Source organism: Thalia democratica, chromosome 2 (genome assembly GCF_965202585.1).
Source record: "Thalia democratica chromosome 2, ktThaDemo2.hap1.1, whole genome shotgun sequence".
NCBI lineage: Eukaryota > Metazoa > Chordata > Thaliacea > Salpida > Salpidae > Thalia > Thalia democratica.
This window is the reverse complement of record NC_139166.1, coordinates 72695636-72767724: the sequence shown is the minus strand read 5'-3', so window position 1 is coordinate 72767724 and position 72089 is coordinate 72695636. Positions and strand designations below refer to the sequence as shown.

Sequence of the window (72089 nt, the reverse complement as noted above, 5' to 3'; positions counted from 1 at the left end):
AATTTTTACTTAAAATTTGAACAATATATTAGTTTAGTTAAACTGTATTGCAAATAATATTGTATCAATAAGAGAAAATAATACTTTTTTTGTGAATTATTTTTGTTTAAAAATTAACTTTTATTATTTAAATATAAAAATTGTTTAAAATTTCAGACTTCTAGTTTTTCAGTCATTTTTGTTAAGTATTGTTGGTTTTTCAAGTTTTTTTTTTTTCAAATTTATGTTATTCCAGATGTTTTACCCTAAATTAATTTATTCCAGGATTCTTGGTTTTTTGGCAACCAGGTAAGTTTTGAAAATATTTAAATTTTAAACACATGTAGATAAGTTATCAATATATTTAAACTGCAAAAAAATTTAAGAACCTCATAACTTTTCGATTGATTTAAAATCATATTTTTAATAGGTTTGCCTCTGTTTGAGTCAAATAAAAAAAAAAAACAGTCCTAATTATTAGTTATTTTATTTCATTTTAATTGTTAAAACTTAATTATTTAACAAAATTAGTTACCATATAAAACAATATTTTTAAAAATAATTTGACGGTTTTCATGAAAAAACTTTTTATACTGTGTCAGCCTGACCTAAAAAATAACTTTATAAAACCTTGATTTGTATTAAGATTTAAAAAACTTCAAAATATACTGAGTTATCTTGAGTCTATGGCAACCCTGTTTCAAAAATACTTCTCAAGTTTTTTTTATTTAATGGCATAGGGGAGAGGAGTAAAGACTTTAAAAAGTAATATTTGTAATATATCAAAACAGTATAAACCAGGGTTTCTCAAAATTGGCACTTTCACAATAACTTAAATAACTAATAAATATTTAACAAAATAATTTAATCCTAAAATAAAAAAACTTAGCATCAACTTGTTTGTATACGTTTTATCCATATTGAGAATATAATATACTTACTTATTTGAAAATATATGCTATTAATATTGTTACAATTTAAATCATGTTTTCAAAAGTACCAGATTTTGTGTCTATTTTATGAATCAAGCTAAGCTAAAGGTAATAATTTATCCAGAGTTGCCAAATTTTTTGAGAAATTTATTTAAACTTTTCTGAATTTCTTCCAGATTGTTCAAGTACATAATTTTTGGTTTATTTTTTGTAAAAAGCAAAGTATAAGGTTAAAAACTGTGCTAAGTAATATAACAACATTGAAAAGATATTTTAAAGCTTCTATAAATCACTTTTCTATGAAGAATTTTATAGTGATGATAAAAAAAGTTACCCATATGGTAGATTGTTTGTGCCAAATTAAAATTGTACACATAAACATTTAAAAATTATCAAAAACACTATCTTTTTCAAGTTTTCAGTTATTTTTATTCAAAATTCATGAATTTTTAGGGATTTTTGTTTAGAATTCCAGGTTTTTTTTTTAATTTCTCAAGTTGAAAGTTTTTCTAGTCTGAATAGTCAAATTCCAGGTTTTACAGGACTCAAATTTTTTAGGCAACCCTGTTTGTCTTTAATGCTTGGTTGCCAAATAGTTTTGGAAAATTTTCTCGTGGTTTTCAAAATTTCCTACGGATTTTAAAAGTACAAGTTTTTCGGTCTATTTTAAGTAAGTTAAGTTTATGGTAAAAACTCTTTTAAAGTGTAAAAAAACGTTGTAAAAATACTGTAAAGCTACTTCAAATATATTAAAAAAAATTAATGAAAGCAAAAACAATTTTTAGATATAATGTAGATTTTCTGAGTCAAGTCAACATTTTAAACTTAACATGTAAAAGTTGTTAAAATTCCTGTTTTTTCAAGGTTTTTTTTATGAACTTTTGTTCAAAATTTCCGTTTTTTTTTTAAATTTAAATTCCAGGATATTTTACCTAAATTATCAAATTTTAGATTAATCCAACGTTCAAGGTTTTTCAACAACCCAGTCTATTCTTATAACAGGGTGCCCAAACTTTTTTACAAATTTTCTCTAGGCTTTTAAAAGTACAAGTTTTTGGGTCTATTGTAGTCAAAAGTTAGGTTTAAGGTAAAAAACTGTGTTAAGTAGTATAACAATTTTGAAAACGTACTGTAAAGCTGATTTAAATGTGTTTCTTAATAAAAAAACTTCAGGTGATAGCAAAAAAAAAGTCTAAAAATATGGGTTTTTTTTATGTGTCCAGTTATTATTTTTAACTTGACATGTAAAAATTGTTTAAAATTCCAGGTTTTTCTAGGTTATTTAGTGATTTGGTTTTTTAGCCTAATTCATGTGTATCCAGATTTCTAAATTTCTCAGGGTTTCCACTGACTTTTGGCAAAATATTTAAAAGTTTTTTAAAACTTCTTTAAGTCTTTAAAGCACACTTTAAAATTGAACTTTAAGGTGAAAAACGATGTTAAATAGTATAAAAAAACTAAAAATATACAGTAAAACTACATAAATGTGTTTTTAAATAAAAATTTTTTGATGATGACATAAAATTTCAATCTACATGGTTGACTTTTTATTATAATCAATATTTTTCTATTTACATGAAAAAAATGTTTAAAAATCCAGGTTTTTATCAGGTTTTTTTTAAACTAAAATTCTAGCTTTTTCTAGATTTTTTCTTTGCCTAAGTTTTCAAATTCAAGGTTTTTCTAAGTTGCCAGGTAAAGTGTACCCCTGTTAAATGTACTTCAAAATTAAAACAATGTAAACCTCAGTTAATTTAAAAACTAAACTTATACAGATTTATATATACTTACAAAACAATGTCATTTTAGTAAAAAAAATAATAAATATCCATATAAACTTGTTCGTTCTTTTTATTGTTGCCCTACTTGTAAACTTGCTGACAATTTACAAGAATTAAAAATTGACTTCAGATTTTTTTCTACCAAAAATATGGTCTTTTTATGAAGTAAGTGAAAAACACTAGAAATTTCTAAATAGTAAGTAAAAGTAAAATATACATTTTCATAAACTTAATATTTTTTTTTACAAATACTTTCTATAATTCAATATTATCTTATGACGTTTTAATCTTTGTTTTAACTATTAATATTACCCCAATGGAAAAGTTCATAAATTTGTTATAACATCTTTCTAAAAAACTTAATAAGAAGTATTTCTCAATTTTTGAAATAAAGAGTTGTGAATACTGAAATGAAATTCATTTCTTTTAGCTTAAAATTTTATGCTGAAGTAATTTTATGGCATTTTTTTCTAAGAAACCTGTCGACTATGCTTACAACAAAGTTGCAAGTTTTCGATCAGCAAGTGGCTTTTAACTACACAAACGTTACAATTTAACTTAAAAAAACAAGTGCTACTAAGTATTTTTAAGTATTTCGTTATTAAAATTCAGGCAACATGGCTTTTGTCCTATATAACTTAATTGAACTATTAATAATTTTTCGCTTTTTATCCTCTTAAACTGCTGACATGTAATTATAGCTCACAATTTTAGACTAAAAGAGTTTTTCAGACCGAATATTAAGTTAAATATTTCAACATTTTTTTAAATTTCTTGCTCGAGTAATTGTGTGGCGATTTTCTTTAAGAAATTTGGCAATTATATTGTGAATTGTAGCTTCTAAAAAACAAATTAGCAATTCAAATAAATCAGAAGCTAACATTTATACAATTATCTTAGTTCGAAAAAATGCTCACAATAACGAGCAATTTTTAATAAAACTGAAAAATATATTTTCCAATAAAATTTCATGTAAATAAGGTTTTTTCTCTTTAAATTCAAAAAACTAGCCTGAGTTATTCGCAAGTAGTTGGGTTTTTGATAACATTAAAAATAGGGATCTATTAAGGAAAAAATAAGTAAATAACTTGTATAGAAGCTTAAAGTAGTTAAAAAATTAAAAAAATCTAAGTAGTTAAAAGAAATTTAATAAACTACAGTTAATTTCATAAAAAAACGTTGATCATAAAAAAGTAAACTGAAAATTAAACATGTGCATTTTTTATCCCACGCATAAACTTATAAACTATAATATTCTTACTGTAAATATTTGAGTTTATCACAAACACTTATTTAATAACTTAAAAGTTTAAATGCTGTCATTAAACTTCTTCTACTTTAGGTTAATTTTAGAATTTATGTTATTAATCCTAAATGTATTAACTATAACTAACTTTGTTAAATTAAAATCTGTTTTCATTTACAGGTAAAAAACTAAATATAGCTCTGAATTAGGTACAATCCATAACTAAAGTACTCATTAAGTAGTTAAATTTTATTCTGAAAAGTTTTGAAAATAAATCCCTATATTAAAAGTAAAACAGCAATACTGTAACAGATTAATTTATACATAATTAGTTTTGAAGATGAACTTAAAAGATGATTGATTTTTAAATAAGCCTAAAAAAATTTAAGCTAGCACCTAAAACTTACTTCGTTTAGTTCTTTATTTTTTAGTGACATAAAATTAAACCAAGATATTTATTTATTTGTTTAGAGCTCCGCTTTTCTTAAAAAAACTGGGTTTGATATATTCTGTTTTGAGTATATTCCAAGCTTTGTAACCTTAAGTGTAGCGAATTTTTGCTGTCTTAAAGCAAAATTATCAGAAAAAAAACTTAACATTTATTTTAAAACTAAGGCTTATAGAAATTGTTAAAAATACCTTAAAAAGCTTATATACATTTATTGTTCTTTCTTTTCTTTAATTTATTGTTAATTATGTAAGTTAAAAAAATATAGTTCTTTGAAAGTTTAAAAAGAAAATTGTTTTTTTTTTTAATACGGCTAAATTTTTGAACATTTTGTTTGTAGAATTAAGAGCAGGGTTTCCTAAAGTGTACCAAGTTACCTCCTTTGGGGCCATTATAGAAATTTAGGGGGTCGTAAAAAGCAAAAGAGCCAAAGGTGAGGAGGGGCATGATCAGTAAAGGGGCCACAGGGGGCTCGTAAGGTGATAATTACAAATTTACACTAAATATTTCGGATGTGAGGAGCAAAAGTTAAAGGTCTAAGACGTTTTCAATGGTAATTTTTGAAAAAATTAATGTAGAGGGTCGATAACTTTTTTGTTTACTTTAAAGGGGGCCTTTTGAAATAAAAGCCTTGGACACCCTGAATTACAGCATTATAGGGTATTTTTAAACGATAATATCTCTATTTTTTAGTGCCGAAATATATATATTTTTTTTGTTTATTTTAGCAGATATGACAAGGATTTCATTAACAAATATACAATAAAAATTACCATTATGATTATAACTATCTCCCGAAGCTTTCTACAAGCAATATTTTAATGCCTAATTACTTAATGTTTTGAAAAGAATACTAATTATAAAATACAAAAAAAAAATTTAGTTTATAATTAACTCCTTGTAATTTCACATTTTAAATTAACCAAGAAAACTAATTAAAATTTTTAAACTAAGTCATACAGGTATTTTTCTGTAACTTTCTGTAAGCAATTTTCGACAAAAACTATGAAGAATTTTTTGTACTTCTTTAACTGTGAAAGGCAAAAACTTGGTTAAATTTAAACTTCATTAACTATTAAATATTGTAGCAGAAAATAAAGTCCTAGACAAGACGATAAACTGTAACCGTTGTGTATGACTCGATAACCGAAAGATTTTTTCGTACACCAGGATCTAGGACTAAACTTTTTGAGCGCTCTAACATTTCGTTCAATAAGTAATTCAATAAGAAAAGCAATATTGAAACAAAGAAATCAAGTTATGTCTTTTTATGTTTATTACTTATTATAATGTTAGTTTTAGTTAAGTTATTTTATTCAGTCAATTGCCGCTTGAACCCCATTTTCAGCTCTTTGTTCAGAAGTAAACTTAAGTAATCGTCTTTTTTATTTACTAAAAAATATTAAAATTTTAAGCAAATTTTCTAAAAATCTATAAAGTCATTAAACACTAATATAAAGAACTACTTTTTAGGAGTTAAAATAAAAATTTTTAACACAATTTTTCAGAAATAATTTACTTAAGAATATATTAAGTTAGTGATTACATGTTATAATTAATTTAAAAACAAAAATAAACTATTATTATTTAGTAGTTTATACAAAACAATTCCACTAAATACTTGTAAGTAGGGTATCATTTCTTAGGGTGAAGAGTTCAATAATGAAGGAGCATTTTTATAAAGAAGTTAATATAACGCTTACAACAACATACTTCTAAAGTAAACTTATGTTTTTTTAAACTAATGCTATTCCTAGTGTTATTTTAACATAGTATATGACATAGTCACGCTTAAATTTTAAAGAATCATTGTTGTTAAATAGTGAATTATTACATAAACCATAAAAATTTTAAAAACAAAAAAAAAGACCATGACAAAACGCTGTTTAAATATTCTATGTTTTATTAAGCACAATCTATAAACTAAATACCATAATTTATATAGTAATTTTAAAAACAAAAAAAAAGACCATGACAAAACGCTGTTTAAATATTCTATGTTTTATTAAGCACAATCTATAAACTAAATACCATAATTTATATAGTATTATTTAATTTGTTAAACTTCGGTACAGAGTAGTATCTTCTTGTAGCAATATGTTTTTCAACTGCTTTGACAGATCCAACTACAGCTTCTGAGGTAGTCAAGCCACTGGGATGTTTAACTTTGTATCTTTTATTTCCAGTTATCACAGTAGTAAAGCTGTCTAGCTCTGCCCTCTGCTTAGCAATATGTGCTTCAACTATTTTAATTGATTCAATTATTGCTTCAACATCAGACATATTACTTGGATGTTTAACTGTGTAACGCTTATTCCTAGTGACCACATTAGTGAAGCTATACATCATTTCGTTCTTTTTAGCAATGTATCTTTCCACTGCTTTGACCGATTTAGTTAGGGCATCCACAGGAGACAAGCCACTTGGATGCCTTACTTCGTAACGTTCATTTCCAATTTCTACAGTTGTGATAGCATCCGTCTCTTTCTTGTTCATTTCAGTAACTGCAGATAAAATTTTATTAACAAAATGTTATTGTTCATTAAGATTTATACACTAGCATTTTCTGTTTTACAAAGAATGAATTTAAAATTATGAAATTAACAGTTAGGTTTGTAAACAACGTTTAAATTTCACAACGGACTAGTTGTATAGCTTGAGGAAGAAACTGTTTATTATAAATCAGGGTGAATAAGATATCGTATAAGAATTTTTTATAAGCTAGTTATCAAACAATGCATTTAATAACTGATGTTTATTATATTTAATATAGAAAAACAGAGATATACATAGATCGAATTATTAGAGATGTTAAATGGTTTTCGCAAATTTTTTTCAGGTTTTAAATATTTCTCCATGTTATTAATCGTACACCTATTTGGGTCTATTTTTTTATTTTATGTTAAGTTTAAGGTAAAAAAGTGTGATAAAAATAATAAAAATATTAAAAAGATACTGTTAAGCTACTTCAAATGTATTTTTTAATTAAAAAATATTTTTGATGACAAAAATTTTTCTCTATATCGTAGACTTTTGTGTAAAATCAAATTTTTTCTACTTAACATGTAAACATTGTTTAAAATCCCAGGTTTTTTAGTAATTAATGTTCAAAATTCCAGTATTCCAGGTTTTTTAGCTCTAACTGTTGAGCTCCAGGTTTTTGGCAGTTACTCAGTTTCAACGCTAAAAAAATATTAAAATGATAAATAAAAAAAAAAAATATTCAAATTTATTAAAAAGAGCTAATTGAATAAAACTTTTGTAAATTTTAAAAGCTATATAATGGTTATTTAAGCTGTTTCGCATTAAGTAAGAATTAATAAAAAATTGAGCAAAAACTTATAAAAATATTTATAATTTAAAACAAAATTTATCATACTAAGTTTACAAAATAATTTATTATGGTTTAGTATAGAGTAACAATTAAAAAAAAATGCTTTAAATGAAAAAGCTTATGTCTAAAAAAAAGTGGCATATTGTACATTGAACGAAAAATAAAAGCACCTAAAATATTTGGTCCTAAAACCTGCTGCACGAACAAATCTTCTCAATTATCTAGTCGCACACCACTTGGATACCTTTCAACATCTTGTTAAAAGATTTCCAAAACATTTAAATACTAAAGGCGAGTACAAAAAAACACTTGAAGAAGTAAAATTTAAACTTATAAAAAACTGTTAATCATTAAATTAGGTATTACCAGAAAGATAAATGTAATTTATTTTAAGATATTTTTTTGGAGGAGCAGTATTATCAATAAATAACAAAATAAAACTTTAGAAAAACAAATTGATTTAAGTAATTTAGTAAATCATTGTTTTTAGGTTAATAAACTTTGTCATATAAATTATTGTTCTCATTGGCCTCAAAGTTTATCATAACGTATATAAATGAAGGAATTAATTACACTTCTCCTTATGCAAATGATTTCAAGTTTTATCTTACCAACAAATTTTTCGTTATATTTTTCTTTATTTCTTGAAATTTTCACTGGCTTAGGGTCTACAGCATCTTTAGTTACTGATCTTTTACTTATACAGTTTCCCATTTCAAGATTAACTTTGAAATATTTTATATAAATAACGTCTAAAAATAAGAAAAAAAAGCTTTAGTAACACGAAAGGTTAGAACAAAACACAAGGCACGTAAATTTTCTACTAATTTATTAAAACTTAATTTTTTAATGTTGTTTTTTCATTTATGAAAAATAAGATAAAAAAAGCTAAAAATTATGTAAAACTAAATAGTAAAAATTCTCATTACTGAAGTTTTATTTATAATAAACTAAAGTAGTTTGTTTTAAGCACGATGGCCATAATATTTTATAACACACAAGGCTTTGACAAAATAATTTTGGCTTTAAGCTTTTATCACTTTCAATGTACTAAACAAAAACGTTATCTATATAACTAATTGAAAACAAATATTAACAGAAGGAATAAAATAAGCCTACAAGGTAATTTGTGTTAAAAAATGAATTAAATTTCAAGCTAATGGAAGTTTGTTTTTCGAGAACTTTCCTAGAGCAAAATTAGAAAGCACAGCTTTAAATTTTTTGTAAATATATTTAACAGACAAATGATAATTCCAAAAAAAAAAAAAAAAAAAAAAAAAACAGTAGAAAAAGAACCTTTAAGAGTATAAATTTTGTAAACGAAAAAGCTTAAAATTGTTATGAGTTTGCCTGTAAGGTCATAGTGGAGTGTACAACCACACTTAAAAACAATAATAAGTGTTAAACTTAACTTGAACTTAATGAAATTCTACACGACTTAAAAAAATAAGTATGACTTTTGTTGGTTACATCTTAAATTAAAGAAATTTATTAAACACTAAAAAACGAAAAAAAAAACATCATACTTTGTGTAAACAGTAACAAAATAATTTCAAATAATGGGTTTAAAGGTCTCACATTTTATAAAACTTATAGTATTTAAAATTCTCTGTTAGCTTTTTTAGAAAATTTGATTACAAAACTTTTATAATAACAAGGCAAAGTAATGACATCAGCATTATAATAAAAATAAATTTTAAGCTAAAAAAATCATTTAATTATATGATTATACCTTTGCTTATACCTTTGATTCACAATCCTAAAAACTTTAGCATGTTACTGTTCTTTGCTGTCTAATAAACATAATTTTTTCTAAATAAACATAATTTGCTACTAAGATTCAAGTGTCTTAAAAAAATCTATTATGACTTACTGTGACTTAAAATTTTTCACTAACTTTTGTGACTTAGTTCTACTCATATATTGTCAATAGTCTTAAAAGATATTTAAACTTATATTTTATCATTTCCATTGAGACTTTGTGAACTAAAATTTTTCAGTTCTATTTTGACTTAGTAGACTTAAACTTTGTCAGTTCTAATGCTTGTTTTTTACTTAAAAATTGTCTGCTCTACTTTGACTTTCTTGACTTTTATTTTGTTTAATCTATCGTGATTTTGCGGACTTACACTGAAACAATACCCTTTGTTGTTTACATGTTAATCACCCTATGGTATTTTTTACAAACCGATGCCTTAATGACTGGTGGTTTTATCAACCTCCTATATTTTTCTTGTTATGGTTAAACCTCAAGGAGTTTTAAAATGGCAAATAGTAAATGTAAGTATTGCTTCTTAGAAATTTATTGCTATAGTTTTTAGAAAAAAATTCTTTAAAACTACTGTTAAATAAAATGCAATATGTAATTAAAATGACAAAAACTTTAAAATGTCATATAAAAGTGTGATAAATTTTGGCTTAAAAAAATAGTATAAAATTAAAATATTTTTAGGAAAAATACTGTCTTAGATTTATTTAAGTGTCACTTAAAAGGTTAGTGATTCATTATCTAGAGGTCGCCAAGTAATGGTATGGTGGAGTGAACAATCACACTAAAAACACTAATTTATGTTAGACTAGCTTAGAACTAAATGATAACTTAAAGTATTTTTACCACTTTTAAAAGGTAGGCATGTATTTGTTGGTTAAATCTTGTACTGAAAAAATTATTAAACACTAAAAAAATTAAGAGCATCAAACAATACAAAATTAATTAATTGTGGTCAACATTTTTACACAAAAATTAAATTTAACAGGAATGTACTACAAGAATGTAAAAGTAAATTAAGAATTAAAATTAAAAAATCTAATATAAGTAATAAAAGTTATTTAAAAAAGAACTTATAACAAACAGCATTTTATAACAATTAAGTTCAGTTCTTGAACTCTATCCAGAAGTTCTTGACTAGAACATTAGTTTAATCACACTGTGGTTGGTTAAATTTGTAAGTTAAAATGTAAAAATGCTTAAATCAACTTGTGTTCTGGTTGACTGATTTTATAATACTAGATGTTCAACTAAAAAGTTCAGGCCTATTATGGAACAGCAGTGAAACTGAAAAAGTTTCAAATTGCTTAAATTTGAAGAAACCCTGATAAAAGCAAAATATTGTATACAGATCAGTCTTGCATGATAGCAGTTAAATGATTTTTAAACATCAAGTGTTGTTGTTGTAAAAATTTAAAACAAAAATGTTGTAATGTACTAAATAATTCATAGAATATTTAGAAAGAAATATAACTTTTAAATTCTATTTTTAATTTAAAGAGAATTCAAGAGATTTTGCTAAATTTGTTTTTTTTAATCTAATCACTATTAGCTTTTACATATAAAATAATTAAAAAATCAAACTTAATAAAATATCAAATAAATTTAACATTTAAAAACTAAAATTTGTAAACTAAATATTAAATATAACTTAAAAAAGGTATTGAGCTTAAGCTCATTTTAGTGTATAGCTGCCTGTTTATAATCAAAACTCGAATTCCATAGCTTACTAAAAAATTATAAAATTTTGTTTTAGATTCTGACATTATAATTGTTTGTTTTTTTTTTTAATTCATATGCGTAAAAGGAACTAGCTTTAAAAATTTTTTAAACAACTATGAATGCATTAAAAATTGAAATAAAATATTATAGTAACTTAAAATTACAGTATTCATGATATAATATGTAAGGAAATAGGAATGCAGTAGATAATAAAAAAAATTAAGTTGGAACATATAACAAAGTCATAATAATTACACAAGGACTTAAAAGAAAAATATATTTATAAAATGATATATTCGACTTTAAGTCATAAAGAATTATTTTAGTTCTTTAATTTACTAAACTTTAATTGCAAACTAATTAAAATTCACTCAAAAATAGACTTTATAAGTATACTAAAATAAGCACATTTAATTTATAACACACACATAAATTACCTAAGTTTATTATTTTACAAAACTTCAACAATGCAAAAAGTTTAATTATTAAAAGTAAAAAATGAAGTTAGAGTGTCAATAAACTTTTTGTATCTTAAATGTTCTAAGTCTAGTTCCAATTATAGACAAAAGGGTTAAAGGTTATTAAAAAATCTTAAATAACCTATCATTGTTGTGATAATAAATTTATTATGGAAATATGAAATAAAAATAGAGTGGCACCATCACGTGGTCTTTTTGCATGGGGGTGCTGCAAAGTGCAGATTGACATTGTCAAACAAAGTGTTCTCTCGTTTGAGTTATTCAAATAAAAATCTAATATATGAAAATAACGAATTTTTCAGTTGAAAGAATAAACATATAAAAAAAACATATTTCTTACCTTTGTACATCATCACCTTTTCTTAACAACTATAGCTAATTTTTTTAAATTTATACCCATGTGATTTTTTTAAATTTTCACAGCTATAATTTAATAACTTAATTTAAAATTCTAATTACTAGTTATAAAAAAAATTTGCAAGTTATTATAAAAACGAGGTTGTTAAAACCTAATTAAAAAAAATGTTACCTAAAAAATCTAAAACTTTTATAAATAACAAAATAAAAGGTAAAGTTTATTCAGACCTAATATAAACGTTTTTAAACTTCCTACAGCCAATAACATCATATAAAGAAAAATACTTATTCGAACTTTCTATAAATATATATGTTTTCAAAACCTTGAGATAACTAAAAAATTAAGTCTAGTCAGACTTAGCTTTTAATACTCATAATAAACAAATAAAGCAAAACTTACAAATACATTTCGTGTTTGCAAACTAAAAAACTCAAGTTTTTAAAACAATTTATAACTACTAAAATGTTTTTTCAAGAAACTATAATTAAAAACTATTATTTAATTTTTTGAACTCAAAATTAAGTTGAATAAAAACAAGTTTTGGTATAAAAAATTAACAAACAAGGAAAAAAATATAAAAAATATCAATAATACAAACAAACAAAACTAAAAATTGTAATTTACCTATAAATTTTAACATCTAATAATTAAAAAAAGGACTTCAAGGAGACAATAATACATTTAATTTTTGACTTTTTATTAAAATAAATATATACTATGCGATAAGAGTCAGTAAAATCTTAATTGTTATATAAACATTAAAAAGCAAATTGTATCTTAATATTAAAAAACAAAAAGAGTTAATAAACATTTTCTTCAAAACTCAAACTATATAACTTTTTACTTAAAAAATGCATGTAAATTATGAATTAAAATAAAGGCTGATATACGTTGAAATATAAAATTTATCTATCATCTTAATTATTTTCCAACCATTTTTAGACTTTTTAAATATGCTTAGTTTAAGTATATTTTTCATTGAAGTTGAAAGTATTTGTTTTACGAATTAAGTTGGAGATGAATAATCAAACATTTTTGTTGATTGTTTTTTATTTCTCTCACATAAAGAAAACTTTGAGCTCTCCAACTTCAACTAGATATATGCCAAAATTTAATTATAAAAAACAACTAAAAAAACTTTTAGTTTAGTTAAAAGTATACAAAGTAAAAACAAATTTTAAAAAATTATTTGAACAATGCTTCAACATCAGTATAAATTTCACTCCAACTCATACATTGTTCATGAACAGTATCTAAGTTTTTTAAAAATATTTTTTTTTTACTTTACAAAATACTTCAATTAAAACTAAGGCAACTGCAAATTACTTTTATGAGGTGTCAAACAGCAAAAAATGACTATATAACTGAATTATTATCTTTTCTTTGATTGTTTAGTAATTGTTTACAACTTTTTTCTAGAAAAAAATTTGATTTTTTTCTCTTTTTTAAGAGACATTTTTTAGTTTTAGAGTATATTTTAGTTAAAGAAAAAATTAAATAATTCTAGTGTTATATGTAAATAAAATAGATAGCATGTATTTTCTTTAAATACATTAAGGTATCTGAAATATAAAAAATAATGATTTAAAATAGATTTTCATTTTTCTTGAACAATTACTTTAAAAATTATTAATAAAACAGACACAAAATTATAAACTTGACTTTAAGAAAATTCTTAATTTTATTTTCTTGTTAAGTTAAAATTATTCTAAATTGTTTCTTAATATACCAGGTGAAAGTTGTGCACATTTAAAAATATTTTCAACAACTTATATATTTTTACAAAATTCTTTAAATTTGTAACTTTTTTTTGTTTTTAGACAAGTTTATGTAACGGTCAAGTTTTTTTTTTTTTTATATAGTTTTTATTGACTTTTTCATAAAATCTGATATTTTTCATTATAATTTTTTCATTGTATTAGCTTTATTTTTTTAAGCTTTTTCTTTAATTTTTTTTGTCTAAACTTTTTTTAAATGAAATTTTTAAATGACAAAAAAAAATATTTTACACTTAAATAGATAATTTTTTTTAGTTATCCATTAATTAGCTAATTAGAAATAGATAACAGTTATGTACCTGAACAATAATTAACTTAAAATTGCACAACCACATTTTTTTTATCAAATTTTCGTTGTCTTAATTGTTAGTTGTGTTAAACTTTTTAGTTAGTATTCCACACTTCAACCGTGAGCACGCAGCGCAACACTTGAATGCAGTGATAGAAAGAAACATTCAGGATGATAAGGAAGTAGCAGCGACACTGGTTAGCCGCTGATGAGAGGAAACGGGTCAGAGGGTGTTGAGTGTGGTGAAGCGGCAGCTGACGGAAGGAGGAATAAAAACTTTATTTAGTTAACTTTATTAACTTGTGTTTTGAAGTAATGTTGTATATAGGTTTTTTAAGGTAATTGTTTTTGATCTTTATGATACAAAGCAGCGGTTAATTACCTTTTTTAAATAAATATGTATTAAAATTTTTTGACTCTAATATAACAAATAAAAGATTACAATAGAAACCCCTCGTAAGGGCTTCAGTTGAAGGGCTGAATGAGGGAAAATGTAACAAATTTATCCTGTTATTAAACTACATTTAAGTTTTGACCACTATCGTCATCTGGCAGATAATATTTTTATTGTTTTAGAATTGTTGTTAATGTATTTGAATTTGTGAATTTGCATTTTAGAATTTTTATTTTGAGAGGTTATTCATTTTAGTGTTGTACTTTAAAAGTATAAACTGTCTTAAAAATTTAAAACTAGATGTTTTGAATATAAAAACTTTTACAATTAATTAAAAGTTAGAAAGTAAAGTCTTGAAGACTAATTATTTATACATATTATATTTCCTGGTATTTAATAGTACAATTATTGAATTTTGATCAAGGAAATGTAGGTCATGCCCCCAGCACCAAACGTTTAAGCGTTTGGCTGATAAAAATAAGAGGAGCTTCAGCTCCTTATCTAAAAATAGCCCCACCATACATGCAAGATAACATAAACGCTTCTTATTAAATAATTTTTATAATCAGAATAATTTAAAAGTATAAATTTCTTTGTAGCCCTGATTCAGATAAAAAGTAGTGTATAGTAGTTTAAAAAACTTTTGTGAAAAGTTCAAAATTTTGATAAACAATAGCTGCATCTTAAAGTTTTAGTAACCTAATATTTTAAATACATTATCAGGGTTGCAACTTTAGCTCGAAACCTGGAAAAATCTTGAAAAACATTGAATTTGACAATTAAGGCAAAAAAACCTGGAAAAACCTGGAATTTGAAAAATTTTGAAGAAAAATTGGAAAAACTTGAAATTTTACATTTTTCACATGTTTAGTAGTAAAATTTCGATTTGACTCAAAAATCTATCATACAATAAATAAATTTTTTTTGTCATCATCAATTTTTTTTTTATTAAAAAACATGTTTAAAGTAGCTTTACAGTATCTTTTTAATGATTTCATACTATTTAACACTGTTTCTTACCTTTAACTTAACTCTAGACTATAAATAGACACAAAAATGTGTACTTTTAAAAATTTGGAATAAATTTGGAAAACCTGGAAAAAAAACTTGAAAAAACGAGTGGTAACCATTTTATTTCTATAAATATAATATACAAGGAGTGTTTTTGTTAAACATAATTTTTGTTATAAAAAAAATGTCAGCCACAAACTCAGTATATTAAGTACAATCAAGAAAAATATTCTTTTTTTTTTTAATTTGTTAAGTACTTTAGAGAATTCAAGATATATATGCCTAGGCCCTAGTTAATCATCTTTTATAATCTAAAGCTAAATAAAATTTTCTATTAAACTCCGGACAACTTCAGTAACAAAACAATACAATATAACCAACTTAGTTTAAAGACTTAATTATAAATGTTAAGTCACATTTAATTTATTCCTGTGGCTATATGTTTTTTACACTGTGACAAATTATTACTACATAAATTTGACAGACAATAAACTTTGTAGAATTTTCATACTTCTTGTTAATTTTGAAATAAAATAAGTTTGTGATGTATAAGTATATGAATAAGGAATATTTTTTAGAGTAACAAAAATTATGATAACTCAGGCTATTTTAAAGTCACAAAGTATAGTTTTTAGTATTTCTGGACAGTTTTTAAACATAGAGAAAGAACAAATTTTTAAGTTTTTACTCAACAAACTGATATTTTTAGTTTTATTCACAGGGTTGCCAAATAACTTGAATTTCAAAAATTAAGTAAAAATTAAAAAGTCAGGTATCTTATATTAATTAAAAAAACTAGGAAATAGTAAGCAACTTATAAAATAACCTGGAGTTGTTATTAATTCTTATGTCACTGTAACTGTTTTTTTAAAGAAATATTATAATTTTAGGAAATTAAAAAAGTATCTTTAGATTTTAAAAATGTTTTTTATAAACACTTAAAGTAATTTAAAACAATTATTTTTTAATGACCAAAGTTGTTATACTGTTATAAACTAACTTCTGATCCAAAATATTGTATATTATAAACATAGTATATTTTTAGCCAAAAGATGTTTAAGTAGTATCTTTAATATTATTCAAAAAATAATTTCAAAAAATTTTAGTAGTTGTTTATATAATAAATAAAAATACTTATAAAAGTTTTACTGATTTTTATTTACGAAAAGTTGTTTTTGTTTTGAACCAGGACAATGATTTAATGGTTAAGATTTTACCAAGTTTTTTTAAACTTTAGAATTTAAACTTATACTTAATTAACGAGAGTTTAAGTAAATACTTAAGATAAAAAAACTAGTTTTATACAAATGAAATATTCAAATAGATTATAAACTACTACATTTTCAACTATAGTTTTGCATAAGCTTAATCTCAAACAAAAGAAAAAATTAAAAAAAAAAATTTACCTCAATCATTTTTTTTCTAAATTAAGTATATAAGCGTATTTTATAAATATAGTATAAATAATTACTACCTACTATTTATGTTAATTTTTTTTAACTAAAAAAAATACACTAAAAATGTAAATTTTCTTTACTACTGTTTAAACTTTTAGGCTTAAGCAAAAACAGTCATATATTTTACAAGTATCTTTTACTTACCAGATATAATTTTAGTGTTTTCTTTAACGGTTTTATTTTTATTAAATATGATTTTTCTGTTTTATAAACAAGTAGTTAAGGTGTAATAGACTACATGAAAATACGGTTTTAAGAACAGTTACTCTAATATTAAAGTAGTTTATGACTAAGTTTAGAAACAACTATACATTTTAATTGGTATATTGTTTATGTATAGTTTTAATCTAAATTAAATAAAACATTTTAAGGTTTGTTTATATTTATATGAAAAAACTATTTTTTTCAAATCACTATACTTTAAACAAAAAAAAGATCTTAAGTTTTATTCATTCAAAACATATAAGTTGTAAAAAAAAGCAAATGATATGTTACTTAAAATTTCTAAATCAAGTAAGAAATCTTTTTTTTCATTATTTAATTTTTTTATTATCAAAATACTATGTATCTAATTCAGATAGTTAAGATACAACTGATAATTTCAGTAGCTGTTAACGTTTGTATAACTCAATTAAAACTTATGTTAACGCTTAACTAATTTTACTTTTTTAGTTTTATAGCTTAACAGAAATTATCACTTCTTTGGTGTAAGGTTATAATCTTATATAAAAAATTTACAGAAAGTTGCTCGGCGTATCGGAGACTATTTTGTAATAACTTCTGGAAAGTTAAAGTTTCAGCAGTTCCAGTCGACAAAAATGTCAAACCGAAACTGCACCGTTCTCATTCGAATAAAGCTGTTCTTACCACTACTAATTAAAGAGTTAAACAAAAACCTGCTTCTAATCAAGACATACCAATCGAAACTCATATTACTACCACAAATCGTAATAAATATGTCAAACCAAATCCGCACAGTTCTCTTTCTAGTTTTAATCCTGATCTTACAAATACTGTTGAAAGAAAAACTAATTTCAAACAAGAATCATCAACCAAAATTCATACTACTACCGTTCAAGCTACTACCACTCGTCGTAATAAATATCCTTTACGCAAAATTCAAAGATCTGTCAACACTAACTATACTCGAGAACCCAAACAAAATCTGTACACTTCTAATTCCAGTGATAAAAATAAAAGCTCCGTGATTGCTGTTTCTAATAAACCTAAAACATCTGAACTTCCAAGCTCTTTTGTCAATAATTCAAACCAACGTCCTCCATCGAAAATTGGCAGACTACCTAAAGTTGAAAGTTCTGTTAGCAGTTCTTCTGATCAACCTCAACCATCAATACCCGTGCCACGCAAAAGTACTTCCGATGATGACGAACTTTTACCGAGACTTGCTAATAACAAAGAGAGATTCACCGTTTCTGTCTCTCGGTCTTCCGACTCTATCTCACGCAACACAAATAAGTTGCCTAAATCTCAAAGATCTGATGTGCCGCTTACGCGATAATTGTCTCTTTTTTACTTTCTTCTTTTTTCTCAAGCGAGTATAAATTCAACAATCTCGAGTAATTTAGAGTTCTTTTAGTTTCTACTGCATTGCAGCGGACTGAACTCAGTGCAGCTTTTCGCTGCACTTAAGTTTTAATGGTTTCAATCTTGTTGTCGAGTTGATTTCGATTTTAGAATACTTTTTGAGTTTGGTTTAAACATTTAGGTTTTAGTTTCTTTTATTCGAGTATTGTCGTCTTTTAAAAGAATTGATAATTGGGTTTATTAGTGTAATGTTGTGCAGTATTTTATTATTTTTTCATTTCGCAAATTCATTGTAAATATAATCATTATCACAGATTCGAACTAAGTTTAAATTAGTATAAGTAACTGATTTATTAAACCTTTACTTTAATAGTAAGTATTTAATATTAGATTATTTAAGTCGACTATAATTTAAGCGTTATCTTGGGGCATCTACTATACAAGTTAGAGCGCACGTTGCGTTATAAATCAGGCCCATAAGTGTATAAGTAGAAACCTCGGTTAGCGACATGATGACCCGGACGTCCAGTTATTTATAGCTGGAATTGAACACAGATACCTTCATTAAAATTTCTACGTTTTTTAGATGGGGACAGAGTGGAATAAACCTGATTTAATAATAGTATAAATTTGAGAAATTTTATTGCATTTATTTAACCTTGTTAACAGGTTGGTAAAATTTATAAAAATGAGTTTGAATTTTCTAGTTTGAAAAACAACTAAGTAGTTCGAGTTTGTGATAGATTTGAGTTGTTTTTTTCTAATGTTAATTAGTTTTATTGTGTTTAATTTTATGTTAAAGTGGTTTGGGACATGTGTTAGGCTAATCGACATGTGCTAGAACTAAAATGTATTTGTGGTGTATGATATTATCGCAATTCATCGTTGAAGCGTTTTTTAAAGTTAATTTTAAAACTTGTACGAGCAAGTTGAAACAAAAGTTAGTCTTGTTTTCAAGTTGTTCCGCCGTCTCGTCAAATTAATTAAATATAGTTTAATCGTTTTAAACATTTTGTTAAAAGAGAAATGTTCGCTAAAAATTAAAATAAAATTAAAGGCTTCTAATAACAAAACATTCGTATAACATAAAGAGTATTAAACGTCTATAAAAGTTAGTAACTGTAAAGTTTATTTGTTTTGTTTTCAAACAATCGGTTTAATTTGAACTATAACGGGTAATAAAATTTTTAAACTGCATGTAAAAAACATTGTTGTTTTTTCGTTCGTCCTTGTAAAAACATTTGTATTAGGTTATTAAAACTTGTTTTCGAGTGCATAATCGGTTATTGAAGTGAAATATCTTAAATTTATTAAACTTAGTTTAGTTTTATATTTAGCAACAATGTCATGTTCAAACTTTAAACTATAATATTTAAAGTTTTTTTACAATGACCTTGTTAATTGCTTATAACAAACTTTATTGGCATGTTTTTTGTTGTTTTAAATCTAACCGTACTTACAAAAAATAATTTTTAATGAGGTCATTCGAGCTATTAAATGTCTTACACGGTATGTAAAATCTGAAAATAAAAAACAATTTTTTTTTAAATTTGTTAGAATATTAAAGTTTTCAAAATCAGTACAAGTTCACTGGCTATATTTTTACGAAAAGAAGTTTAAACTTTTGAGAAGCATGTGAACGCTTGTTTAGTCAACTAGTTCGTGTAAAATGTGAAATGTTTTTTATTTCAAGGCTTGTAGAGAATTACTGTGTATTGATTGGAGCCAAAAATGTTCCTCAGTTACTTTGAAACTTAACAAACTTTAAAGTTAAAATATAAATAGACTAATTGATTAATGTAATGTTGTTGCTAACTAGTAGCATATAAGTTTGTAAATTTATTTTTTTTATTTTTTAATGTTTTAACTTTGTTTTAAAATTAATATCAAGTAGTGACGTACATTCTAATTGCACTTTCGCACGAACGGCTCGAGAAACGAATCGGCGAGAAGCGGTACGAGGAGACTTATGTACGAGGAGAGGAACGAGGAGATCAAAGAGGAGATGTATAGAGAGACGGATCAGAGGATTCCGTAGCGCCAATAGACCGTTAGGTGAGGCCAGGAGACGGATTCCGTAGCACCAACAGACCGTTAGGTGAGGCCAGGAGACGGATTCCGTAGCGCCAACAGACCGCTAAGGTGAGGCGAGGAGACGGAATCCGTAGCGCCAACAGACCGTTAGGTGAGGCGAGGAGAGGGATCAGCATAAACCGGTCAAACGACGTGGAGATGTACAAGGGCGGAGCAAGTTCCAGCAGCGAAGAAATTTTTCAAACTTTCTACATTTGTCTGTCATTTTGAAAACTGTATCATACTTTTATTAATTTTGTGTATTTTAAATTAGTTTATAGAATTTTTCAAGTAAAGTAATGCTTTTTAAACTAAGGAGATAAAAGTCGGCGGTCGTTTTTCGTTAACTTTTCTATATAGGGAGTTTTAAGCATTCTTACAAGTGTTAATGAATAAAAAAAAATGTTTTTTTTTTTCGGAAAACCAAGAATAAATTCTTAAAGTACGAAGGTAAGAGGAGAAAATGTGCCGCTCACGCGGTAATTGTCTCTTTTTTACTTTCTTCTTTTTTCTCAAGCGAGTATAAATTCAACAATCTCGAGTAATTTAGAGTTCTTTTAGTTTCTACTGCATTGCAGCGGACTGAACTCAGTGCAGCTTTTCGCTGCACTTAAGTTTTAATGGTTTCAGTCTTGTTGTCGAGTTGATTTCGATTTTAGAATACTTTTTGAGTTTGGTTTAAACATTTAGGTTTTAGTTTCTTTTATTCGAGTATTGTCGTCTTTTAAAAGAATTGATAATTGGGTTTATTAGTGTAATGTTGTGCAGTATTTTATTATCTTTTCGTTTCGCAAATTCATTGTAAATATAATCATTATCACAGATTCGAACTAAGTTTATATTAGTATAAGTAACTGATTTATTAAACCTTTAGTAAATAATAAGTAATTCATATTAGATTATTTAAGTCGACTATAATTTAAGCGTTATCTTGGGGCATCTACTATACAAGTTAGAGCGCACGTTGCGTTATAAACCAGGCCAATAATAGTGTATAAGTAGAACAATCCTGGTGATAGAGTCACTGACAACAAGTCTCACAGTCGTAACAGCAGTAGAACCAACACAAGATTTAACAGCAGCAGAAACATTGCAAGATTTAGCAACAGCAGAAACATTGCAAGGTTTAGCAACAGTAGGAACAGGATTAGCCCGAGGCTTGCAAAAGTAGCTACGGCAAACAGCAACTCGACTGTTTACTCTTCTTCAAAAAAAAAAACAAAGAGTAGTTGCAACAAAACACGTCTCAAGGTTTTCTGGCAGTTTTAGTAGTGCCAGAAATGTAACTTATGAACAAAAAAAACTCCAAAAACGGCTTTTTGCAATAACTCTTAAGCCTTTGAATTCAACAGAATAAAAAACCCAAACAAAAAAGCAGTTTATTCTGGAATTTTACAAGCTAATAATATCTCACCGGTATAAAAAAATACTTGACCAAACTTAGAAGTTCTTTAACAAGATATTTGATGAACTTATATCGTATTTGTTTCTAAAAAATGGCAACTTTGAATCTTACTTTGTTTAATGAAGTAGTATTTAACTACACAAAAGACATACGTTTATTTTAAACTATCACAAGCAACATTTTTCACACGTGAATAAACAAAAAATGTTGTGTATTTTGTTTTTTCTATTAAATCTGTTTACTTATTTAGCGAATTAAAAGAACCTATTGTTGAACTTGTTTGATTTGTTTAACCTAAATATAATTCTTTACGTATAATAAATTTATCTTAGATTCAAGACATGTTTGCATGTGTATACATTTTCTTATCGTCATGTTCAATAAATTCATGTATTTAAAGCTATTTGTTTTTTAAAATTAAATATATTTAGACGCTTCAAGTAAGTTATAAAGATAATGACTGAAATGAACATTATTATTATTGAAAATTTTGTTTTATGTTTGTGATTAAATCAAAAACAAACTTTTTCAGTCAGAAGCTAAACTTCGTGTAAGTTTTATTTATATTTTACAACTAAAATTTAATTCTTATACTTTTGTTCCTATTTCATAAATTTCAAAATACAATCAGCAAAGAAAATAATCACTAAGTATAAAATAAACCATTAATTCTTTTCTTCATGTATTTTTAAAATTATATAACTTTATAATTATTTTTACTTGTAAAATATTCCTTTGAGAAATTTTAACAAGTTTTTTTATAAAACAGGTATGTAAAAGCACTAAAAGCCTTAAGTCTATTATGTTTCAGTGTAAGCAACATATTTCATTTTTTAGACGTTTGAAAACTTTTTAATGAATTCAATTTTTTAAACTATCATATTTTAAAACACGGACTTATATTCCAAAGAATCAATTCAATTACCATTATACAATTACTGCAAAAATTATTAATACACTAACCAAATTATCAAAGTTTAAATAAAAATAGAATTAAACTTATAAAAAATTATGTAATTAGGATGTTTCTAAGACTGCATTCACCAAAAAAAATCAAATAAATTTGTAAGCAAGAAATACCAATAAAATATCTTTATTCTTTTGTGAAATTAAAACAAAAAAAGATATAAGTTTAAAAAATATCATTGTTGAATAAAGTAATAAATATTTTTATTAACAGCTACAATGGTTTGATCTATAACGAATATTTATTGTCTAACTATTATATTACAACAGTTTTATGATAAATATATAATATTCAATTTAGATACTTTCTTTTTGTTGCTTTGATAAGCAATAAATTAATTTGAATAGTTTAAGGATAAGTATTCATTTAGTTGTGTTATTTTAAAAAACATAACTTAAATAATAAAATTATAAAAAAATTTTCAATTTTCATCATGAAATATACAACTGAAACGGTATAATATAAAATGAAACAGACTTTATATAATATAAACAAAAAATTTAACTAACTGTTTATTAAAAAGCATATTAAGGTCAGTAAGATAAATACAAACTTAAGTCTTAATTAACGCTAAAATTATTTAAACTCAATTAGTTACTAGTAAAGTAGTTTTTTAAGTAGCTTAAATTAAATATTTAAATTTGCTTCTCTTATATCTCGTATTTCATCTAAAGGCAAAATTTCTACATTCTATTGTTTTTTTTTACATAAAAAGCTGAGGTGTTGTTATAAAATTGAAAAATATTTTCTTAAGATATTTTTAAACGTTTTTTTAGCTGTAGCGCACTTATTTTGTTTAAATTAATGTTAAAAATACAAACTCATATTCTAATTTATAACAACCTACTTTTAAGCTTCATTAAAACTATATTTTTGTAAATAATTAATATTAAACCATGGATAACAAAAAATACTAAAGTCAATAAAAAGGAAATGTAGATTTTCAAAAACCTTTTTCGAAAATAATTTTATATTTCAGTTAAGCTACAAGAAAACAAAAAATACATAAATAAACTTACAAAAAAATAACTAATTCTAAAAAAGCATACCATGAAAACATTCTAGAAAATTCGTACAAAAATACATCTAAAATTTGAAATGTAGTAATAACATCATTAGTACCTAGAAGAAAGATAGTCATTTTCCACATAGATAACCTGTGGATTAAAAATCTTACACAAAACCATTAGACATATGAAACAAACTTAACATTCATTTTCTAACATTAGAAAGCAAACATCAACAAAAAAAGATAACCCACTAGGTTTTACTAACAATCTCAAAAATATTAGGAATAGTTTTTTTTTGTCTGATATTATTGAAACTGAAGTATTTAATATTATCAAGAGTTTTGATCGAAACAAAGCCAGTGGTGAAGATTGTATATTTATAAATATCCTAACAAAAGTAAATTATCCTACATCCCTATTACTAAGTAAATTAATTAATCAAGCATTTTATGAAGGTGTTTATCCAAATAACCTAAAACTTGCATAAGCAATACCAATTTTTTAATCAGGAACAAAAACTTTACCAGGAAACTATAGACCCATTTCACTTATATCTAATTTGAATAAAATAATTGAAAAGGTGATCTATAATCGCTTGTACTTTTTTTTCTCGAAATAAAGTTTTAAACAATTCTCAGATTATCTTTCGACAGAATCATTTAATAACTTTAGATTTCTCTGAATTTGTTGAAGGGGCTCTGTCCAATTTTGATAAAGGAAACGCAGTTTGTGCAGTCTTTTTGGATTTAAGTAAAGCATTTAATAGTGTAGATAGAAATATCTTACTAAGGAAATTGAAACTTTACGGTGTAAGAGGAAATATGCATCTACTAATCAGCTCAGATCTAGATGGAAGGAAACAATTCGTTAGCTTTTGAGAATATGAGTCAACCTGTAAAAACAGTGAAGTTGAGTAACTACAAGGCTCAGTATTAGGACCGTTGTTATTTTTAGTATATAAAAATGACCTATAGAACAATACTGGTCGTAAAGTCCTCAACTTTCAAGATGACACAATTTTATACAAAACATATACAAAAGACACATATCTAAATGACAGTAAACATTTTAACATAGAACTAAAAAAGGTACCAGATTGGCTTATGGGAAACAAACCTAAACTAAATTTTGATTAAACCAAAAGCATAATTTTATATCAATCAAAATATAGTTTTTTAGAAAAATAAAGATCAAAATGTAAAAATAGGTAAAACAGTTATACTAAACACAAGTAGCTATAAATATATGGGAATAGTTATAGACAGAAATTTAAAATGGTCAGAACACATAGAAACTATAATAACAAAATTACAAAAAAAAATTTGGTGTATTATATAAAACCAGACACTTCTTAAATGAAAAAGCATTATATTTATCATTATTTCTATGCTTATGAGCAATGTTAGAGATGGCTTGTTGTGCTGGGAAGAACAAATAAAAAATGTGTAAATGATATCAATGTTCTAATAAACAGAGCACTTAGATGCATACATTATAATAAATATGATGACACTGTAAGAGAATTAAAAACTCAGAAAAAAATATTAGATGTTAAAAGTTTGTATCTGTATAAAATAAGTCTGTTTATGTTTAAGTTTAACAATATCATGTTACCAGAGAACTTTGAAAATTACTACAAAAGTGTAAAAATATCCATAATTATCATACTTGGTCTTCAGAAAAATTTTTTTCCTACCTGTTTCTACTGCAAAAAAGGTCATAAATCACTATCTTTCCAAGGTAGTTAGTTATGGGCTAAGCTACCATTATGTTTGAAATATAAGTCATTTTAGAAAGTTCCCGACTTAACTAAAAAGTTATTTTTTAAATAGTGATTCTCAAGGTCATTAATGATCATTCCTACTCGCCTATTTACTCTGCTTAAGGAGTTAATAGTATCAATAATTCATTTAATATCCAAATTTTGTTTGTTTTTGATAGTTTTGTTGAGAAGTAAGTTTGTTTGGTTACATTAACATTGGTTTAGTCGAGATTTTAGCATTTTTGTCTAGTTATTTTTAAATTATTCTTTAAGATTATTATTTTGAATAAAGTTCAGAATACTTACAACTTTTTATTTTCTGTTTACAAACTTTTTTTTATAATTTATTGTTTTTATAATTTTTTTATTTATTTTTTGCATGCAAATGTAAAAAGAATAGTTATAGATGCTTATATTGTAGCAGAAAATAAAGTATTTAAAAAGTAAGCTGAGATAACTCTTTCAAGCAAATTTATGTTTGAGCGAATCTAAGAAAATATTTTCTTTTTTATGTTTGCAAATTAGTTTTCTTTCTATTGATACAGTTAAGACTTAAACAAGTGTTGAAAAAAAAAATAGAGTTTTTTTTTAATGCAAAAAAATTTGTTGTTGTTAATATCATTATTGTTAAAACTATTATTGTTTTTTTTTTTTTGTTGAAAGCATAAGTTTTACAGTAAGTACCTTCATATTTTCTTTTATAAAAATTAAGTCCAATTATTGTAAAAACCACTTTTTTAAAATTCTTAAAAAAAAAAAATTACAATAGTTTATTTAACTATTGAAATATGAAATATTTTTTTTTTCAACTTAAATTATCAAATAAAATAAAAATTACAATTTTAGCACAAAATATATTTTTTTTTTCGTAAAAACCTTTCAGTGTTTAACATTATACTATCTTTTTAGAGGTTGTAACCTATAATTCAAATATCGACACGTTTGCTATTAATGTTCTCCTTTTTAAAGTTAATTTGTAGTTGTATATATTATTTTTATGTTATTATATTATTAAACAAGAGTCATAGTAAATTATTAAGCACAAATTCAGTTAGTTTTCGTTCAGTTTTGTTTTATTATTATTTCTCTTTCATTTTTTTATTTTGTTTAGCTGATTGTTTTATTAGTAATTGTCCTGGACATGACTTTAAACTGTATCCTGGTGTATGACTCAATAACCGAAAGGTTTTTTCGTACACCAGGTCCTTGGACCAAATATTTGAGCGCTTTTTTTTCGTTCAATTTTTTTTTTTAGCTAAAAATTTGGTTGTTTAAGACAATGAAGTAAGTTGCTAATGATGTTTATTAAACGACAAAAACTTAGTGCAGGGACTTAAAAAAACTTTATGCTACCAGGTCATACTAAACGACTATAGTTTAACGTTTTTTCAAGAACGTATAAAAAATATAATAGCATTAGTTAAATGTAAAATTAATAAAGAATTTTTTTTAATTGATATCAAAATAGTTTTATTATCCTCGAATACTCTCATTCATGTAATTCAAAGTTTTTCTACGAATGATGTTTTTAAATTTCTAAAATTGAAATGGACATTATAATACTTATTTTACTCTGTACAAAGTTAGCCGTTTGATCAATTAATAATCCTACAGAATCCTCGAATTGTTTCTTTGAATTTAAATTCCTATATATTTGAGTTTTTTATAATAAAAATTTTTTAGTGCAAAATGTTTTAGTTTAGTTTATGAAAGTTTTGAAATTTAGGTAAAAAAAAAAAGAATTGTTTTAGCATTAAACTTTGGTGTTTAAATTATCTCTAAATATATATTTTTTTTTGTAAATGATTTTTTTTTTATAAAAAATGTGTTTAAAAATTATTATACTAATATAGATGTTCAGCAGTTAAAATGAAATGGCAGTGATACATATAAACAAAAACTTAAATAACTAGAATAAGAAAGTAAATATTAATTAGAATAATTTTATAATGTAAGATGTGTAAGAATCAATTTTAGTATTTCTTAAATTAAAACGTATTTACATTATTATATGTAATGGCTTGGTTTACATAACTTTGATACTTACAAGTAACTAACTGTAGTTTAGCTTTAGTGATTAACATTAAATAGTTTGATGTAAGCTTGCAGTTTCTAGTTCAAAAACTGAGCATAATCACAATTTATTTACTTATGAGAATATTTTTAATTAAAATGTTTCACAAATAGGCTCTAAAAAGTTTAATTCTATTGTATCATCACAGTATAACTTAATTAAAACTCTGTTACAGCTGATTGTAAGCATAGCACAAGCTATTAATGAAACTCTAATGCTACCTAATGCTTGTGAACTCTACAGTCATTGTTTAAAAACTTACTAATTATTGACAAAAATAAAACTCTTTAATTGTCAAGTTTTTGGTTAAACTAGGTTTTTAATAAACTGTTCTTTCGCACAGACATCACGAAAGTTATAATAATAAGCCCCTGATCAAAGTACGTAGAAACACAGTTCAATAATTATCGAAAAAAAGTGTTAGGTATGTTTTGCTAGTTGTACAGGCTATTTACTTTTGTAAAAATGTTTAAACAATGGTTATCAAATAGTCTAAACTAATTTAGTTTTATACGAGTTTTGCAGGATTACGAGTCAGGACTACACGGCTAATTAGTTCTTACTAAGGTTAACTATTCCGGTGATCTAATAAATATATTTGACAAGAAGTAGGAGCTAACGTGAACATGTAACAAAATATTTGTTAGTGAACTCTAGTAACACTATGTTAATGTCGCAGGTTTTCGGAGATTATAATAAAAAACGTTCTACTAAAAATATACCTAAAAACAGTTTAAAATTCTATTATTTACTTTTTGAAGAACATTGTTGACAAACATACTTTAAGTTTTATAGTAAATAGTTTATTTATTTTAAGTAAAATAATATATTCAGCTTTTTTATTAGTTTAATAACCTCGTTTTACTCTAAAAAAAAAAGTCTATGTTTAGTTATGTTTCTTTGTAGTAGACTAATTTAGTTTCTAAAACCATAGTTTACTTTATTTATGACTTTAAGACATTTGTATTACGACTCAAAAAACTTCATTTATTTATAATTAAGTTCGTCATTTAATCATTTTTTTAACGACTTAAGTACATAAATACTTGATAATGTATAAAAATAATCAAGAAAAGTATGTTTTTATATTTTTTAATTTTACTATATAATACTACTATGCGAAGAAAATAGCACTAGTTAACAAAATAAAATTAAATATTTAATTTTGTGCTTCTTCATTGCTAACTTCACCTTCATTTGTATTTAGCAACCAGTTGATTTATTGTGCAAATTTTCACATACTAAATCTTTTAACTCGCTCTGAAAGCAACCTTGATCTTTATGACTTTGATCATTGTTTTTCTGAGTGTCAGCGTTAGATTGAGTTGCAGGCTGCTGATGCTGTGAAGAATTTCTAAAAGTCATCAACAAACCTACTGCAATTATATCTTCTTGAGTGAGCATATTTTCTGAAATTTAGTAAAACATATTGTTATTGTAGTTATAGGTGTATGTAAATCGCTCTATTACCATATAGTTTAGTGATTCGTAAAAATACAAAGTTTATCTATGATTTATTACCTTGTGGAATTTGACCGGAGTTATGTTGAACTGGCGCAGCAACAGCAATTTGTGGATTACTAAGAAATACAGGTGAGTTTGCAAGTTGTGCATAATTCAAACAGTTAGCGAGCGCTGTAGTATCCTGAAATTGTTTAATGTTTCAATAGTAACTATTAACATTATTTGAGACTTTAAAAATCAGATTTTTAATTTCAACATTTTTTTGTTTTTTTTTTTAGACTAACTTTAAATTTTTTACAAAAGTTATAAAAAAACACATTAGAGTACTTATACAAATATTTTGTCTGAGAATTTACATTATCATTCTTACTTTTATTCTTAGTACTGAATGCAGAATTATTTAATCGAGAAGAATTCATTTTGTTAATATGGGATGTAGTATTCTTAAAATTTTATTGTTATTCTTAAATAACTATAGAAGAACATTACGAAGCTATCTATACATAGTTTAAAAATTGTAACCATTTTTTCTAGTTTTTTTTATTTAACTAAACTATTTAGTGTAAAAATAATAAAATTCAATTAATTATTATTCTTACACAAAAGTAATATTGCAAAAACATGCCTGGGAATTTCTAGTTAGGTTAAAATTCTGGGTTTTATTCTCAATATTGACTGGACAGTTGTGATTGTGAGAAACATTGAAGGTTCTCGTTGGGCTTCTATGCCTTTGAAACTGTTTTGACTTGGAAATTTCTTGTTTTATAATTTTGCGCAAATCAAACTGGTTCTGATCATTGCCTGAATGGTTGTTAAATGTTATTCTCTAATTTAAGGATAGTTTTATAAAAGTAACAGAAGCTAAAACTAAAGACCTCATTTAAAATAAAGGTTGTAATAGTTGCCTAGAAAACGATCTTTGGCGCAAAGGAAAAAATTACAGACTGATATTAATTAAAAAAATGTCTTTTTTATTTAAAATAAATTAAATATTAACATATTAAACATCATTTTCAAAAAAAAACAAGTTTCCACAAAACTCAACACTTTTTACTAAAAAAATTAAATGACTAAAATAGAAACAAAATAACGCTGTCATACATATAACAGTACCTTTTAACGTCTTTCGTTTGTTATAAAAACTATTTTAACACTAAATTAGTGCATGGTTTACTTAATAAAAGTTACTTACTGGATAGAGCTTCGTTGACAATTCTCTCGGTAATTTGTTGTGAACAAACATCAGAGTTTTCTGACGTATTAACAACTAAAGAAACGGGAAATGTTGATGATGTCTAAATAAAAATAATTAGTTTTATAAAAGCTGATGAATTAAAAGTAGAACTACTGTACATGTTTTAAGATTCAGAATTAAATTGATAAAAGTGATCAATTATGTCATTTTTGTTTGTTAGCGGAACAGATTAATGATACTAAAATAAAATATTAATAATTCTAATTTCTTGTAACTAATATTGTAAGAACGCTGTACATCAAAGTAAACTTAGTTACAACTTAACTAAAAATGAATATAAATTGTACACTTGTGGAGCTTTTTTATTATTACTTTTTTTTAAATAGTGATTTAGACTGATACGAGTACAAATTTAACAAAAATCTTAGTGCTTTATTTGATTTAAGCTTATAACGAAAATAAATATACCTGTGCTCCATTGTTATTTTCTGGTTTTATATCTCCGTGTTTTACCTTTAATTTTTTAATATATTTATATATTGTTGTTTCTTTAAAGTAAGGAATTGAGTATGAATATATTTTACAGTTATTAATTAACAAATTAACAAATAGCTTTTACCTGAACTTTAAAATTTATATATTTACATTAGTATCAATAAAAATAATAATTTTACTATCGTTATTTTTTTATGTAATTATTTGTCATACAAATTTTAAGTGATACATACTCTAGTATGTTATTGCAAATTAAATTAAAAACTAGTAAGGTTTACCGAATTAGTCAATTTAAGGATCCTTGAGGTGCCATACAGGCTTTCAGGGTAAAAAACTAGTAGAACAGAGAAAAGGGGTCCAATGGGGTTGAATACATTTTAAACTTCAACCAAAATCGCGTGTGCGAAAACGAATTTAAGAAACATTGTTTTAAAGAAAAGTCAAAATAAATTTAACTAACTTTAAGTGCATTGTTTTCATTTGTCAGTCGCAGGATTTCGTTTGCGAATTTCTGGTTTTCTTTAAGTAAACTCATACACTGTTGCTCTAAAAGCGATTCAACTTTCTTCTTTTTTGCTCTTGATCTAAAAAAAGAAATCTGAATGTTAATAATAATTTTTATTTTCGTCACACAATATTTAAAGTATTTAAATTTAAAAGCATTTAAGCGACCTTTTGGCTGCTTCGTTGTTTTTTCTTCTTTTCAGCCAATATCTCTCATCTTTAGAATGGTCTGGAACGGTATTTTGCATTGTTTTGGTTTCTTGGTCGAGCTGTTACAGATTAAATTTTGTATATTTTTTTATGTCAAAGATTTCTAGGATACTTTTTAAGTTTTATAAATCTTTAAAATGCAAAATTTATGTTTTACTATAGCGAAAAAAAAATATGCTATTTTACTTTGTGAATTATTTATTAATTGTAAATGGTAATTGACATATTTAGAATTTAGGTGAAAAAAAAGAATTACAAAAAAAGCCTTTAAAGCCAAGTTCACGCTCGTAAATTTTGCTAAATTTGAGTCAGTTCATTTTAAACATAGACAAATTTTGAAATCGGGTCTAAATTGCACGAAGACAAAACTGCACGAGGTTATTAAATTGCACGAAAGGTCTAAATTGCACTAGCGCACAAATTTGCATTAAGATACTTTTGCACGAAGAAAAATTTTCACGAGGAGACAAATTTGTACAAGAGAACAAAACTGCACGAAGACAATTGCACCAAGGGTCAATTTTGCATGAGTTACAATTTTTTTACGAGAGTTAAATTTAAAAACAAAAAAATTAATAATAAATAAAAAACAAAGTTACTGACCGAGGGTAAGGGTTCAAGTAAAAATGATAGTAAAAATAAAAATTAAAAGTATAAAAAATAAAAAACTAGAACTTAAAAAGTATAAAAACTAATTATAAAAAAAGCTTCTGACCGAGGGTAAGGTTTATGTGTAATAGTTAAAAAAAATTCAAAACAAAAAATTTTAAAGAAAAAAATTCAACACGTGCAAAAGTTTTTTCGTGCTAAAGTAACCCTTCGTTCAAAAGTGTCTTCGAGCAATTTTATCTGGTTCTGTAAAAGTGTCTATTTGCAAAAGTATCTTCGTGTAATTTTGTGCCTTCATTCAATTTTTACGCTCCTGCAAATTTGGCAGCTACCCACATCTTTTTATATAAAAATTATTGAAAAGCTTGTTTTTGTAGCTGCATAATGTGCAGCACTAAATAAATTAAAAACAATTTTGTGAACACAATACATTAGAAAAAGTACTAAATGTTTACAAACTAAATATACTGAAAGTAGAATTTAGTTTTTAATTTGAATGGTGTAATAGCAAACCCAGTTCAACACATATACAAAAAAAAAGCTGTCTAAGCCAAAAGTTATAGTAAGTTTTTAAAGGGCATTATTAATAAAATTACATAACTTAATAGTTGGTGAGTGTTTTAATCGAAAATTCTTTTAGTAGAAGTTCATAAATAAAAAAATCACATTTTATAACTTTTTAGTTTAAATAACCATATAGTATAAGAAAATAAAGGCTGCTTATCTTGTTTACATAAAGTACTTAGATTTAAAAAAAATTATTTAACTCTGTTTTGTCATAATTTTTACTATTGAAATAAGCAATGGGTAATTAACAAGATACATACAAGACTTAAATATATTTTAGTTAAAAAAGTAAAATTTCAAAGATTAAAAATAATCATCATAAATAAATTTAGCACTCACTTAGTATTATTAACTATATGTAAAAAAAAATTCTAAGTTGATACCCACCACTTTTTATTAATTAAGGTGGGGTTGTGAAAATTTTTTTTGAGGTTCAAATCTTTAGCTAGCTTATACTTTTAATTTACTTATTTATAAAATTTAATTTAACCATTTTAATTAGGCCAAGCAAAGTAAATGCCACTTATTGGAGGGAGAAACAAAGTAAAAAAAAATATTATACCTTTATTTTCTTTTAATATTTAAGCTGGCAACCTAAAACCTTCAGAAAGGGCTCCTAGCTTGATTTAAAGTAAACTTTATTTACCTAATATGGAACATAAAGAAAAAGATTATGACAAAATATATAAAAAAACTTTTTTTTTACTAAAAAAAACAGAAAACTAAAATGAATGATTTCCTACAAAAAGTTTAAAACATTTTACTAAAAAACTTTGCTGAAAAATTCTAAAAGTTAATTAAAAGGTACGATATATTAAAAAGTTTTTTTCTGTAAGAAACCTTACGTAAAATAATTTTTTCTTGCCTTGTTATTTTTTAAAATACTTATTAAATTCTAATCAAACTAACAAAACCTTTTATTTTTAATAAACTTTGATACTACTTAATAATATCTTTATGGGTTGAATGGAAATTTAATTTTATGCTAAAGCACTTACAAAATAAGTTTCACAGCTTTATCTTTTTTTGTAGATCTTTATGTAAACTATAAGTAGTTTGTTATTTGAATTGAACTTTGAAATAAAGTTAACTAAAAATAGAGAGCCCAAAAGTGTTTATATGTGAGGAAAGTACCAAATAACTTAGCAAAAAACAAACTATTAGTTTATCTCTTTTTATTCAGGCAAATACATTCAAGTTTTTAGATAAAATTAGTTAAACAAAAAAAAAAAACAACACCCTTACTTAAACTTGTATTAGCCTGTATTTAAACTAATAAGTTTCATGCATCTATTTTAAAGTTATAAGTTGTTTAATATGAAGTATATAAAATGTTCTTTAAGGCCATATAGGAGTTTAATTTTTTTTTTATAATTTTTTTTTACTTGTTTTAAGATTTATTTAAACAAATTTATTATATTTTTTTTAGTTGTTTTTAACTGTTTCTTCATATGATTTATATGATTTTTATCTAAAGTTTTAAACTGATGAATTTTTGAAACTTGATAGTGTTAATCTTCAGCACCCCCTGACAAAAAGATCTTAAGACCCCACTGGTACTTATAATACTTATTTACTGTACACTGTTTTTTACATATTGGTTGAAAAATTTAAATTACAAGAAAAATCTAAATTGTGCTCTAAAAGCTCAAAAAAATACTGATGTAATAATATAAAAGGTTGCCACTCATTTTTTTCAAAATTTCCTCCAGGTTTTTAAAAGTCCTTATTTTTGAGTCAATTTATAGTTTAAAATTTAAGGTAAAAAACTGTGTTAAATGGTACAAAAACATTGAAAAGATACTGTAATGCTACTTTAAAAGTGTTTTTTATAAAATAAAAACTGATATTTACAAAAGAATTGTCTTTATGGTAGATTTTTTGTGTCAAATATTTTTTTTTTTACTTAACATGTAAAAATTGTTTAAAATTCAGGGTTTTTAAATGATTTTTGTTCAATACCCCAGGTTTTACCATGTTTTTAGGTGAAGTGGCAAGCCTGTAATATATTATTGACTTTATAGTGCAACAAAAATTAACAACTTCCTTTTAAGTTTGATAAGGAAAATTATAAAAACAATATTTTCTATAATAACATGTTTCTTAAGCCAAAAGAACTGACCAAATTTTGCTAACTTTTTTTTTTATTACTTTTATTTTGCGTCAATTTTAATTGTATATAATACCTTCATTTTCAAAATCTATGTTAAGTATTTGTTAATTTTACAAACTCTAAAACTTTATGATAAATAAGTCTCTGATTTAGTTTTGTTAACTAAAACCAGTATATTAACTCAGGCTAACTTGTTTAAGAATTTACCAGTTATTAACATTACAAACTTTCATTATCACATATATATTCATAAATAGTTGCTTTGTTATCTGTAGTACAAATCAAAAATAGTATGTTTACATCTTAAATACTGTTATACTTTTTATAGGACCACAAATCTAAAATTTAATTACACTTTATTGTAAAAAACTATATTTGATCCATTCATTTTTAAACTTTTAATAAATTTTTGAAACGCTATACCATATACCACTACTTAAGTATAACTAACCCGAATATCTTTAATATCTATGATTTAAAGGTGAATTTATAATATATTGTTATTAAAGCAGACATCAAAAAAAAAAACATTAATAATTGAAATATTACTCACCTGTACCATAGGAGAAGGCAATTTATGTTGAAATCTTTATGTGACTGAGTAAATTATCAAAATTATATAAGATATGGAAACTTGCATAAGATATATCATTATCTGATAAAGAAAAACTATAAAAAATCCATTTTGGAAAATACAACTCAGGGATGGTATTTGTTTTTAAAGTACCATTTTTACTTAGTTTTTACTTAATTTAATAATACTTATTAAAACAGTTAGTATTTTGCTCAACAATTAACTAAAAATTAGTAGGCAACTAATAAAAATTTGTTTCTTCCTTAAATGAGAAAGTCGAAAACAATTAAATGCTTTCTTTTATATACTTTATAGTTATAGTTTTAAAAAAGTATCGACAATTTTAAGTTTATAATTATATAAACCACTAGTGACTTCTATTTAATTTTATTTTATTCAGTCTATCTTTATATACATAAACAACTTTTGCTTTTATAATTTTTTCTTTAAATGTATTAGATAAAATTTTTAACTCAAGAAAGCAAGTGAAAAAAAATATTTTTAAATCTTCTTTATTCTTATTATAGATGTTTTTACTGAGCCGTCTATTTTTTCTATTTTAGTTAACTTTTTTTATAAAACAATTTGCATTAAATAATTATGTTAACCTAAACTAAAGCAATTTTTTTTTTTTTAATCAAATAAATGTTTATATATATTTCTAATATTATTTGTTTAATTGATACATTTTTGTTTGTATGATAAATTGAATAAAATTATACAACGTAAATAGTTAAATGATTTTGTAATTACAAATGAGAACAAACAAACATAATCAGTTTTATTGTTAAAACTAACAAAACAACTACGTATCGATATTTTATGAAGTATTAAGTTAGTTTGTTTTAAATCAAATTAAACTTATTACTAAATCATTATAAATAATGGATTTTTTATAAAACCTAAATAAATGTTTGTCTGACATAAAGTACTTAAACAATTTACTATGAATAAGAAAAAAATTCTTATCTAGTTCTCAATATTTTTACCAGCTAGCATAAAAATATAATCTATACGAATAAAAAGCAAATACATTTACTTCAAAATATAACTATATAAAACAGCTTTATACCATAAGATATTATTAGGTTAATAAATTGTTTAACATCTTACCTGTAGGTTATTATACTTTTTAAATATTACTGTTCGTTCTTATATTACATTGAAGACTCCAATCATGTTATATAACTGTAGTATTGAATTCATTTTATTATTCAACAACTTTATTAATTATTTTTCTTAATTATAATTGTTTTTCAAATATTATTAGAAAAATAATTTATAAGCTTTGTTTCCGACATTTTAGTATATATAAAAAATATAATTTAGTTTATTAACGGCTTATTTCAAAGTTATAAAAAAGACTATTAATAGTCTCAGAACGAGAGAATAATGCTCAAGTAAAATTTAAAAAAGGAAAAACTATAAGGATAATTAAAAATAAGAAAACATTATAACAAAATTTTCTAAGTTTATTGATTTATTTTTATTAGTACATGTATTTCTAAAAAGGCTCATATATAAAAAAAACTAGTTTTTTAAGCAAAATTATAAAATTTACAAATTAACAGCTTAAATGTGTTTACTGTTAATTGTAAATAATTAAAAAGTTTAAAAAAAAAACTACTTAAAAAACACTTAAACTTATTAATTAAATTTTATAATTATTAATTAAGACACCAAATACGTTTTATCACAATAACTAAGTTTTCTAAAACAGTACTTTTTTTGATGTAATTTAATTGTTTTTAAGTTTTTAAGAATTATAGATTTCTAATCAATGTAAACAAAAATAATGTATAAATTGAATTAAATTAAGACAATTTAGAATAAAAATTAAAGTAGTTAAAACCATAGTTTGACCGACGTAGTTTGAATTAAATTTATTAAAACAAAGGCAACGTCATTTTACCCTACAGGGATCTTAAGGCCTGCAAAATGTAAAATAAGACGATGGATAACTTAATAAATAGATAGTGCAAATAAATTTATATAATCAAATCTATAAAATTTAGAAGTATCAACTTCTGTAGGGTAAAACGACGTTACCTTTGTTTAATTAAATTTAATGTTATTATTGTCTCCAAAATAAGTTTTGTCGAAACCTTTTGTGTTAACGTAATATCCTTTACGTTTACCTAAATTACTACTAACTTCGTAACTTCTTGTTTACTGCCTTGTATTATTCAACTTAGTAAGTTATCAAGCCTAAATAAAGCAAATTATTAAAACTTATATTAAAATCATATTATTAAAAAGTTAAAGTCTTAAAATGTCAAACCAAAAAAATCAAAATTTTTAAAGTAATCGATTGTACAATAATTTTACTAAAAAAGCAATTGTTTAGTTGTATTATTTAAAAAACATAACTTAAGATTTAAAATCACAACATTTTTTTTCAATTATCATCAGGAAAAATACAACTGAAACGGTATAATATAAAATAAAACAGAATATGTTTACTACAACAACTTCTAACAACCTCTTTATTAAAAAACATATTAAAGTCAATAATATTATACATATTTTAGTCTTAATTAACGCAAAAATCAGTTTAACTCCAAAGTTATTAGTAAAGTAATTTTTATATAGCTTAAATTAAAAATTTAAAATCTGCTTCTTTTATATCTCGTAATTCATTTTTAAATAAAATTTTCTACATTCTACTATTTTATTTTACAAAAAAAGCTAAGTTATTGTAATAAAACTGAAAAATATTTTCAGAAGATATTTTTCAATTTTTTTTTTGCTTTTTCTGTAGCGCAGTTATTTTGTTTGAATTAACGTAAAAAATACAAACTAATATTTTAAATTTTATCTAATATATTAAATTATTTAAATTAACAAAAAAGTTTGTGATTATAGGGTACTATAGAATAAGGGTTCACAACGAAATAAAGAGTCTGTTCAAATAGTTTTTTAAATTATTAAGTTGGGTATGACATCCAAGCACATATTGAGTAATAATATAACTAGTTTAAAATTTTCAAACAAAAAAATTTATTAAATGCAAGTAATATAATTTCAATTACTAGACTTAATTTATTTTGTTATTAAAAGAAAAGATAAAATTTGGAATAACAACCTACTTTCAAGCTACTTCTAAAACTATATTTTTGTTACTTAAATGTTGATAAAATGTTATAATTCAAAAGCAGGGGCATGCTAAAGCTCTTTAAGTGGATTACCACGGTTTTATTTTAGATATGTTTAGAGTAATTTTTTTATTGTTTTTGTAGCTTAAAATAAGTTGTTTTAAATAATGAAGTAAGTGGCCAATGAAGTTTATTAAACGACAAAAAAAAATGGTGCAGGACCTGGAATACGAAAAAACCTTTCTGCTACCATTTACAAAAAAGATTTAAAAAAATTAAGTAAGTGGCTAGCTCTGTTTGTTAAACGAAAATAAAGCGCTAAAAGTTAGGTTTGGGTACCTGATGTACAGAAGTACTTTTATGCTATCAAGTTATACTCCACAAATAAAAGTTAAATGTCTTGTCAAGGACGTATAAAATAATGTCATAGCATTAGTTGATGATAATTTTAATAAAAAAATTATTTTTTTAATTTGTACCAAAATATTTAGAGTAGCCTAAGGTACTCTTCTTCATCTGATTCAAAAATTTGCTACAAATGATATTTTTAAATTTCTACAATTGAAATACACATTATTATACTTATCTTACTCTGTACAAAGTTAGCCATTTAATTAAATAATAATAACTAAAACTGAACTATTTTCTATTAAATAATTATTAACTATTGTCAAAATAAAAAATACTTTAGTGTCCTCAGATTGTTTCTTTAATTTTTTTAATTTTTATATTTAAGTTTTTTTATAATAAAAATTACTTAGTCCGAAATGTTTTAGTTAAGTTTATAAAATTTTTAGAATTCAGGTTAATAAACAGTTGTTTTAGCATTAAACTTTGGTGTTTAGTTTAAATTATCTCTAAAATATATTAACAAAACCATAAAAGGTTATTAGTTAAATGTTTTTTTAATGTTAAAACATGATTATATTAACACAGGTGTCAGCAGTTAAGATGACATGGCCAGTTGAAAGTTATACATATAAATCAAAACTTAAATAAATGTAAAAAGAAAATATTAATAATAAAAAAAATTAATAGTGTAAGACATGTGGAAAGCTCTTTTAGTTTTTTATAGTTTAAAATTTATTAACGTTATTATAGGTAATGATTCGATTTACATAACTTTGATATTTATAAGTGGCTAACTGTAGTTTAGCTATTTTGATTAACGTTAAATATTTTTAATTAAAGTTGCAGTTTCTAGTTTGAAAACTAAGAATAATCACAATTTATCTACTTATGAGAATCTTTTTTTTTTTAAACGTTTCACAAATAGGCTCGAAAAAGTTTAATTATTTGTATCATTACAATATAATTACTTAAAACTCTGTTACAGCAGATTGTAAGCATAGCACAAGCTATTATTGAAACTCATATGATGCCTAATGCTTGTGAACTCTACAGTCATTGTTTTAAAATTTACTAATTAAGGAAAAACAAAAAAACACTTTAATTGTCATGTTTTTGCTTATACTAAGTTTTTATTATTTTTTTCTTTCGCACAGGCTTCAGGAAACTTATAAGAGCGATTCCTAATCAAATTACATAAAAGCACAGTTCAATAACTATCAATATAAATGTTAGGTCTGTTTTGCTAGGCAAAGTCAAAAGTATTAACCAGTTTTACAGGCTCTTTACTTTTGTAAAATTGTTTAAACAATGGTTATCAAAAAGTGTAAACAAAACTAGTTTTGTACGAGTTGTGAAGGGTTACGAGTCACGACTACACGGTCAATAAGTTCTTACTTAGGTTAACTATTCAGGTGATCTAATAAATATATTTGACAAGAAGTAGAAGCTAACGTGAACATGTAACAAAATATTTGACAGTGAACTATAGTAACACTATGTTAATGTCGCAGGTTTGTTCTGGTTATAATAAAAAGTTCTACAAAAAATATAGCTAAAAAAAGTTTAAAACTCTATCTTTTAGTTTTTTAAGAACATTGTTGACATATATACTTTCGAATTTTTATTAAATAATTTATTTATTTTAAGCAAATTAATGTTTTTAGCTCTTTTTTATTAGTTTAATAACCTCGTTTTACTCTAATAGAATAAGTCTTTGTTTAGTTATGTTTTTAAGTAATAGACTATTTTAGATTTAAAAAATGTAGTTTATTTATATATGGTTTAAAGACACTTATATTAGAACTCAAATACCTTTATTTATTTATAACTAAGTGCGTAATTTTATTTTTTTACGACTCAAGTACATAAATAATTAATGAAGTATAAAAATAAACAAGAAAAGTATGTTTTCATGTTTTTTTAAATTTAACATATAATACTACTAGATGAAGATAAAAGCACTAGTTGACAAAATAAAATTAAAAATATTTAATTTTGTGCTTCTTCATTGCTAACTTCACCTTAATTTGTAGTTAGCACACATTATATATTTTTTGCAACTTTTCACATACTAAATTTTTTGATTTGCTCTGAGGGATATCTTGCTCTTGATGACTTTGATCATTGTTCTTCTGAGTGTCAGTGTTAGATTGAGTTTCAGGTTGCTGATGCTGTGAAGAATTTCTAAAAGTCATCAATAGATCTACTGCAATCATATCTTCTTGAGTGAGCATATTTTCTAAAGTTTAGTAAAAAAACATTGTTATTTTAGTTATAGGTAAATCGCTGTATTACCATACGGTATAACTATTCGTAATAAAACATAGTTTACCTAAGACTTATTTATTACCTTGTGAATTTTGAACGGAGTTATGTTGAGCTGGCGCAGCAACAGAAATTTGTTGATTACTCAGAAATACAGGTGAGCTTGCAAGTTGTGCATAATTCAAACAGTCAGTGAGCGCTGTAGTATCTTGAAACTGTTAAATGTTTTAATGATTACTATTGACAGTATTTTAGACTTTATAAATCTGTTTTTGATGTCTATATTTCTTTGTTTTTTATACTAACTTTAAATTTTTTCATAAAAGTTATAAAAAAAAAACACACATTAGAGTAGTTATACAAATAACTTGTCTAAGAATTTACATACTCATTCTTCGTTTTATTCTTAGTACTAAATGCAGAACTAGTCAGCCGAGAAGAATTCATTTTTTTAATTTGAGATGCAGTATTTTTATAATTTTATTTCTATTTGTGAATAGTTTTAGAAGAACATTACGAGACTATTTATACTTAGTTTGAATATTGTGACCACTTTTTCTGGTTTTTTTATTTAACTAAATTATTTCTGTAAAAATAATAAAATTCAAATAAATTAAATACTTACACGAGAATAATTTCGAATAAAACATACCTTGGAATATCCAGCTTGGTTGAAATTCTTGGTTTTATTCTCAGTAGTGACTGGACAATTGTGATTGTGAGAATCATTGAAGGTTCTCGTTGGGCTTCTATGCCTTTGAATCTGTTTTGACTTGGAGATTTCTTTTTTTATAGTTTTACGCAAATCAAACTTGTTTTGGTTATCGCCTGAATGGTTGTTAAATGTTATACTCTAATTCAGTGGTCGGCACGGTGTACACTGGTGCACACTAGTGTACACGAAATTTATTTTGGGGTGCACGAAACTTTTAGGGTACACGAAAGTCATTTAGGGGTGCACAGAATTTTGAGATTACATTATTATATTTATTTAGTTTAAGCGACATACTTAAATATTTAAGTTAAATCTAGCCCTGGTGTTTAGTTTAGCTTTTAATTTATTGGCCATTTTACTCTCATGATCTATTTTGGTATTGAAAATCACATAACATTCTTTATATCAACATTGAGGAAGCAGTTTGCATCTGAAAGAATAGAGAGAAAACTCGAAGATCTTGTGAAATCAGTTGGCTGATGTGGAAGAAGCTTTCATCCAGCTAAGATCATGAATATATTAAAAGGTTAGTATTTTTCTTTTTACTTACAGTATTAGTAGATTACAGTATTTTGCTTAGTGAAGAAAGTTTCTTTTATAAATTATTAATACTACCTACTTTAAAAACTAAACAATAATTCCTTTAAAAATATTCACATGATAATTATAATATTTTTATACTTAAAGGAAAATTAAAGAATTTATGTTCAATAAAAATACTTAAAAAAGATAAAAACAGTTAAAGTATATTAAAAAAAATTTCTAAATAGATTCATAAAAGTAGTAATGAACAAGTTTTAAGTAACAGATTTAAGTTTTGAATAACACAAGTTAAGTAAATATCATACCTTTGAATTTATTTTATTAATTAATTAATTAACCTATCCATAATTGAATAGTACATATAAAGTTTAAAAGAAAATATAGGCTAAATTGACATTGAGTTGCCACACACTGAGGATATTTTAAATTTTATAAAAGTTTTTGAAAATCTCAAGATGGCTAGAACTTTTCTTTTTTTTTCTTAAACTCAGGCTAGCTAGGTATGCTTTTTATTAAACTACTTGTTACTTAATTTATTGACTTTAAAAGTTAAAAAATTTATTCTCTTAATTATTTTATTTACTAGCTATTTTGATCTGTTGGTTTAACAAAATATGTTGTATCTGTTGTATGATTCAAGGTTGCCACACACTCAGCCTAAATGTTTTTTTTTATTAGAAATAAAGTCTTATTAAGCATGTTATTTTTCTTGCAAAAGTTAGTCTAGTTTTGGACTTGTGTAGAATCTTTGAATGTATGTATGATTTTTATTTTTGAAATATAAAAAATTTATTTAGTCATTTATCAAAATATTAATTTAAGTATACTGCTACTTTTGAGCTTTGGTTTTCTCTTTTCTTTATTAAACTAAAAATGACCAAGGCTAGTTTTATTGTAACTATTACAGAGTCCTACACTTAGTGCAACTCAGGACAGTATAAATATTTTACAATTCTCAGGATAATTTGTTTTTTGAATCTTGTTCCAATATTTTCTATTTCATTAAATGAAATTTCTTTGTTGTAGTTTCAAATTTTTTTTTTTAATTCCAATTTTGATGAATAACCTGAGTTGTTTTTTAAACTTTATTTATTTATGAATTATACTAAGCAGTAATTTAATAATTTTGTTAGAAGAGTTATAGTATGTGTTTTTAAGATGTAAATCTTTCTTTATGCCTACCAAAAATTTAAAAAAAGACTAAACAATTTTGTTTAGAATTTAAAAATAACTTATAGTTTTATATTAAAAACCAAAAATTTATTATTTGTGAAATGTTAAGCTATTTTTTTTTCTGTTTTAGTTGTGCTTATTTGAAAATAGTTTTTTTTAAATGTTTTAAAATGATGTACAGTTCCTCAGTTGTTTTACTTAATTTGAATATTTTGAAAGAAAACTTACTGTTAATTGATATCTTTTTCAGTATTTTTATTATGTAAATGCAAAAATATAGACAGTTTAAAGGTATTATGATACTTTATCAAAACTCAGACTAGTAAGGATTTAAAAAAATACCCATTTTAGGTTAGAATGCTTTTCCTGAGCTTGAGCTTGGTTTTGATTTTTGATTAACAACCCTTTTTACCTTAAAACTATAGTTTAAAAATGTATGTTTGTTATAAATTTGATATTTCATGTTATCAAAAAGTTTGCCACACAATCAGAATAATCCTGGATGATTTAAAAATTTTGAAAATCTCAGTATGACATAAGATAACTTAGAAAATTTTGAATTTGTTTTTTAAACCCAGGCTGACTCAAGATAGTTTTTTTTATCTCAGTATAGTTTTAAGATTTCAGGCATTTTTTTCCTACATTTTGAATGAGATATAGTTAATATAGTCCCATTAAATTATTTAGTAACTTTTAGTATTTTTTGCTGAAGATATATGTTTTTCTTGCCTTTGAAAATAAAAAAATGAAAAAAACTTAGATGACTACAGTTCAGTTTAAAGTCATTCAGGACAGTCTTGATCTGTCAAATCAGTTTTAACCCAAAGGATTACAATCCTGTCAAGCTTATTCAACAGTATCTACTTTAAATGTTTGACATAATAAAAAATGTTTTTTGTTTCAAAGAGAAGCAACTCTGGTCTTAATATAATTAAATTCTTTACTTAGCGAATTATTGATTGTCTTTTTGAGTTTTTTTTTGCATTTTACAACTTTTACTTACTATAACTCTGACTTTAAATATAACTCTTATTAAACTAAGCTAAAAAAAAAATAACACAAAAATAATTTTAAATATTTACAGTAAGGTATCAAATTTACTGTATAATACTTATCTTAAACCAAATGTTTTACTTGAGATGATTATTTATATTTTTTATAGATATAAAAAGTTTTGTAAGTTAAATCAGCACAATTTTTTTAAAGCTATAAAGTTTTTTTTTAATAATGATTAAACTAGATTAGAAGTCAGTAATGACATTAGTTTTTTGATAAAATTTTCACACACTCAAACTACTTTGGATAACTCTTATGCTATTTTAAAGGTTGGAAAACTTTGGCAAAGTAACTTTTTAAAAGATACTTATGCTGAGACATTATACCTCAATTGAAGAACTTACTTGACAAGTTAAACCACAACCCAGTAGCAGTTCCAATAAACAGCTCATTATGGTAAGATAGTTTTAGAATAATAGGTCTCTTGGTATTTTAGTCTCTTATATTACACTAAAAAAAATTAAAAGTCAATTCTACTAATATTGATTAAAGTGTAAAATTTTACAAAAATGATTTATTCATTTTTATAGGTGCTTAATAACTCTTGAGAAAAATCTAATTATTAATATGTAAATTTAATTAATTTTCATTAATTTACTTGTTTTTTTTTGAAATCATAAACATTTTATTTAGTTTAAAAAATTACTTGTTTTTATTAGTAACAGCTTTGTTTTGCTTTTTTTTTGAACATTGTAATTTTATTTTCTTTATGTTATAGCTCATTTTTATTCTTACTTATTTTAATAAGTTGAATAGTAGAGTCCAAATTCTTAAACATACTTTTTAAAATTTAAATATTTATAATTTTTTTTTTTAAGACATGTAAAAGATTAAATTATTGATAAATTTTAAACTTAAAAACATTTCATGTTAAAACTTTACCTTTTAACGTAAAGTTCGATATAGATTTTATGTGTGTATGATGTTAGATACTATTATATAATTTTTTTTTTATTGATATTTTTGTTCATAAAAAATAGTTGATGTTTTAAATTTTAATAGTCTCATTTTAAAAAGTTTTTGTTTTAGAGTTTGATTTTAACTGTTAAGTTTTTTTATAATTTTTTAGCTCATTATAAATTTGATTAAAGTTGGGTATGCAACTCGATGACCGAGAGGTCTTTTTGTGTATCCAGGTCCTTCATCCAAAAATAATTTTTGAGCAATTTTTTCAATAAACCTCATTAAGACCTGAATTATTACTAAGCATTAACTTTAAAACCTTAATTTTAGGTTTGATCAGATTCGTGCAAGCAACAAGACCAACACATACAGTTCCAGATCAACAAAACGGATTTAGCTAGGATAATATTTTCATGTCTTTTTTGTCGTTACTTTTTGGTGTAATTTTTGTTTCCTTAATTTTTTCGTGGCAATACATCTGTTAAACACATATAGTAATCGATTTTTAAAAAATCATTAAGTAGAGTTAACTAAATAATTAAATTTACCATGCAATAAAAAGTACCAAGACTGCTGATTGTTAATTGGGATTGTGGCAATGTATTAAATTAATCTAGTTAGTATTTTAGACCTGGGTGATACAAGTAAAATATTGTTGTAAAAATTAGATCACCGATATAAGTTTATTAAAATGGATAGGGTAAAGTGAACAATTTTAAGTTATCTTGTAAAAATTAATTGGGTGTTCCCGAATTATTAGTAAAAAAATCGATTTAAAGTATTTACATATTCTTCAACACTAGCGGCGCTAAAAAATGGAAATTGGGGTGCACCAAATTTTAATTTTGTGATTTAGGGTTCACGGATTCAAATTGGCGAGCCGACCACTGCTCTAATTTAATGATAGTTTTTTATTACTAAGAAAAGTAAGATTTAAAGACTTCATATAAAATAAAGGTTGTAAAAGTTGCCTAGAAAACGATCTTTGGCGCAAAGGAAAAAAATTACAGACTGATGTTGATTAAAAAAGTGTCTTTTTTTATTTTAATTCAGTTAAATATTAACATATTAAACATGATGTTCAAAAAAAGCAAGTTTCCACAAAACTCAACAATTTTTATTTTTTACTTCCGTTATCTTTAAAAATTAAATGACTAAAATAGGAATAGAATAACGCTGTCATACATAAGACATTCATTCGTTTGTTATAAAAGATATTTAACACTAAATTAGAGCGTGTCTAACATAATAAAAATTACTCACTGAATAGAGTTTCTTTGACAATCTTGTTAGTAATTTGTTTTAAACAAACATTAGAGTTTTCTGACGAATTAACAACTGAAGAAAAAAGAAATGTTGAAGACGTCTAAAAAAAAAACTTCAGCTAGGTAAAAGCTCATAGATTAAAAGTAGAACTACTAGACATATTTCAAGATTCAGAATAAAGTTGACAGAAGTGTTATAGTTATGTCGTTTTTGTTTGTTAGCGAAAAGTATTGATGATACTAAAATAAAATAAAAATAAAGACAAATTCAATTTTTTTTAAATAATGTTGTAAGAACGCTCTACATCAAAGTAAACTTGGTTACAACTTAACTAAAAATGAATATATGTTGTATACTGTGGAGCTTTTTTATTACTACTTTTTTAAATAGTGATTTAGACTAATATGAGTTTAAAAATGACACAAAATATAAGTGTTTTATTTTATTTAAGCTTATAACGAAAATAAATATACCTGTCCTCCGTTGTTATTTTCTGGTTTTATTTCTCCTTATTTTATCTTTAATATTTGAATATATTTATATATCTTTCTTGTTTTAAGTAAGAACTTTAATATGAATATATTTTACAGTTATTACTTAAAAAATAACAAATAAATTTTACCTGAATTACCAAATTTCTATATTTACATTTATATAAAAAAAGAATTATACTTTTACTATCGTTATTTTGTTATGTAATTATTTGTCATACAAATTTTAAGTGATACATACCCTAGTATATAAATGCAAGTTAAATTAAATACTAGTAAGGTTTACCGAATTAGTCAGTATAGTGCTCCTTGAGTTGCCATACAGGCTTTCAGGGTAAAAAACTAGTAGAACAGAGAAAAGGGGTCCACAATGGGATTGAGTATATTTTAAACTTCAACCAAAATCGCGTGTACGAAAACTAGTTTAAGAAACATTGTTTAATAGAAAAATAAATAGAAAACTCCATTAACTTTAAGTGCAATGTTTTCATTTCTCAGTCGCTCAATTTCTTTTGCAAACAGCTGATTTTCTTTAAGTAAACTCATGTACTGTTCATCTAGAACTGATTCAACTTTCTTCTTTTTAGCTCTTGATCTAAAAATAAAAAAGCCGTATGTTAATGATAATTTTTATATATGTCACACAACATTTAAAATTTTTCAATTAAAAAGGTAACATAATCGATCTTTTGGCTTCTTCGTTGTTTATTCTTCTTTTCAGCCAATATCTCTCATCTTTAGAATAGTCTGGAACGGAATTTCTGGTATTTCGCATTGTTTTGGTTTCTTGGTCGAGCTGTTGCAGGTTAAAATTAATATTTTTTATGTCAAAGATTTTTAGGATACTTTTTAAGTTTTATATATTTTGAAAATGCAAAATGTATGTTTTACTATAACGAAATAAATTATATGCTGTTTTACCTAGTGAGTTATTTATTATTTGTAAATGCTAATTGAAAAATTTCTTTGAACTTGCTTATCACTGTTGACTTTTTTATTATTAATTTAAAAGTAAAGTTGATTTTCATTAAAGTTGTTTTTTTATGCAGTAACTGCAAAAAAGTTACGTTAGACTATTTCTGATTATTAACTGTTTAAATTAGATTTTTAAATACTTTTTATCAAAATTTTTGGCTTTTACTGAAAGTAACTCTTTTTTTATGTTTTTAGAAGTTTAATAAAATTATCATATGTTAACTTATAATGCTATCATATATGTAAAATATTCTTATTTTCCTAAACATACACATAAAATTCTTAGCTTTAAACAAGGTTGCCACTCGTTTTTTCAAATTTTTTTTTCAGGCTTTCAAAATTTCTTTAAGGTTTTTAAAATTAAAATTTTTTTGGTCTATTTTTAGTTTAAAATTAAGTTCAACATATGAAACTGTGTTAAATGGTATAAACACATTGAAAAGATACTGTAAAGCTACCTTAAAAACACTTTTATTAAAAAATTTCTTATTAATATTACAGATTTTTTGAGTCAAATAAAAATTTTACTACTGAACATGAGAAATTTGTTAAAATTCCTAAAATTTCCAGGTTTTTTTTAGTGATTATTGTTCAAAATTCCAGGTTTTTCTTTTTTTTTTTCAAAATATCTCAAATTCTAGGTTTTTCAAGGTATCCAGGTTAATTGGCAACCATGTATATATAATAATTATTTTGAAAAAACACTTGATTTTTTAAGTAAATTATTTTTAAGTACCTCATTTGTTTAAGTCTACTTTTTAATCCTTTTTAAGATTTACTATTAAAATAAAATTGATTTAACTATTTTTAGTTGAATCTAATTGGCAATAACTTGTTTATATAAGTAATACAAGCCATAAAAATGTATACTTAAATTGGTAATTAATAATTTCTTTAGAAATGTAGTTACACTTATATATACTTGGTATTTTCTAAATAAGATTTTAAATTTGAAAAGATACTTAATATATATTTTGTTTATTTAACAAAAATTATAGTTTCTAATTTAATATATTTATATTTTTCTTAATTTAAACTCCTTATTTGTAATACTTTTAATATAAGCATCTTGAGCAATATTTTTCAAGTAAAAGCCATCAAAATATAAAGCTTAAGTTATTTATTATAATTCCATACCAGGGTTGCCCAAACTGGGCCATTACAGAAAATAAGGAACATAAGCAACAACAAAAATATACTATTATATCATAAAGTGAAATTTACATTAAAAAATCTGGAGTCGATGATACTACATCAAAAAGAAAAGTTTTGAGCGTTTTAAAACGTTTTGAAACGTATACTAGATATTATAGAACAAACTTGGGGGCCACAAGCCGTAAAAGAAGGATGCAATAAGCCATAATTTGAAATTTACACAAGGTATTCTGGAGTCAATAATAAAAAGTAAAAAAAGAGGCCTTAGCCTGTTTTAATGGTATTTTTTTGAGAAAACTTGTTGGAGGGGACCATAAATTTTCTAATTTCTCAAAACGGGGTTTTATAAAAAAGTTTGGAAAATCCTGTTTTAAAAAAACTAAAAATTTAGTTAAAGGTTATAAGTATATTTCTAAAAAAAAATTAGTACAGGAAAATTAAAGGCTGTAGTGTATTCAAACAATCCTGTTTTCGAACTATTTTAAAGCTTTAATTCACTGTAAACGTTTTGAAAAATGTTGCATCTTAAGCTTTTTTAGTTATTAAAAATAAAGTTATACTACGACACATCTAATAAAATACTTTAACAAAAAAAATCGGAAGCTTATTTTAAATAGACACAAATTAAAAAAGTTTTTTCAAAATGTTATATATTTATGACTATACGTAAACGTACGATGTTTTTTGTTGATCGTACTAAAACGAGCGTGCCAGATGTCTTACTTAGTGGACAATGTTTTAAACGTTGTACGGCAAATGACAATGCTGACGTCACTGATCATTGCTAGCAAATGGTTGATTCATGTGAAAGCATGATAAACCGTTTGTAGATTTACGACTACAAGTTTTTCGGTTGTGACTGACTGATGAGTCCTAACAAGGACGAAACTGGTCTCAGTCTACCGAATCTTGTGGTCTGATGATCGAATTGGCGTGATCAACCCTATTGTTAAACTTGAGCTTGTCTCACGGCAAACGAAAGTCCAGGCTTCTGCTCTGCTGACTTTCGCCGATGTTTTTTGTTATACGTAAACACTAATTCTTTTTTTCAAGATAATAAAAGGTGTTTGGTTAACCTGAGTAAAAATTTACTTTTGTTTTAGAAGTTTTTAGAAGTTTAAAAAAATTAATCAAATGGACCTTTAACTTATTTTTTACAATAACATAAACGACAATGTCAGTGATAGTAAAAACTGTTGCATGCCAACCAACTCTAAGTGTACCAGGTAACTTTTTGTAGTGGAATGGTAAAGAATTTACTTGATTTGCTAAAAAGACAATTCAGCGACTATATAAGTATAACCTTATTAAAAGTAGTTTTAGCATTTGTAATAAACTAAACATAATTTGGAAATGATTCAACTATATAACTCGTATTAAGTTATTTATCATGCTTATTATATATATATAAACTTTCATTTTATAAAATAAATTAAAAAAAAAAAGCTTAAATTTGGTAATACTTTTGTTTTCAAACTCAAGTTTTTATTATAAATCATTAAATTACTATGTTATTTCATGCAAGCAAAATTTTAACTAATAAAAGTTTTTATTATAAAGATAAAAATTATAATCATTAATTAAAAAAAAATGCTACCGACTGAGGGTTAAGGGTAACAGTGATAGAAAAACTAAAAAAGCAAATATAATAAAAAATTTATCAAAAAAAAAGAATAATAATTACTTAAAAAAAGGCTGCAGACTGAGGGTTTGGGATAACAGTGACAGTTGAGAAAGCTCGTTAAAAAATGTCTCCGTGCAAAATTCTCTGCTCGTGTATAAGTGTCTTCGTGTACTTTTGTACGCTTGTGCATACTTGACAGCTACCCGTTAGGAGCAGCACTAGGTGAATTAAAAATAAGTTTGTGAACATAATTCATAAGAAATGTAAACAAAATGAATATACTGAAAGTAAAGTTTAGTTTTTAAGTTGAATGTTGCAAGATCAAAACCCAGTGGTCAACACATATACAAAAAAAAAGTTTTTAAGCCAAAAGTTATAACAATTTTGAAAAGTGCATTATTAATAAAATTACAAAACTTAATAGTTTGTTGTTTGTTTTATAAACAATGCTTTTAGTAAAAATGGTTTAATAAAAAAAAAAAAGTATCATATTTTTTAGTTCTGATCACCTTAAAGTAAAGAAAAATAAAAGCTTCTTATCTTGTATATATATAATACTTGGATTTCTTTTAAATATAAGCATAAATACCTATATAAATAATACAATTTTTGTAAAAATATAAATTTTATAAATAAAAAATAATTATTATATACAAACTTGGCATTCATTTATTATTTCAAGTTGTAGGTAAAAAATAAAGACTAAGTTTATTTCCACTACTTTTTATTAAATAACGTGGAAATGTGAATACTTTTCATTTTGTTTAATTTAAAATCTATAACTAGTCTATAAATTCGTTTTACTGATATATAAAATTCAAATTAACGATTTAGATAAGGCCAGTCAAAGTGAGAGCTTCTTATTGGAGGGAAAAACAAAATAGTAGATACAAAAAACTATACAACCCATACTTTTTTTTACTATTTAAGCTAGCAACCTAAAAACTTTAGAAAGTGTTTCTAGCTTGACTTAAAAAAAAATTCTCGACCTAATGTGAAAATATTCAAGAGAATGATTATGACAAAAGTAATATGATAAAACTTTTTGAATAATGAAAAAACTTTTTTCGTAACTAAAAAAATACTCAAAAACTAAAAAAACTTTTCCTACAAAATTTAAAATGTTATAAATATTTTGCTTAAAAACTTTATTAACAATTGCTGTAAAGGAAGGAAAAGGTAAGATATAGTGATATAGTCTTTTTTTTTCTGTAAAAAACCTGTTGTTGCCTAAGTATTATTTTAAGTACTTATCTAATTCTGATTAACTTAACAAATAAGAATATTTTTAATGAACTTTGGTACTACTGGGTTAATTTAAAATTTAATTAAATGCTAAAGCCTTTAAAATAAGTTTTAACAGCTTGATCTCACTTGATAGACTTTTAAGTAAACTATAAATTGATCTTAATTAAAATTGAACTTTAATAGAAAATTTACTAAAAATGGAGAGCCCAAAAATTCTATTATGTGAGGGAAGTACAAAATGACATAACAAAAAAGAAACTAATAGTTTATCTCTTATTTTATTTTTTAGGTAAATACATTCAGGTTTTCAGATATAATTACTTACACAACAAAATAAAAATATAAAGACAATTATTGTACTTAGACTTATACTAACCTGTATTTGAATTCACCAGTTTCATGCATTTGTTTTAAATTTAAAAGTTATTTAATATGATGTATATAGAAAGTTTGTTTAGGGCATATAAGGGTCTAAAATTTTTTTGTTAACTAATCCAAGACTTATTTAAAGTATTTATTAATCTTTTTATAATAGCTTATTTCTTCGTATTACTTTTTTAACTTTTACTAAGCAGGGTTTCCCAAACTCCTTTGAAGAAATCAAAAAAAAAAAAGCTGTTGATAGTTCAACATTATTACTCTTTTTATCTATAAAAAAATTTAAAACCTTTTATTTCTATTTTTTTCCATCATTTACTCCAGAATATCTAATGTAAATTTCATATTATGACCTCATGGCTCCCCTGTGACTGCTTTGCTACACTTGGCCCACTTTGAGAAACTCTGGTATAAAGTTTTAAGTTATTGGATTTTTTACACTAGACAGTTTCAATATTCAGCCCCTTTTACAAAAAGACCACGCGACGTCACTGGTACCAAAAACTGCACACTGTATTTTATACACGTTTGTTAAAAATACAACTTTAAAAAGAAATTCTAAATTGTGCTAAAAAGCTTTAAAAAATGTTATAGGAGCATTATGGTTGTCCACAATCTACTTATGTAGTAATATATTATTGACTTTATAGTGCAACAAAAATTGCTCAATTACATTAGTAAACAGTTTCCTTTTGAGTTTAATAGTGGAAAAGATGTTTCTTACAAGGTTATGTTTTTGAATAAGAATTAATCTTACTAATTTTGCTAATTTTTTTTTGATCTACTTTTCTTACGTTTTTAATTTGTGTCAAACTATAACTATATAAATTACCTCTATTTTCAACATGTATAAAACGGTCTTTGTTACTTTTACCAGGGTTGCCACTAGTTTTTGAAAAAAGTTTTCTAGGTTTTCAAATTTCTTCCAGATTCTTGAAAGTATACAATTTTTAGTCTATTTTTAGATTAAAGTTAAGTGTAAGGTAAGAAACTGTGTTAATAATATAAAAACAATGAAAAGAGACCGTAAAGGTACTTTACATGTGTTTTTTAATAATAAAAAAATGAAGAGAAATTTTTTTGTTGATATGATAGATTTTTTACGTCAAATTATAATGTTACTACTGAACATAAGAAAAATTTTAAATTTAAGGTTTTAAAATGATTTATGTTCAAAATACCAAGTTTTTCAATGATTTTTTTTCACAAATTCCAGGTTTTAACAGGTTTTTTTGTCTAAATTGTCAAATTCTAGTTTATTCAAGGTTTCCAGGTAAAATGACAACTCTGTTTTACAAAGACTAAATTTTATGAGAAATTAATTTATAATTTAGTTTTATAAATCAAAACCAGTATAATAACTCAGGCTGACTTATTTAAGAAACTACTAGTTATTATTATTGCAAAAATTTCAATAATCAAAAAAATAATGTATTATAAATACGCACTTTATTATCTGAATTATCAACTCATTGAATGAAGAACAGAATGTAAATATTTTAAATACTATTATTTTTTTATAAGTACCACAAGTTTAAAATTTACTTACACTCTATAATGATAAAAACTGTATTTAAACATTTTGTTTTTAAACTTGTAACAAACTTTACCATAACTTTAATATCACCATTTAAAAACAACTAACTGAATTAAAAATCCATTTTCTAAGGGTAACTTTATATTGTTTAGTTATAAATCAAAATAGTAGAATTAAAATTAGAAAGATTACTAACCTGTTTCACGGTAGAAGACAATTTCAGTTATAATTATGTATATTTCCTAAAATGATATAAGATATGGAAACTTGCATAATATATTTTATTATCTGCTAAAGTAAACTTGATAAAAAGCCATTTTGGCAAACATAACTCATGGATGGATTTTGTTTTTAACATGAATTAATTTTATAGATTATGCTTATAATAAGTAAAGTTTATTTATACTATATAAAAATGTTTAAAACAGTTAATATTTTTTTTTTAAGTAAACAAACTTTATGAGTTTTTTAGATTAATTTTGAGTAAAACGCCTATGTTACCAAAGCATGGGTTTCTAAATCACAATACAAATAATAAAAGTCTCCGTTTTTTTGATAACAAACATATTTTAAAAATTCAACCAACTAATTTTCATCTATCTTTTTATTTGTGTTGAACTTACTTTTATTGATTAATTTATTTTTGTATTTAGATTTTTTGTAAATTTTATAAGAAATAACGTAGTAAACTTTTAGAATAAACCCATTATTGATTAAATATTTAGTTTTCATTTGTTTCTGCAACAATTTTAGTTGGTCTTTCTCTAACTACAGATGCAACTTTTGTTTGTATATTTTGTAGTATTTATAAGATAAACTATTTTTTATTTTAAGTAAGCTGGTTTAACAAATTTGATAATGTTTATTCTAAAAATCGATACAGCTTGTTAATCTTGTACTGTCTATGTACTAATTTTTTTTTTCATTAAGTTTTTTTTATAACTTTTTGGTTTAAACAAATAAGTTGACCTAAACAATATTTTTAAACTCTAAAGACTAAACGTTTTACGAGTTTTTCTATTATTACTTGTCTAACAGATACATTTTTCTTTGGTGTGATATGTTGCAATAATATTATACGAATGTAGGTAGTTAAGCTTTTTCGCAATAACTAATAATAGTAAACATATACAATGATTTTAAGTGCTAAAACTAAAAAACAATTAAGTATCGATAGTCGGTATCTAACGAATATAAAATTAGTTTGTTTTAATTCAAACTAAATTTGTTACTTAGTTGTCATTAGTAATGAGTTTATTGGTAAACTTATAAAATTTTGTCCTACATATAATACTAATTGTCTATGTCATGCTTTAAAATACTACTGCTTTTATAAGATTAAAAAGAAGAAAATAAAGTATATTTATAGAATATCGAGCATTATACTTTATTTCTTTATATAAACTGGTGTTCAAGTAAACAAAGTACATGACTTTTAAACTGAGTAGAGATATCTTATTAACATTATATAAGCTGCTTAGTTTAAAAACTTCTAATTTTATCTAACATTGTTTAGAAAAACAATACTAATAGATTGTTTTTAACAATCTTTTAAAATTTTTGAAAACCTATAAAGGATATAACAAACGTTATAATTACCTTAAGTATTATTAACAACTTATACTTTACAGTTTTCAATAACTATAGAGCTAGATAAAGATTTTGTACGCTAGAAGCACTGTGTTGCTTAATTAGAAATGTGAAAAGTTTTAAAAAGAGTATTTTAAATTTATCAAAGACTGTTGTTAAAAAAATACACTAATAATTAAGTACACTACTTTAATACTTAAATAGTTTTTTATTAAAAGTGAGTAAAATTTAGAAGCTATAATTTTTTTTTTAGTTACGTTAATATTTATAGGTTAAACGTAGTCAAAAAAAGCTATAAAGATATAGTTTAACTCTTTTGATTACTGAAAGTTTTGACTAAAATCGTATTTTAAATTAAGAATATGCTAAATATTGAAATAGTTATAAAATCTAAAATTTAAATGTTGAACTAGTCTTTGTATTTTTATTTGAATTTTCAAATTAGTTTTTAATAAAATTATTTGTTTTAAGTTGATAAAATCGTTAATTACCTGACTCAAATAGTTGTAGTAAGTTAATTAAATAAGCTAGACCTTTAGCATAAATTGCTAATATTAACGTTATTAGTTAGATAAAATTATCAGTATATACAATGATCTCTTAACCTATGGCCAGTGTATACATAACTTAATATTTTACAAAACGTTCAGTACAAAAAAGCGTTAAAAAAATAATAAATATTTACTATTAAAGTTATTTTAAAGTTAGCAATTACTGTTATAAAGCTTCTAAACGTGTAGTTTTAATTTTTAAAAATATGTAATTTGTCAGATTTTTTAAACTTATTGTTCTTTTATTCATTATAGGGTAATTATGAGGACTGCTCTAGTGTTAAATGTTTTAAAACAATAAAAAAAAAATTGGTCAACTAGTTTAATATATTTTTAAAAACAACCAACAAACTAATCTTTTGATTTTATTACTTTCATTGTTCAAAATACTTTAAAAGATGTATTTAGATGTTACTAAACTTTATTGAGAGGTGAATAAAAGAGTTTACATAATTTTTTACTTGATTTTTAAATAGTTTTAATGGTCATATTTATAATATATACATATGACTCAGAATACAACTGTTATGAGCCACTTGTTTTAATTCAAAAGGAAACTAATTAAAATATATCGTATTTCCTTTTTTTAGGTCACCACAACTTCTATTCTATTATTTTAAAATTGTTGTAAAACTGTACAGCCTTAAACTTATTTAAATTTGAAAATTTTTTAGTGGTTTTAGATGTTTTTCAAAATTTTTATTTAAAATGTATTGAATGATAGCTAGTTGCATTTCACTTTATTAAGCATGTAAAGCTAATCACAAAAACACGTGTTGAAACTATAATTTTTCTTTATTCCTCCTAGATTTATAATATTTTTGCTTAAAACTGTTGCAAACTGAAACTGTTGGATATAATTTAGTTTTGTAAATATGTGTTTTAAAATTAAATAAAACAGTTAAAGCGTTTTGTTAAGACAGTTGCTTTTAAAATTATATAATTTAGATATATTTTTAATCTGAAAATAGTTTTTATATGAATATGAAGAACAATTTAGTTTTTTTTATAGTTATTTAAACAAAACACTGCCTCTAGTGAGAGTAAAATTAGTTTTGAAATAAGGTTTAATACAGTAATATTTATGAAAAAGTTCGAATATCACAAAACAGCACAAACAAAAGTAATTTTTATTACTATTTTATAGATTGTTAGTTACAATCTTTTCTGATTAAAATAAAAGTAATTAACTATACTTACTCGATATGTTCTTGTGCACAACAAACTTGAAATATAACTTTATTAAAATTAAAAATATGTAATGTTAAATCACTAATTAACCAAAAAACAAACATCTACTGTAATATTATAAAATTCTCAGGTTAAAGAAAACATGTAAAATAATAAAACAAATGTATCTTTATATTAGTTATAGTTTTTATTAATTTACCTTAAAATTAAATGGTTTAAACTTGTTTTTTTTTAGTAAAGTTGTTTTCGTTGTTTAACAATATGTTCTATATTTACTTACAATTGCATTTAATTATTTCTAAAAGTTTTTTTTTTAATCTTAAACTTACATTGCTTAAAGTGTAAACTAATTTTAAAAATATTTTTAAAAGTTTTTTCAAATAATCCTATAACTATAATGTACTTATCAATATAATATAGAGTAATGTTTATTAATTCTTTTAATCAAATTATCATTGGGTTTTGTTACAGCAAGCTATAAATTGTGTTAGATTAGTTTTGAATTTTTTATAAGTTAGTTTGTATTAACAATAAGACAATCGCAACTAAACTTCTAGTTTTTTATAGATTAGTGTGACTTTTTCACAACTCTTAACTATTTAGAATTGCAGTGTTTCAAAACTTATACTTTTTTATGTTTCGACTAATACATACTAACTACATTTTTATACTTTTTAGTAAGTATTTTGGTGTGTGTTTTTTAAAACTTCTATAATTATTTAAATTTAATTAGATAGTTTCTAAAATCTTTGAAATACTAAAGTAACATTATAGAGTAAATGAAAACAATTCAAGTTGCATTGTCGGTAATTATTTTGTTTATGCTTTAATATTAGTGGCTATAATTGTTTCTTTAGTGAGAAAAGTTTTCTCTAGACGTTCTATTTTTATTAAATAAGTTCTTGCTAATTACTTATGAAAACTCATCTTAAAACTTTGTTGTTTTGTTATTAAGCAGTTTAAATTAGAATTTGGTAGCAATAAACTCTAGTCATAAAAAAAGATAACAAAATTTAAGTTAACTAATTTTACTGCACTATAAAAACTAAACATCAAAAAATTATGAGGTTAATGTGCAAAAAGATTGTATAACAACCAAAAATATGTAAAACTGTTCACACCGTTTTCCTTTAGAAAAAATATTTACCAATTTAAATTTAAAAAGTTTCAAAATTAATAAAAAACAAACAACAGGTTTAAAAAAAACAGAATCTGTTAAACGTCTAATCATGTATTGAAAAACAAAAGCTGGTACTTAAATAAAAATAACTTAAATGATTTGCTATTTTATTGAAAGTTTAATTTTTTTTTAACATATTAAGTTGTTTAGTAAGGTTTTTTCGAAGTAAAACCAGAAGATCTGTGGGAATTCTTCAAATACTACTTAGTTTTAAGTGATCAAAACATTTTTTTATGTTTGTTCGTTATTATTAATTTATACATTTCTAATGAGTAATATTATATCATAAATTATGTTCGTTGCTTTTTATAAATGTAGCTATGTAAAAAGATTATAGAGAAAATTATAAAAAGTTATCGTTTTTCTAATATTTGTAACATGCGTTAAAGTTTAAATATTAAAACATTTATATTATTAGGTTATGTTTACTTAAAAAAAGTTGTTGTTTTGTTTACTACCAAACGTTATTTTTTGATAGAGTTAAAATACATACTTGTTACAAGCTTGGCTTAGAATAAAAACGCAAGAACAAAGTTCTATAAGATTTTTTTATATATCAAAAATAGGTTTTGTTCAGTTACATAAAAATAGTTACTCTTCAGTATGTATTTTGAAATTGAAGTTTGATCTAGATCAGGGGTCGGCAAACTGCGGCCCGCGGGCCAATTGCGGCCCGCAAAGGGTAAATCTGCGGCCCGCGAGCATGTTATTTTTTTGAATGGAATGCGGCCCGCGAAAGAAAATTTTGTGGCCCGCGAGCATGTAAATGTGGCCCGCTGAGCAAAATTATATTTCTAGTTAAATTTTTCGGTAATTCGACTTAGTTTGATTTTAAGTCTCTCTATAACATTTTAAAATAATTTCAAGAAATTACTGCTTTAGTTTAAAAATGTGAAAAAGACAGATTAGCGTTCTTACAGGGTATGTTTCTCAGTTTCATAATTACTTCTTATTTACAACAGTAAGTAATTATCTGAAAAAAGAGTGTCAAGAGTGCTTGGATTTAATAAGTTGGTTATATGACACCTATTTATTAAATAAACTAAATGCAAATATTTTTCATTTTGTACAAAAGTAATGCACAGTAATTAACTAAAGTGTCATTTCTTTATATAGCTTAGATATTCTTTTTCAATATTTTTTAGCAATTTCTTTATTAGTTTCTGGTAGCAGTTTCTTTTATAATTTTTTTTTTTTGTAAATGTTATATTTTAGTTTGAAAACATTTAAAATAACATAGTAATAAGAAATAAGGTTCATTTGATTTTTGTTTCGACACATTTAAATTTTTTATAAGTTTTCTATGCATACCAACTTAAAAAAATGCTCATATTTTAAACCACTTTTTATTTAATACTTTAGTTAGTTTAAGTTTAGTTTATGCATACTTTTCTAACATTGTTATTTATACATGTCATATCTACATTTGTACAGACACATTTAAAACAATATATAAGTTAATATAGACATAAGTTAATATAGTTTTTGTTAGTTATACATTCCATTTTTCAAACATTGTTTTTTTCAAGCTAAGTTAATTTTATGCCTTGTATCACTTCACACAACTGCTGTATTTTTGGAGCTACCTATTTAATATAAACTAGATATAGGGATGGTAAATTTATAAAGTTTGTACATTGTTAATCAAAATAGTTCAAATTCAAGCAAATAAACAACTAAACATTGCCACACACTCTGACTAAGTTTTTGGCTAGAATTTCTTTTTGTATATAAAAATATCAGGAATGTTTTTGTTGACTCAGGCTGGCTTTTTTGCTTAAATGAGTGGAAATTAAACTTATGATATATGTTTTGCTCAATCCACAGTGTTAGTTTGAGTTTTAATATATGTTAAATTTTTAGTCTTGCAGCTGATATAATTCAAAATAGAATTAATATTATCGTGTACATTAAAGAATGAACAATCAGTGTTGCCAAAAAAGTTGAATCCCGGAAATGCTTTTAATTTGTGAATTTACGATTAAAAATTCTAGAAAAAAACTTGAATTTGAGAGTTTTTGAAAAAACCTGGATATTCAAACAATTTTTACATTTAAAGTAATCAAATTTCGATTTGACTCAAAAAAAATTACCAAAAAATGTTTTTTTATTAGAAATATGCTGTAGTAGCTTAACAGTATTTTTTAATATTTATAAATGTTTTGAGACATTTTCTTAAACTTTAATCAAACTATATACTAAAAATAAAAGAAGGAATCGTACTTCCAAAAACTCTGTAATGGTACATTGCACCTTTACTTGAAAAATTTCACCGATTGTTGTGCTTTGCTTTGGAACTAAACCAAGAAATTCTATTAAAATTTCAAAGTTAGTAAAAACATCTCTAATAAAAATTCTCAGATGAGCAATAGTTTTCCTATCACTGCTCTCATGTTAACAGTTTGATTAAAGTCCTAATTTGATTTATGCGACTTTATAACCTTAATGCATTTCCTAAACACGACTTCATGTTGTCATTGAAGAAATAAACAAAAGTTTTTCATTACCGCCAACATCAATTCTTTATAAAAGTTTTCAATTATAAACGATATTTCATTTTAGGTAAAAAATTTTGCTACTTTATTACTTGCCTTAACAATTTTTCTGATTATCCTGTAGTTACTGAAGATAATAATGTGCTTTGTCGGAAATGACTTTGGTGATTTTTTTTCATTGTTTCTCGCAATAACTCCTAACTAACGCTTTTTTTTATTCTTGTAGCTCGTCTTCTATTTTACAATTAATATTTTTAAATGCAATATTCTTATTGCAAATAAAGAATTGCTATCATGCTTAATAAAAAAAAAATTTTACTTCGCTAATGACTCAATAAAGTTTTAATTGAAAGTTAAAGTTTTAAAAGTTAAACTTGTTTAAGAAACTTAATTGTCCATTCCAGCTGACTTATATATTTTTGGCATGTAATTTATTTACTGTTAATAACCTTTGTTATTTCTTTATGTAGTGAAGTTTATATTAACTGGGTAGCTACACAAACAGGCTATTTTAAAAGCTTGAAAACTCAGGTGTGTGTGAAGCTTTTATTTCAAACACTTTAAAGAAACTTCAATTCTCAGAATAGTTTTTATGACTGTTGTGTAGTTTACTAATTGCACTTTTTTCTTTTTTTCTTACACTTTGTGTATTTTATGATAATGATGATATTTTAACTAGGTAGTTAAGCTTGATTAACAACTATATATTAGCTTTTTCAAATTTTAATAAATTTAAGCTGGTTTGATACATCTCAGACATGTTTGCTTTTTAAGTGGCAACCATGTAAAAGTCTAATTATTAATAAAATATTTTATTAAAGTATTTGAGTATTAATTATGTTAAATCATTTTTTTTAGCTTTCTGGAATACAAACAGGTATTAATTTTATTATGTTAACTAATTACTAAATTTCTTAATGAGTGTAAACTATTTAACTCGCAAAAACTTTTTTCGAAGTAAATAATCTTAGAAATATGAAAAAGTGTTGATGATATAACAAATGTATAAAAGTAACCCATAAATTGTCTTTCAAGATAGGTTTTAGTAGAGAGTTAGGTTGTAAGCAAAATTAAAAAAGTATTAAACTTAACTTATTAAGTGCTTATGAAAGTACATACTATAAACAAATTAATACATATTTATTAAATATATTAGTCAATGTAAATCATAAAATAATGAATATTAATTTGAATAGGCATTCTATGTATAGCTAAAAGTCATTTTAAATAATAAAGTGAATAAAAGTAAAACTTTTTTCTAGTGTGACTAAAACTAAAACCATAAGATTATTCGAATGTCACTAAAACTAAAACTGCGGCCCGCGAAGACTTTGGAAACTTGAAATTTGGCCCGCGACCACCAACTGCCTGCCGACCCCTGATCTAGATAAAGGCGCATCTTGTGGAAATTCTGTAAAGTTAATATGTGCAGAATATTTGAAGAATTGTACATTATTTAAGTATCTAATTATACATTATGTTTATACCATTTTCATCTTTCAATTTCAAAAGCATTTTAAAGATTGTTTAATACAATCTTATTTTTAACTTAGAAAAACAAACACAATCGTTTTAACTTGTTTGTTTTAAAGCATTGCTTTAACTAGTCTCTATTTTATGAAAGCAGTATATAAAGTTTAGTTATTACAAATCGAACTTTGTACTTTATGATTCAAACTGGTATATTGTTAAACTAGGTACATGTTTTTTAAACTGAAAAACAATACTGGTAGACTGTTTCTAACAATCTTTTAAAAACTTTGAAAAACTACAAATAGTATAACAAATGAATGTTTTACCTTAAGTGTTATTAACAATTTATACTTTTCTTTTGAATAACTGAGCTAGTAGATAAAAATTTTATACGCTAGAAACATTGTGTTGCTTAATTAGACAAGCGAATTGATTTATAATTATCACAAAACTGTTGCTATTAAACTGCTTTTAAAATGTGTAGTTTTAAACTTATAAAAGTATCTTTATTTGACAGAGTTTTTAAACTAAATATGCTTGTATTTATTTTAAGTTTTTTTAAATACTCCTCTAGTGTTAAATTTTTAAGAACAATAAAACAAAACTGATCAGTTTGTCTAATATAATTTTAAAAATAGCCAACAAACTAGTCTTTTGATATTATTACTTTCATTATTAAAAAATTTTAAAAGGTGTATTTATATCTTACTAAATTTTATTTAGTATCGAAAAGAAATATAACACTATTTTTTACTTAGTTTTTAAATAGTTTAAATAAAAATATATAAAATTAATTAAATAAACAGTCAAAGTCATTGTAAGCTTAGGGTTATAATAAACATTAACAGTAGTAAACTTGCGATCAATTTGAAATAATGTTTTTAACGATAAGAGGCAATAGTTATCAACTAATGAAATTGTCTCAACAACTCTTTATTGGTGTTGTTTTAAACTACTTTAAATCACTGAGGTTAAATTGTTAGTAAAAATTTTCTCAAAACCATTAATACAGCTAGTTTTAATAATACAAAAAATAACATTCATGTAGTTTTTATTTAGCTTTACATGCAATACTTGAATTTATATATATTGTTGAAATTTTTTTTTAATTTATAATAATTGGTTAGATTGCCAAACACAATCTTTTAAATACTAAAGATAATTTTCGTTCCTGGTGTAATAGTTTACCTAATGTAATATTAAACTGGTATTGTTTTAACTTATATGCAGTAGTTACAACTATAATAATATTTAATGGTTAGTTTTTTATCCATTAGATGCATTGACTTGTTATAACATAATTTTGAATTATACAATCAGTTCTGCATATTTTGGTCACATTTTCATTTTAAGTATACTTTCTGTTGTAAAACTATTAGAATTAATAGTCCAATACCTAGCTAGTTACAACACAAAGATAAAATTCATGAAGATGATTACCTTTCTATATTTTTTCTTATAAATATAGGTATTTTTTCAGTTTTAGTTTTCAAACTAGCTCAAATAATTTAACTTGGAAATATTGTACAAATAGAATTTGACTATAAATTAATTGAGATTTCGTGTTGAATGAAAATTTAAAACTTAACGTAACTTTACTTAACGCTTACAATAAAGTATTCTTGTAGTTATGATATAAATCAATATAGTTTTCTTGTTTTCTAGAACATATATTATCTTATTTAAAACTCTTAAATATTTTTCTGTATACTATTTTTAAGTAAATATGTTTAACAAAACAAAAGAAGACTAGTCAAAAATTTTTTTTAACCAGTTTTGTATTAAAAAATTTTAAGAGCTTTTTTATTTTGAAAAAAAAAAAATGATGTCAACTTAAAAAAGTTTTTTTTTTTAATTTAATACCTATCTCAAAATAATGCTGTCTCAAGTGGATGTAAAATTAGATATAATGGTTATTTTACTAAGGTTTATTTATACAGCAATTAAAATACTGCAATTTAATAACATTAACAAAAAGTAGATATACATTAAAACATTTATAGAAAGTTTCTTACAATCTTATTTATTTTGTTATTTAAAATTTTGTATATAACCGATAAAAATATTACTGTTAACAACTGTTTTTAAAGTAAATAGTTGAAACAATAATGATATTATTTTTTTATATTTAATCGAAAATAAACAAATATTTGTTAAAAGTTTATCAGAAAATGTTAAATTAATGAGAATCACACAATATAATAGAATAGTACGTGAATTATTATTTATTTTTGTTTGAATACCAGTGATGTTTTAAATCTTATAAAGTATTTTTTGTATTAACTTCTATTGTTAAAATTTTAAAAGTAGTTTTAGAAATATAATATAAAAAATTAGTAAACAACTTTATAAATTTTATGCATTTGCATTTAACAAAAAATTAAATAAACATAAGTTTATCTTTGTTTTAAAAAGTTTATGTTTAATAGTGTCAACACTAAAATATATCTGATTTGTGTTTTTACGCTTTTAATAACGTATCTACAAAAGTAATAAAGAAATACTAAACGAAAAAAAAATATTAAGTTTAACCTTTGATTTTTTTATATAAGGTTTTTCGATAAATATATATTTGCTTTAGCGCAAAGACAAAATAAACTGTTTTTAAAAGTAGTTGTAAACTTTTTTTTTACCTGCTACAAAAAATTAGATTTTTTTTCATAGTTTATATCAAAATTGTTATTAAAGTTAGAAAGTTATCGAAAATATAACAAACAAGAAGATATAACTTAGAAATTTTATTTGTTTTTCATTTATTATGTCTTGTTTAAATTGATTTTTAATTTCATATGTTCAGCAAACCATCAACTAGTTTTTAAAATGAACAGCAATCGGCCGGCCAAAAATTTAATTTTAAGTCAAAAATACTTGGTGAAAAAAAAAATACATGTAATAAAACGTTGCATAAGGTAATGTCAAAGAATGATTTAGAAAGAATAGTGTTAGTTTAAAAAAAAAAAAATTGGTAAAAGTTTTGCAATTAAAAAAGAATTAGAAATTTCAGTAAGCGATAAAAGTTCAACTAAAAACAGATTCCATTTAAGAATCTCAAAAAATGTTAAATGCTTTTTTCAAATCCGAGATGACTTATTGACTTATTTCATTATTTATTTGTTTACATTATAAAAAAATTATTTTAGTTTATCGTTTTTTTTTTATGTTTCCATGTAGATTCTAGTAGAATTGTTTTTTTAATTTCTTTATTTAAATATCGTGTTCACATATAATATTTATCCTTTTTATTTATATAAACAGTAGTATCTAACAAAATATAGCAGTATTTTAAAATTAAAATAAACAATACTCAACAAATCTTTAAATAAAAAATAAATATTTAAATAACCTGTTGATCGAATTTCGTGAAAAATTAGAATTTTAAGCTTTATATTTTAACTAACAAAATAATAAACGATCTTGTCACAGTAAAACACTTTATTATTACTTTATTTGTATAAAATTATTGTTTTTTAAAAAACAACAATTTAAAAACCTAAGTTTTTTAAGCTAAAAATAAAGAGTTTTAGTTTTTTTACAAGTAATTGAAATTTTAAAAATCATTGATTTAAAATATATCTAGTCGATGTAACTAGTATAACTTTTGAGCTATTAGTTGTAAAGTTATAAAAACATAGTTGAGTTTTATTTCTATTGTACACATTATACAGAACCTAATTTTGTTGTAGTTTGCTACAGTAATAAAATTTACTTAATTTGAAATTAGTTTACTAATTATTGCAATAACCAGTAAGCTCTTATTATTATCTGACATGAGTGAAAAAGGTTACCAACAGAAAGCACTGTATTTTTTATTATAATTCTCTAAATTTTTACTTTATATGAAAATGATTAGTATGCTTAAAATAAATTTAGTCATTTTAGTCTTAAAGTACTTAAAAAAGATAAGCAAAATAAATATTTTAATTTCGATGACAAAAAATTGCGACCTCTTCAAGTAAAATAAAAGAGTAAACTGCACATAACAATGTTGTTTATCTTTTGTGTTATTTATAATATATACTAAGTTTTAAATAACATTATAAATAAACAATATTGTTATATAAAGTTTACTATTTAAATTAACTTAAAGAGGTCGCAATTTTTTGCCACCGAAAATTGGTTGTAATTAAAATATTAAACTTTCACTTCTTTATTTAAATAAGGTCTTTACATTTCAGTAAATTAAGCAATCTTTATTAGTTAAGACAAGTAACTATACAGTGTTAAAGTAAAAAAAAAAACTAAATTATTAACCTAAAATAAAGAATTTCAACTAACATTAAAAACAAAATAAGTTTAGTGTGTTAGAGACATAAACAATAGATTTATAGTTAAATTTTAGCTTCTTTATAAAAAAACTTCTACTACAAAATGATTACGTTTTGAAAAATTTAAACATTTTTTGTAACTTACATAGTATATTTTGTTACCGACAAAACCATTGTACGAAAAGGTAAGTGTTTATACGGATATATCATATTTGTTTCATTAGTTATTATATGTTTCGTATATACTAATACTAAAACATTTATATATAAAAATTTCAGAAATATATTGTTATGAAAACATTTAATTTATATCTATTAAAATAAACTAAACTCTGTTTTGATAATATATAATAAATTTTAGATAACAAACACTTTTTTAAACTAAATAATGTACTTGAACAACATTTAACTGCTTTAAATGAAAGTTTAACTAAAAAATTAACTTCATAAAAACCTTTGAATATATTGTGTCGTAAATTATAAGTTTTGTAAATAATAGTTTATCCAATTGTGTTTATTAAGATACTAAAAATACATATTTAACATTATACAAAATTTCTGTTGCTTACAATGTTTTACTAAGTAATGTGATTATCAAAAAAAGTCAGTTTAAAAATAAAAAAAACTATAATAACCTAAAGAAAGAGGTGTCACACTAGATAACAATAAAGTAATTTAAATAATGTCAAATTAAATAGAAAAATAAATTAAAAACAAAAAATAAAGTTTTATGTACTTAATCATTATAATTTATCTAGTCGTCTTTTATATTTTAGTATGGAAATAAGTAATCTTATTATAATTTTATTTAAGTGTTATTCACTGCATTTTTAAAACTTTTAATTTTTTAGTTAAACAACATATCTATTTACGAGATGTAACATTTAAAAGACATCTATATAATAACTTATTGCAGTAATGAAACAATAGAAAGCTTGATAAAATCAAAAAATAATATTATATTAATACATTTTTAACGATTACAAATTTTGTAAAAAAAAATATTAAATAAGGTAATTATTTTAATTAAAATATTTTTTGCAAAATTAATAAATGTTTTTTAAATTTATTAAAATAAGTAAAACTTTAAAGTAGTTGTAAGCTTTCTAAAATAAACGTTTTATACATAGTATACTGTTATATAATTTTACTTAAAAAAGAAAACTACAGTTAGACGAAATAAAAGATAATGCATATCTAGTGGACGTAAATAATGGGTAGTTTGAATATTTCTTTTACAATTCATAAATAAATAGAAAACACTTTTTAGTAAACAATTTAACTTGTAGATTACTATTTTTTGCTAGTTTTTTTAGGATTGTTGATTACAATCTATTTCAAAGAATTTAAATTTTGAAGATTTTACATTTTTGAAAAAAGTATTATCTATTTGTAAAAAAATAAATAAACGCCTCTATAGTTTTTCGGTTGGTGGTTTATACTACAAGTTTTTTTTTCGTTTTGTATTTGATATATATTTTATAAATAATGATCTTATACTTTCATAATTTTCAAACTTTGGAAGATTTTTTTGTTTTAAGTCGTTTATTTTTTGTAAAGCTACGAAAATTAAAAATAGTAGTTTTTCGTTTTATAAATTGTTTAGACTATAATAGTAAGTCATTATTTAAAAAACAAAAAGCCTTTATATGTAAAAATACAGAGTTTAGTTTTAAGTTTTAAATGTTTGTCCTAAAACTAAAAAATTGCTTGTATTTAGGATTAAAACAATTTTTAGTTAATAATAAAGTCATCATTATGTTTATTTTCTTAAAATTTTTGTTTGACTATAACAGTAGTCACTTAATCAACATGTATATACAGTTTAAAAATTGTTAAAAAGTTTTTATCCAGTAATCTATTTTTAAGATATCTAATCATTTTTATACTTTTATAATAAGTGCTAAATTTTAAAAGTGTACAACACATTTAAAAAGTATAATTTTGTATGTATTTAAAATAAAATTTAATATATGAATAAAAATAGTAATAAATATTTTAACAACTGTTACAACAAACATTTAACTTTTTTAAAACATACAAACATTAACACTCAGTTTAGGTAATATTAAATTGTGATTCACTTTTTTTAATGCTACAATCTGACATTAAAACTAATATAACAATTATGATAGAATAAAACCATAAATACTTAAAACATTCAAAACATTTTCAAAGTATTTACTATTTAAATTCATTTAATTCAACAGTTATTATTAAAAACGTTGACAGATGTTTAAGTTATACCAAACTTAAATTATTTTCAATTGTTTTTATTAACTAAAAGCCTAAATTATAAAAACAACCTTTTTACTAATACGTAATTTTTTACAACATTTTTTTTAGTGTTGATATATTTATGTTTAGTTTAATGAGAAATATCTATAAATTTAAAATTTCTTTAAAAAAAATTTTTTATAGAACTTATAACGTACTACAAAAAAGAATTTATTTAGAATTATTTAACTTTTAGTTACATTAAGTTCATATGCAACACAAGAAACTGACATTTATATTATTCAATTCTATCAAAATGTTTTTCTTATAATTGCAAAAATATATATAAAACAAACAGCATTGAATTTGAAGCGTCAAACTATTGTTGATTTTTGTAAAACAAAGTAGGAAATAACTTAAATTGTAAAGTAAAAAAAAATAAAAATTTTAGCAATTAAAAACAGTTTCTAGAGTTTTTTTTGTAAAATTATATTTTATTTTGTGCATTTATCTTTTTTCAAACAGATTTAATTCTAAGATTTAACGTTTAAACTGTTATAATCTACTAAATATTTTTGAGTGGCTTCATTTTCTTCATCAGCTGGAGTTTTAGCTTTATTAATTTTTGATTTGGAGGTTGAATTTGCCTCCGTTAATTGTTTAGTTCTTCGTTTCATGTTTCTTCCTGTTTAATATGATAGTTTTAGTTGAGCGTATTATATTTATTTTACTTAATTAACCACGTAGTAGTGTTGTTTGCAGTTTTAAAAAACACCAAGATCTCTACCTAATATTTAAATTAACACTTAACGGAACAGTGAAACCTTCAAAACAATATGTGACATAGATTTGTTGTTGACAGCCGTTTTAATGCTATTTATAAAAAAAAATAAATAAGATATTTTTAATTAATACAAAAATATAACACAAAACTGTATACACTCAACAAAAACCTTTAACGTCAACTTTTGCTGTAGCTATAACGTATTTATCGAAATTTTTTACGATTGTTTGTTTATCTTTTCGACTTTTCTCAAAATCAGCTTTAGTATTCTTGTTTATTTTGGGTTGACTTAAAGTGTTAGTTCTAGATATTTTATCTAGTTGAGAATAGTATAACAAATCTTCATTAGTTAGTCTTTGTGGGTCTTCGATAAAGAAAACATAATGTAACTGAAGGTAAAAGTTTGGTTAATTTTAACTAAAGTTGTTTAAACATTGTATATTTTAATAAGATAATCTATAATATATTTATTTAAATATTTTCACTTCTTAGAAAAAAATAATTAGAAAAAATAATTAAAGATTATATATCTGCTTTTATTAATATACACAAAAAAATTTCAGAAATGCTTCTTTTAGCACAAACTCTAAAAAACTTTGAAGTTACTGAAACCTAATATAAAATATAAAAATCGAATAGTTAAACTAACAAAAATGATTGGTAATAAATAACTAACTTTTTGATGAATGAGTTTAATTTTCTTAGCTGCGTTTTCTGCTTGGGTTCCAAGTTTCTTTTTTATAAATAAAAATAAATAAGAAATAATTCAAATTTTGTCAAAGTTAACAGTTTGTTAAAGTTTTTACTGTTATCTTATTTAAAACATTTATAAAAGTTTAAGGAAACGGCTTAAAATAAATTAAAACACCTTTCACTGTTGGAATATTGAAAACTTAATCATATTTTATATTTTTCTTTAATAATTAGTATAAAGTAATCTTACTTCTTCACTTTCTGCTAGGCAATGCACCATAGAAATGGCTCGTTTAAAATCTATTCGTTTTTCTGGTAGTTTGCTGAATGACATCTTTAAATTCATGCTTTAAAATAAATACTAGAAGCTTCGAGATAAAAATAATAAATAAACATATAAATTTGCCGTTTTACAGCGCTAATAGTCTTCAACAACTTTTTAAATATAGTAAAAAAAATAATTGAAAAAAAAAAACCTACCCGTTGAAAATTAACCTGATTTTTTTAGAAATAAAATTTTAAACTAAAGTCAGTTATAATGTTTTTTTTTATATGGACAACAGAAATGTAAGAAATATTTTATAAACTTACTTAAACAACAGCAATGTTTCTGACTTGTTGTTTTTAATCTATGTAATTTTAAATTATATTTTAAGACTTTTTATTTAAAATTTGTTATGTTTTAGATTTAAAAAAAGAACTAGTGATAATCGCTAAATTAAGTATTGCTTACTAAAGTAATCTATTAATTTCTAAAAAACTTTAAAAGGTTTCTTTGCCTTAATAAGCACTTTTTTTAACAAAAAGATAAATACAAACATATTGTTAAACAAATAAGTCAAATTTATCTAAAACTACATAAAAAATTGTTTTGTTTTAATAACTCAGGATTTTGATTCTTATTGATTAACTTTTAGCTAAAACTTCTTAAATTATTACATAATTTTATTTTTACAAAAAAACTTTAAGTGGATTAAGAATAAAACCTGAATTTTTTTAAGTTTTTTTCTGAGGATTATAAATTATTAAAAACTATTTAAAGCTTTTGACTATATAGTATTACTAAAAAATGTTTACCTTATTAACCTTTATATAATTTTTGAAGAAATATATAAAATTATAAATAGTAAAATTATAAATTAGATACTTCTAATGAAAAATAGTTTTACTAATAGCCTTAATGCTTGTAAGAAACATGTTCAAATAAAGAAAACTCAGATACTTAAAAATACTAATTAAACAACACACAGGTATGTTGTGAAGGTTTCTTTAAAATTTGGAGTAAAACTTTAAATTTAATTACCATGACTAACACTTAACCTGATTAAAATT

At 23.7% G+C, this 72089-nt stretch overlaps 1 long non-coding RNA gene across 1 annotated transcript; it reads left to right on the top strand.

Moving 5' to 3' along the window:
- Nucleotides 1-42456: 42456 nt before the first annotated feature.
- Nucleotides 42457-46134, top strand: LOC145830096 (uncharacterized). The gene is made up of 3 exons (XR_014369614.1): nucleotides 42457-42495; nucleotides 45011-45137; nucleotides 45975-46134. It is a non-coding gene; the product is annotated as an uncharacterized LOC145830096 (long non-coding RNA).
- Nucleotides 46135-72089: the final 25955 nt, after the last annotated feature.